The sequence below is a fragment of the Amphiura filiformis genome, chromosome 1 (genome assembly GCF_039555335.1).
Source record: "Amphiura filiformis chromosome 1, Afil_fr2py, whole genome shotgun sequence".
Lineage (NCBI taxonomy): Eukaryota > Metazoa > Echinodermata > Ophiuroidea > Amphilepidida > Amphiuridae > Amphiura > Amphiura filiformis.
The window spans coordinates 37,330,215-37,399,544 of NC_092628.1; the positions used below are offsets into that span (position 1 = coordinate 37,330,215).

At 37.6% G+C, this 69,330-nt stretch overlaps 3 protein-coding genes across 3 annotated transcripts in view; 2 read left to right on the forward strand and 1 right to left on the reverse strand.

Annotated features, from left to right (window-relative positions):
* Positions 1-9,292, forward strand: part of LOC140146502 (general transcription factor IIH subunit 4-like) — a 29,257-nt gene extending 19,965 nt beyond the window's left edge. Inside the window, exons 6-14 of the mRNA XM_072168374.1 lie at positions 658-766; positions 1,083-1,151; positions 2,695-2,778; positions 3,114-3,165; positions 4,065-4,197; positions 5,235-5,361; positions 6,349-6,427; positions 7,876-7,937; positions 8,720-9,292. Coding sequence (XP_072024475.1) covers positions 658-766; positions 1,083-1,151; positions 2,695-2,778; positions 3,114-3,165; positions 4,065-4,197; positions 5,235-5,361; positions 6,349-6,427; positions 7,876-7,937; positions 8,720-8,845 — 841 coding nt within the window. The 3' untranslated portion in view covers positions 8,846-9,292. The remainder of the gene's footprint in view (positions 1-657; positions 767-1,082; positions 1,152-2,694; positions 2,779-3,113; positions 3,166-4,064; positions 4,198-5,234; positions 5,362-6,348; positions 6,428-7,875; positions 7,938-8,719) is intronic.
* Positions 9,293-15,554: 6,262 nt separating this feature from the next.
* LOC140146510 (uncharacterized) lies at positions 15,555-34,050 on the reverse strand. The gene is made up of 6 exons (XM_072168386.1): positions 33,723-34,050; positions 28,073-28,139; positions 26,257-26,343; positions 25,293-25,411; positions 19,873-19,981; positions 15,555-19,106 (listed from the first exon to the last, which is right to left on the reverse strand). The coding sequence occupies exons 1-6, from the start codon at positions 33,813-33,815 to the stop codon at positions 16,276-16,278; spliced, it is 3,306 nt and encodes a 1,101-aa protein (XP_072024487.1). The 5' UTR covers positions 33,816-34,050; the 3' UTR covers positions 15,555-16,275.
* A 7,126-nt stretch (positions 34,051-41,176) lies between these two features.
* Positions 41,177-60,420, forward strand: LOC140146519 (electron transfer flavoprotein-ubiquinone oxidoreductase, mitochondrial-like). The gene is made up of 13 exons (XM_072168398.1): positions 41,177-41,305; positions 44,695-44,802; positions 46,012-46,164; positions 47,199-47,357; positions 49,047-49,165; positions 52,907-52,984; positions 53,771-53,917; positions 54,471-54,536; positions 55,349-55,567; positions 56,360-56,528; positions 57,275-57,454; positions 59,360-59,581; positions 60,144-60,420. The coding sequence occupies exons 1-13, from the start codon at positions 41,269-41,271 to the stop codon at positions 60,305-60,307; spliced, it is 1,821 nt and encodes a 606-aa protein (XP_072024499.1). The 5' UTR covers positions 41,177-41,268; the 3' UTR covers positions 60,308-60,420.
* Positions 60,421-69,330: the final 8,910 nt, after the last annotated feature.

Here is a 69,330-nt window from a genome sequence, read left to right on the forward strand (position 1 = left end):
GGTAATCCCATTGAAATTCACACTTGCTGTGAAAAGTATTTCAATTGTATAATTATATCGGGTATTATTGGGAAAAAAACCTGCCAGAATTGTCCAAGGCTATTGTTAATTTTGGTGTGGGTGGGGGTATCCAACTATAATTCTGAAAGCTGACCAAAACTACCGCCACAGCACAGGAAAGCTATTGAACAGTGTAGTGGTTGTATGCAGTTCGCTCAAGCATATTGATATACCAGTGCCTTGCCTTTCTTGATAAACATTGAGGTCAACTCATCTATAGGCTAAGATATTGTTATCAATCTTACTATTTCTGTTAATTTTTAATGATGGGTTGTAAAATAGAAAAGAAAATCAGTGGCAGCACCAGGAATTCCTGTTGTGTTTGAAAAAATACAGTTGAGTCAAGGACAAATATATTTTTCTTGTGAAAAAGTTATAAACAAGTGTGGGTCGGTGGGTTTGTTAGAGCTTGGTTACGCCAGAATTATGGATATGCCACCAAAGCAAAACAAATAATATGGGTCATTAGTGTACCCCCTTATCGCATTATGTACCCATTACACCTTTGTACTGATAACTCCTGATGGGCATCAGGTAGGAGTATTCAAATTTGTAAACAACTACACAATCAATTTTTTCAAACATTGTCTATTACAGTGCAGAAGAGGGTGGTATGGTCATCACACCAGCGGGTTTTCAGTTCTTACTCCTAGATACAGCATCTCAAGTTTGGTATTTTATGTTGCAGTATTTAGAGACAGCTGAGGTGAGATCAACTGGATAATAATTCTATTATTACTTATTGAATTCCACTTTCATCTTAACCTTTAACCCTACCCCTAACATTTATCCCAACTCTATCATAACTAACAAGTTTAATTCACCTGAGCCTCAACCCTGGTATTCAAATCCTACTTTTTATTTTATCCTAACTTGAACCCAACCACAACTTTGACTCAGCCTGTCAAAGTTGTTGTAGCCTCAACCCAACTAAAACCAAAATCCTACATCATAGGGCTCTATAAATGCAGCAACTTTATTCTGCTATTTTTGACAAATATTGGTATATAACTTCCTTTCAGGAACGTGAATTAGACTTGGTGCAAGCTCTCTCTTTCCTGTTTCAACTCAGTTTTTCAACTTTGGGAAAGGTAAGATTATCAATAATCATAATGCAAAAAAGGGCTACTCTATGGGCGAACAGACTTGCCAAGTAGGCATTTTTTTTTGGATGAGGGAGGCATAATGACCCTAAAAATCACTAAAAGCTTGAATAATCTGAAAAGATCTGGAAACTGTTTTGTAAACACATTTTGAAAATTAAAGTTTTTTCAAAACATTTCCGTCAAAATCAATCCACTTTAGCAAAAAAAAAAACAGCTGTTTTTAATTTCATACAGCTACAGCTAAAAAATTATCTGAAATGCAAAATCGAGGTCGGTCGGGCGGGCCTGTACCAAGGTGATTATTTGTCGCCTATTGCATGGCAAATACATTTTGAGTATTGTGCAAATTTGAAAAAATATATCAGCATTATAAAAAATCAGTTCCTTTGATATTTTGACATTATTTATTCATTTGTAACTCAATCAAGCAAGAACTATGCCTCTAAATATGATGTTATTGAGTTAGAGGCAGAGGGAGGCTATCTTATGTGGGTCAGTAAAATAATTGATGACCATCCAGAATATAACATGAAACTATATGGTTCTCTGTGATCTAACAACTGAGCTGTTAAAGCCATGTGTGATTTCTGTCAAATTGAAATTCATTCATGATTCATTTATCTTTATTTCATTCAATTTGAAATACAGCAGAAATTCGTTATTCTTTACCAGCAATGGTGAAGTAATAAGTTAGTTATAACTGTATAGGGAGGGTTTCTGTTCATTTCAAGCCGAAATAACAAGGTTAAGTGGAAAAGAAACCAATGACTATGACTAGGTTTAACATTGAGTTCTGTGGGTTTGTATTACAATTCGATGTTGAAATGCTCAGTTGACTTACAAACACAATTAATTTGGCTCCCATTTAGGTGTAAATTGGGACATGTGTAAACATTACAAATAGAGCAAAAATCAGGTTTGAAAACATTAACCAATTTCATATTAGGCAAAAAAAAACAAGTTTGTTTCCTGTAGCGCACACGCTTTACGTTTTTGACGGCTTATTTTGCGCATTAGAATTTTTACAAAGAAAAAAAAACCCAAAACTCGGAAATATCACAAAAAAATAATATAATACTCTACTGGAGTAAACATTTACACATTACGCAACAAATGAGTGTAGTGAAAAACTACTGGAGAAAACATCACATAGTTTTTTAAATACCTTTTTTAATCTGCAGGTTGAAAGGGGATCATAATATTCTTGAATATGAAGAAATATGATTTGTGTGGGGGTGGGGGTGTGTGTGTCGGAGACCCACTGTAAATTCCCATTCCAATTTGCAGCAAAAAAGGGGTTTTTTTTCACTTGAAGACATGGATTTTAAAAAAATATAAATAAAAAACTGCATTTTGCTTTTGACTTTTTGGACCTGCTACAGAAAACAAACATGGTTTTTTTTGGCCTTATCAGATCGTACATTATTGCTTTAATCAGTAATAACATTCTCTGTTTTGGTATCTATTGGTCTTCAAGTAGACAGTTACAATACCATTTTTGTTTTTTTGTGTGTGTTTTGTTTTACAGGCATATTCTACTGATGATATGAATGAATCCCAGCTGCAATTTTTACAACATCTTAGGGAGTTAGGTTTAGTATTTCAAAGAAAGGTAAGCATTGGTGGGTTCAAACCATAAGCATTACCAGAGGATAGCATAGGGGTCATCCCTCAATAACATGTTCTTGTGTAAAATTAGGATGAAAAAAAAACCCAAACCGATATTAACAATGAGCCCTATTTGGATTATGCTTCCTCTCACACTGAGACAAAGTTCTTAATGACATGACTTTTGCCCCAAAAGAATTTCCAGGTTGCATGGCCAATATTTTTTTTTATAAACAATTACATACCAAAGCAGTTATTAAAATAATAAGATACGAATACTGTTATTTGATGTGGTCAATTTAATTCAGCCTTTCTTTTTTACCTCTTGAATCTTTGCAGAGGAAAGATAAAAGATATTATCCAACTAGATTAGCTATAAATCTGGCATCAGGTAAAGTACCACAATTAGTTTCTTAATAATTTATTGAAGTTTTGGGTTTAGCTGTAGTTTTTATGTACTGTGTGATAACTATTAAGATTACCCATGTAACCAAAACTATTAAGATTACCCATGTAACCCATGTAACCAAAATTTCCTTTCATTAATGCCAATATTATATTAGCAATCCCAGTGACTGACAGAAAAATACCAGTAATCAAACGCCATTAGCTATGGTACTGCGTTGCTATTGTTCAATCGTAGAAAGTTGCCTCAAAATCAGCTGGTATAATTTCATGCTAGAGGATGATAGCAACTTTTGATTGATATATCTGCAACCGCTTTTCCGATCAAGCAACAGATGAAAAATGTCATAAAAAAGTACTATGCTCATTGGGACTGCAGAGTATGATATGGTTATAATGCAGGTCTAGTAATGCTGTATGGTTTGAATGTGTGCTAGCTTCCAGTCAAATCTGTAAAATTAGCCATATTTCTGTGCAGTCAAATTTAGCCTGTGAGCATCCTGGTTCGCCCACAGTGAACACATACTTTGTTACACCTCCAGCTTAGCTGTAGCGACATTAGTGCTTTTACACTAATGCAGTTTTCGCTGCAAGCATGCCAACGAACTGCCCTTGTATGCATGTGTACATGCTCAGCTCAAACTCAGTTTCTCGTACACAATTTGATAATGCGACCAGTGAAATACGCACCTACGTCATTACCAAACTGAAACTGGCGGTGAAACATATTACTTACTGCTAGCTTACTTGTGAACATAGCCTTCTAACAAACACTACCTGCTTGGAAATATATTGTCATGAATAATACAAATTGAGGCAGACGCCAGATACTGAATTAAAATTTTGTGTATGTTTTGTTTTGTGAATTCATTTAATACGATGCAGGAATTTCTAATGTGAGTTCAGACAGTCATCGAGATGGTTATATAGTGATAGAAACCAACTACAGAATATATGCCTACACCCAGTCAGAGCTTCAGATTGAAATATTGGGGCTCTTTTGTCAAATGCTATACAGGTAAAGTATAATATACAACCAAATATTCAAAATTGCAATTTGTTATGGAAACAAAAAAAAACACCAATGATTTCAGCAAGTATGGTATGAAGCTATACAAAACTACATTGTTTTTCACACTGGAGTGATACCTATGTCATTGTGTGTTGGATGCCATGGACCTGCAATTAGTTATCATATTTATAAAGTTAACTTTCCCACTAAAATGAGCTTGAAAATGATAATGTATAAATTGGCAAATATGACACTTTCATTCAAAAATTACAATTTGCAGTCCAAAAAGCATAATTATGATTTTATCTTAGCCATAGTCAGTTTGATTCCTTGAGCATAATTTGGAAAAGAAATAAACGTCAATAAAACCTTATTTAGTAACCAAGGTTGTATATTGTGAACTTGAGACATGTCTCACATCGGATCAGATCTTCACACCCATCTAACAAAGCTGTAATAAATGCTATGTTATGAAGGATAGGTTGGTGTTGCGGTTGTAACACTTGTCTCTCACCTGGGTTTGATTCCCAGCGGTTCCCAATCCATGACCATCCTTTGCAGGTAATCCAGTTCTCCTGCATTCTTAAATCAGACCTCTTCCCATATTCCTGTTCTGTCTTATCATTGTGGTATATATACTTGTCCATTTGGCTTCCTCAAGACACGCTTCCGTGTGTGATATACATGTGATCAAAGGCAGTGTATCTTTAGTGCCCAGTCACTTTGTGCTGCATCGTGTGCTACAGGTGCACCACTTTTGATCATGCTACTGTCTCAAGGAAGTCAAATGGACTATAGCTGTGTTAAATTGTGCTTCACAATAGCACCTTTAGATCCACTTGGTAGATATATTAAGTCACACATTTACTTATGTTGAAAAGTTAATCTATAAGAAAATATAATTTAAAAATAGACAAAATTCATTGAATTGTAGTTCATCAAAGATCCAACAGATAGATGACATGGGGTTTTCACCTTCTTCTTTCTTTTTCATTTTATTTCTTGTTTTTTCTTTTCATTTTGTGTAATATTCTCTTTTTCAGATTTCCCAACATGTCTGTGGCCACACTAACAAGAGAAAGTGTACAGTCAGCAATATCTAATGGAATAACAGCTGAGCAAATACTGCATTTTCTAAGAACACATTCACATCCAGAAATGAGAAATAAGGTGGGTGGATGGGTGTTACATAATTCGCCGTACTATCACGGCAATTTTTGACACGAAGATATATGATGACGCTGTGTGTCAGACAGCTGAGGATCTGTGAGATACTGTGATTTAGGTACAATACAATACAAAGAGCATTTGCCCCATTCCTAAAAGGCTCGGATCGCTTACAAAATAAAAACCTTAATACCCACAAATACCTTAGGTACCCACAAATGTTTCTAAAAAATTGCATTTTTACAAATTGGGAAGTAACATGGAAATTGTGGATTTAATTGTGAATAAGTACCCACGGAATGCTGCTCATGGGTAATGCTGCAGTCAGCTGCACATGGAGTGATCAGTGTGGAGAAACTTGAGTCATATTGCTGATTGTGACTGAATTTATTTTCCCATGTATCATGCAAAATAGCATAATAGGATCTTTCTGCCAAGCCCTTAATGTCAGGGTTGCCAGGTTGCTGGGTTTTTTTTTGCTTTTTTTTTAAAGAAAATAATGAAATAAAACTTACACAAATTGTCACTCAAATGCCAAATTGTTGATATAAAATCTTGAGTCAATCATGTGAAAATGGGAGATAAATCAAGGGGATTTCCATTGAAAAAAAACTGTAACTGGTAAAAGACCTGCAAGGGTCCTTAAAGTCATTTAAAATAATGAAGAACATCAAATGGAGTAATGTAGATGATTAGTTCACCAAAACAACATAGAACTGTCCATAACTAGTCAAACTTAAAAAATGGGGATTTAAATCAGTGATTTTTTTCATCAACATGATTTAAATCAAGCAACCCTGCTATACGTCAAGCCTCTATACAATACATCTCTTTGAAGATGCTAAATATTGCCTTTGAAAAAGCTGGAGATACACAGGTTTGGTGCAACCGGTAGGTGTGACAACCCCTTTTGAGATTCCCACTGTGCTATGCATGTGTTTTATTCTCTATATACCAGCATTTGTAATATCCATAATTGTTTTGTTACAGGTGCCTGTCATACCACCTGTAATAAGTGACCAAGTCAGGTTATGGGAATTGGAACGAGATAGACTCAGGTTTACACCAGGTAAGAGTAGTCAAAGTATTCAGTGATGGTGAGAGATGTGATGTGTACACACAAAACCACCAGCAATATACAGTAAGTTAAAGAATTAAGGTACCATTTGTGTTCACCCCTGTATATCAGAAATAAAGACAAATATGTCAAAATTAAAACAAGCACCCAATACCTGTACTCTTTAGCTCTGATTTAAGACCTTATTTGTTTTGTTAAAATTGGTTGAGAATAAAGAAACAGTGATCTAAAAGTTAATGAAGAAACAAAATCAAAAGTTGCACTTTTTGTTCTAATCAATGAAAGCATGACGCTAGTTTTAATGTGCCTATCAATGGAAGCACGGTGCTAGTTCACTCTTGTTCGCGAATGCTTTTTGTACAAATCAATAGGGCATGCAATGGAGCAAACTGCAACTTTTAAATTGGCATCTTCCTTGACTTTTGGATCTTTGAACGTTTGGATTTCTTGAACAATTTCAACGAATGAGGTCTTAAATTCAAGCTTCAAGATGCAGCTATTGGCTGCTGGTTCCAATTATGATATATCTGTCTTTGTTTAGGATGTGCAAGGGGTGAACATAACTGGTACCTTAATTATTTGGCTTACTGTATTGCCAACTCTGCAAGCAGGTGCAGTATCAAGGAAATTTGACTTCAAGAACAAGAAAATTAATGTTCAAAGCTGTGGTTAATGGCCAGTGATTTGGTGTAAAACAAAGGAATCGCATAAATGGATGACATTGTTTTCATGTGGTGCTTCTCCGGGAGATAATTAGCACAATTCTGTCACCTTGGATCATGGGGAAGGTACAAGTTTTTTAAATTCTCAGTCAGTCACAATTCTTCTGATAATCTACAACTTTCTTGTCAACATACACAGTTTGAAAGTTCTTGTGTGGATTTTAAATGATTAATTTTCAAGTTATCCGAGAGTAGCAGGCTTGTGTTGACATACATCAGGTTGCTACTCACAATACATACACAGTTCTGTTTTACTTGATAATGTATTCATATCAATTAAGGGTAGACGATGTATTGTTGGTCGAAGCAACCTAAAAATCGATTTTTATTATCTAGATCAATATATTATTGAAAATTAACACCTTGATGTTTTGCAAAAGTTCATTCTACAAATCGTATACTTTGTAAACTTGCTTAATTTATTGTTGTTAATGAGTTATGTACGTTTTACAAAAGTGTTGTTGTTTCAGCCCTCTTTACAACGTAACTCAAGACGCGCAGCACTTATAAAAGTATATCTGTGATATTTTAATTCTTCTACACGCTCGCTATGAATTGAGCAATGCAGTTTTTGCCAAAGCTCACTACCATTCAGTAAGATGCTGTGAACTACCAAATTACAACAGTTTAAAATAATTAATAACCTTAAGGCAATCAATTTCAAATGCATAAACTTGCATTGATATATTAATACTGTATTATTTGATTAATTCCCAGCTGTGATATATAATGAGTTCCTGTCCAACCAAGAGTTTGTTGTACTGAGAGATTATGCAAGGGTAAGTACCTTACTGCAGCTATAATGAATTATAATAGAGGCATGGTCTGATTGTTTGCTCATCCTCACCCCCCCCCCCAATCAAAGAATGTGTATTTCATTATCCACATGGAACATGAGGATATAGGTTTTTTTATAGGCCAAAATATTAAAACAGTGTCAAAATAGGTAAACCAGTGTATATGATTCACATAGCTTTGTGCAGCACCTTTAGATGCAAAGTTTTTTTAATCGCACGAAAAGGGAATGAAAATCCTGCATGAAGCTCAGCAGGTGCATGGAACTATGGGTCAGGGTTATTTGGTTATAGAAAGAGTATATCATAAAATTGGACCTTCTTCCTTTGAAAAAAAGCAAATTATTGCCTGCCTCCCCAAATGTCCATTCCATTGGAGCAATAGTTTCATGCAGTACAGCAGCTGGGATGATTGATTTTGAAACCACTGCTGCAATTTGTAAAATATTATATGAAATACATCAAGGTTATTATCAGCCTTGTAGTCCCACTAAATAAGTCACAATGGGACTTATTTTTGCCATGACGATATCTCAACGTTTCATGCTTAAACCCTGAAGTCTGATCCAGCAATATGTATCAAAAACCATCTCTCTTTCTTCTCAAGTATGGGAAAGGGAAGGAATTTGGGTTTCTTTGACATCTCTTGGCACCCCTTGCATAAGTATAGACCCAATCAACTTGTGAAGCTGCGTAATCATCGTCACTAATATCTCATTTTACACCAAGTAGTTTGATCTTTCAATTGTGCTTTTCTTCCTTTCCAGGATTTGGGTGTATTAATTCATGAAAACGTAGCCAAACGCACAATGCTGGTAACACCTGCTGGTCATGATGATGTCAAAAGGTTCTGGAGAAGGTACAGACAAGGTCAACAGGCAGGAAATAGATGACAATGTGATGCCAAGATTACAAAGACTTGCAGAAGGATGCAACTATGAGGAAGTCGCAGAATTGTGTCAAATTCAAGGGACTTAAAAGCAAGATCAAACTTGACTTCATTTTAACCAAAGGACTTCATTTTAGCCTCATGGACATCACTATGTAGAAAATCCACCTAAACTGTCATGGAAACAAAATGCCATCTCAAGGCATTGGACAAATCAGATGTAAGGTGGTGTCTGTCAGCGCATGCTTCATAATTTGTAGTCTAAAAATGCATTGCTTAGTACATTGTCAGGTTTTCAAGATTAATTATTTAATATGATTTACCAGTTGACAATTAACATGTTTGCCCAGGAGTAAAAACAGGGAGAGTGGATAGGTTGCACTGGTTGAAATTCAACTTGACCCTTTGGGATCCTGTTCCTCTCACACAGACGAGGGGAGCATGATGAGTGTGTATGACAGGGTTCGAGGTTTGAGTACGGTTTTACTGCCAAAATGGGGGAAAAATGAAGTTCATGTTATCATAACATTATACATGTTTTCTGGACTAGAATTTTGTGCTGAGTCCATTTCTGAAGTTTTTAATACACAGGGTATCACCATTTTAAAGATATGTAACAAAATCTAAGCGCATGTTGTTTTTACGAAGAATGATATGAAAATGTTAACCAATCCTGGGAGTCTACTTGGAACACAACTGTATTTTTAAAAAGTTACAGAGCATTATTACTTCAGTTAAAGTTGTTTTGAATCTATAAATATGTTAAACAAACTATAAAGACTGCTTAAACACTGTTCTCATGTATGAACATGAAATGATGTTGGTGTCACTGAGGCCCCTGTATTCCTATATATTTAGTAAACATATAGCGGTCAGGTTTGGTGTCAAGACAATAAATCTATTGATGTCTAAACTCATAAAGAAATTATGTTCTTAAAGTGTTAATGTATAACTGATTACCTTTACACAATCTTAAAATGTTTATACTGAAGCATATAGCACTTTATTCACCCCTGACATCAGAAATGGCTTGTTGATAGCGCAACTGAATATTGTGTGATCTAGCGGCACGGGCTGCATCAAATTTATTTTCTGATAAGTGGTTGATGTGATGAGCTGGTACAGAACTAAAGTTCTCTTCACCATACCACTTGACTAATACTTGTTTCAGTTTTCTCAGGATAGAACTTCTCAGATGTTCAGGTACATCAGTTGGGGAAATGACTTTAGCTGGATACCAGAAGCAACCATGCTTTGCCCATACTACATCTCCCGGTGTGAAAGATTCTTCATCATCGGTGGTCATATTATCATCAGATCATCCCTTTATAATTACATATTTGAGGGCACAACATGAAAGGCATTGACTGTTCTTCCTGGAATAACTTTTATGGGTGTGACCTTTGGGTTTAAGGGGTTGATACATCAGAAAAATGGCGTGAACCTCAAAATGGGGCAAAATCTGAGTCGTAAAAAAAATTATTTTGAAAAAAGTATACATGGCATCCTTCCACAAATCTAATCGATTGTGGAGATTGGTAGAGTGCACAATCGATCAACTTTTCAGAGCTGTACCTCCATAAGTTTTTCCGAAATAATTTTTTTTACAATTTGCCATATTTTTTTCACGCTTAGGGGTAGGGGTAACATTTTTGCAATTTTCTTCAAATTTTCTTTTTTTGAAGGAAGTTAAAATTATTATCAGTGTGTGGCAAATTGAAATATCATTAAAATGAGGGGTTAATGAGGTCTCTAGCCCTTTAGATCAAATTTTATGGCTAAACTAAGATACAAATCTCTCAAAATGACCTTTTTTTGGGCTTCGCTTTGTCACTTTCAAGTTCAACTTTATCCGGTATGGTATACAAAGTAAGCAATGAAATCAATTAAAAACAGTTTTATTTGAACAAATAAACCATCAGGTAATACAAAATAACAGAGAAAGACAACATTTATCTATATAGTAGAAAATATGAGGGATTAAAATTAATGGTGAATTTTTTTTCACCTAAAACTGGTCATTTTCAGTAAAAATGGCCATAAATCCATGTTTAACCCAAAAACGACTTAAGATACAGTATTCTAAGTTAGAAAAATTGAAAATTCAGACATTTTTACCTTAGAAATAATATATATGCTCATTTTTAGAAGTATTCTTCACACCTAAATATTTTTTTCACACATTTGGCAGTGAAACCGTACTCAAACCTCAAACCCTGTCGTATAATTTACCATAATGTGGTAAAATATTTGCAGTCATTATGTTTCAGAATCATGCTTCTTTACCTTGTACACAATTTAATCCCATTTCTTTCACACTTTCTCATAACCAATCATAAGATTCAGAATTTTCTCATTTTCTGATAGGGATGTTGCAAAAAAAAATTTTCTGCAAAAAATGTCTTTTGGAATTTGTTTTGTTTTTTTGACAAATGTTGTTGTTGTTATATACCGATATGTATGTTAAAAGATTCTGAAAACATAAAAATGATCAAATTGGATGCATTTATTCGCACAATGCACAATAATATTGGTCTTGCCATGGAATATTTTATAAAACTTCATTGTCTAACCAATATATTTGTGCATTGTACCCAATCCATACAATTTTATATCAAACTTGGTCAATTAAAGCTGCACTGGTTGTGTGTTCTATTCACTACCCATAGACATTTTGGCCTCCCTATTTCCTACATTTCCATTCTTTTACCCCTCAAAACATTACTTTTTGGCAAATCCCATAATTCTTTGCAGTTAAGACCTGAGATGTCGTCATTTGACATCATGCCATCTTGCAATGCACAGTAACGATGTTCACTAAATGATGTGTGCATCCCACATGCAATGCGCAATAACGATGTTCGCTAAACGATGTGCGCATCGGTGTGCATCGTTTACTTTAACACACAAAACTTGAGTTCATGCACTTTCCGCACCCCTTCAGATGCAAAGCGAAAAGTTTTATACCCCTTCAGATGAAAACTTCACAATGCTTAGGAAAACCCTCTTGGCGTGATGTCAAATGACGACATCTCATCAGGTCTAACTGCAATGAATTATCAGATTTACCGAAAAGGTCAAGTAGGCTAGTTATTTTAAATTTACTTGATACACCACCACCAGTTCCACTTGAGAGACGGATGTTAGGTTCACTCATAGTGGATCAAGTCAATAGATACTAGCTGCCTGTTGGGCTTGCCCACCTTCAGCACTGAGAAATGATTTGTCTGCTTGTCAACTTGGCACTTGGGTAATCAGACTTTTCAAACTTTGCCAAATTTGTTGTGTTTGTCAGGTCCACAGAACAATTTTGACATGTGATAATTAACACATTAAAGGCCCATTCAGTGATTTGCTCATCCGGACGATCGTAAAAATCAAAATTCAGATTTTGGTACCTTTGTCATTGCCATAGATGTACTAACATTGCCTGCAGTGGTTCAGCCGAAAGCCGTCGTATTTAAGACAAAATAAGACATTTTACATTAATCTGTAATTTAGATACTGCTGACAGTATCTAAATTAGCTACATGTATTTGAATGGGTCTTCAACTTTGGCAGTACTGCTTTTTTCTTTGTTTTTTGCCAAACTTGTCATTTCAAAAAATACCAAATGACAATTTGAATGACTTATCCTTCACTTTTAAGCAATTTATAAACAATTTTAATTTTTTTTACATTCAGTACTGGGATCACTGAATGGGTCTTTAAGTGCTCAATGTTAAACGACCAAAATAGCCAGTGGGTTTCTTTGACTTTACCTAGTTATTTCAGACAGAAACCCATCCTGACAGTTATTACAAATGTTATTTCAGTACTTTGAGTAAAGAGTAACAAAATTCAAACTTGATGGAAATCGTACATTGTGAATTTAAGGCATGGTACTAACGTGGTATGCTATTAAAAACTTTCATAATTCAATACCTGGTGATTTGGAACTTTGACCCCATACAATTTAGTGCCAAGTTACAAATGACTTGACAAATTACTTGTTAGTCTGAAGATAAAAGGATTCAACAAATCAACAATAGTTTGTACCAATATATATTTTATATCCTTTCTTAATAAATTTACTAATGAAAGTAAAAAGTCAGTAGTAATTTGTTACACAAGTGTTTTATTTCATTCAAGCAAATATTTACAGTTTTATAAAAGTTTATAATGGAAATAGAAAATTTGAATAATAAAAAGTTCATGCAAAATTATACAGTGCATTTTAAAATGGGAACTCTGAAATAGTATAAAACATTTAGCAAAAAAGGTGAATTGAAGCTATCCTTTTGACCAGCATATTGATATTCCTGTAAGCTTCTGTGATAAATTTAATTTGTGATAAAACCATGGATACCTGTATTGTCACAGACGTCACTTTATTGCGCATTGAGGCGATCATGGCCTCTTAAGCGCCTCCTGGACAAGATGTTTTTGTACATCATATATACATGAAAGGGTCCACAACTAAGTTCCCCCAATACTTTTTAAAATAAGTCCAAAAATATTTTACGAAATGTAAAAAGGTATGTATTGTTTTGCACATATGGACCAATTTTTAGTGTCACACATCATAAATTCATTGTGTTCAGTCACAATGGTTGATTGTGTAAGTAAAGAGGCCGTTGCAGCCGAGTCCATAGCAGTCAGGTTTTCTAACGCATGAATAGACAGTACTGGTATTTTTAAGAGTTGCCTCCTATGCACTCAGATGCAACTTTTAACACAGTTTAAAATGGTCTCTTTTTTACATAATGAACCATTGTGACTGAACGCAATAACGTGTGATCCTATAATTTGGTCCATATGTGTAAAACAAATAAGGCTACCCCATACTTTTTTACACGTTTGCATTTCGTCAAATATTTTCTGATTTATTTTAAAAAGTATTTAGGGGGGAACTGATAAGTTGTGGACCCTATATTTGTAACGCATATGTGGTAAAATCAGTTTTCCGAATTTTTTTTCAGTGCATTTTGCTTTATTCTGTGTTAAATTATGAAAAATGGAGAAAAATCATACAAATATCATGTATGCAAAAAAACTTGTCTCCTGGGCATAACTCATATTACAGCAGCTATTCATTATTATAATGTAACTATTACACTTCCAATTTGTAAAATCCTATCTACTGTAAAAGTGGACATTTTTTCTGAACATTAATTTTCATTCATTTTGTGTAGCAAAAAATGCACAAATGTTCTTTTACGTATAAGTCCATGTAAGAAAATCAGGACTTTGAAAACAAGCAAAGTATGTAGTCCAAAATCGGTACAGTGGACAAAATTACACTCATGAAAATTGCCCCTATAAATTAGAAAATTTTGCCGAGATTCGAACCACCGATCTATGGATTATGAGACCAATTCCTGTACCACTCCACCACACAGTGCAAGTCACCAAAAGTATGCATACACAATACAGTTACTGAATAAGGTCCAATATTAATAATGAATAGTGTTGCTATAAGGCGATTCAAATTCTGATATGGTCTAGGAACGGGTCAAGGGTCCACAATCTCCCAGTCACTAAATTTGGACCCAAAAGTTGCCCCTTTTTATTTTTTGACAAATTGGGCATGCAGTTAGTGTGTATACAAAGTTTCAGATCTCTGTCTCTTTTTATAAAGAAGGCACAGACTCCCATGATGAAATTTATTTAAAGGGCAACTTTTGGGTGCAAATTTAGACACTCCTACTCCAACTTTAAATGGCTGCCACAGAAAATCCGTAAGAGCTTCAGACCTCAAATTTGCAGGTTTTTAATATTTTTACGTGTACAACATATGACTAAAATATAAAGCAAATCTGAGGGGGTCCTTGATTTCATATGGAGTGACCCCCATATGGAAATTAGTTAACACAAATCAAATTTTACAAATCCCAATTTTTTTTGTTGACATCAGGACACCACTTTTGTTTAAGGGTGGTGGTGTATGGGATTAGATCAAATTGCATGGAATGCAGTGAATGAATGCGTGTACATAGTCCCTCTCCCCAAAACACGCACAAAGTTACATAACATTACCTTAGAACTGTATAGTTATCTTTTTCTTTCTCAATTTCCAAGAATGAACCATGATCTCAGAAAATCCTTTGGTTTAGTTTCATTAAAGGGGCGTTTCATGATCCATAGCCTCATATCCCACTTTTGTACACAAAAAAGTTGTGATTTTTACACCACTGGAAACCTCTGGCTACATAATGTTTGTGTGCAAATCAAAATATTTCTTGCAGATTCATTCGCAAAGCAAAAATATCATCAAATTTGTTTGTCCTTTTTAACAGAACAAAATGACAGGACTAGTGGCCTATGGAGCAATGAAATATACATATGTGATCAAGCAAAATCAGTATGAAGTCAGTCATACTCAATTTTCAAAAGAATTGAGCGATTTTAGAGTTTCAAAAACAAAGGGAAATACGTCATTTGTTTGGCTATATCTCAACATCGATATTTCCGACTTTCGAATGATTTTGCTTGATCACATCACATATATGTACATCCATCAAAGCGATGCACTTGTCGGCTGCTACATGTGTCTCATTTCACATAATAGCTAGAAATAAATAACCAGACTTATCTGAAGTGAAGATCACTTCAAATCATCCCCAAGTCACATGGTTAAAGAATGTTCTCTGAATTCCTAAACCATGTGACTTGGGATGATTTAAGTGACCTCCACTTGAGATGAGTCTGGTTATTATTCCTAGATATTAAAGGAGTATTTCGTGATCCTAGCATCCTCTTTTTATGACATTTTTCAGTACATATCCACGAAAAAAAGAATATTCCCAAAATTTCAGTTGATTCCGATTTTGCGTTTGCGAGTTATGCATGATTATGTGTATTACACTGCTCCATAGACAATACGTTGTAATTTCGTTCTGGTGCACCAGAACGAAATTCAAATTTCACGATATCTTTGCTAAACGAATTAATCTGCAAGAAATATTTTGTACATACACATTATGTAGCCAGAGGTTTCCAGTGACATAAAAATCTCAACTTTTTTTGAGAAAAGTGGGGGGATGAGGCTGTGGATCACGAAGTGCCCCTTTAAGTGAAATGAGACACATATAGCAGCCGACAAGTGCATCGTTTTGATATGGATGTACACATATGTAAAATCAGAATCAACTAACATTTTGGGAATAAACTATATTCGTGGATATCTACTCAACAAACATACCATAAAAATATCACAAAATATTCCTTTAATATCATTATGGCAGAATAATTATTTCAATACAACACTTTCACTAGTGGATCCAGAATTTGAAAAACTGTCAATTACTAGTCCTGACTGAGAGGCTAACATTGGCTGCTTGTATCAGAATTGGACCAATTCTGCATGATTTTGAAGATAAGGGATATCATACCCGATGCATGCAAACCCCTTCAGATCTGCAATTTTGTTACAAAAACTCAGTAGAAGTACTATCAAGTACATGAGAAGCAGAACATCTTGGTGCATTTCCCAGGGCCTTCACAAAGCACAAATGAACTAGACATGCTGGAATTCAAAGCTGATTTCTCACTATAAGTATCGGAAGATTTCCCACTGTTGGTATCAGATGCAGAGGACTGACCAGCAACTTTGGGGCTTGCAGATCCAACTTTGGCAGAGAAAGGTCGAATGCACTTCTTGAGATTCACATCACTCAGTTTGTTTGATTTCCTGTTCAGGTCCTGATTCATTCTTTGCCACCCTGAGTTCCTTGACTTTGGTGTAATTGGACTGTTTATATGCCGCTTCTTTACCATACATTTCTGTGATGACTGACCAGGCATGTCATCAATAACCTGTACATCTGGTTCAGTTTTGTCTAAATCTCTATTAGTTCCTTTCTTGATTGGGGTTGATGTTATCAGAGCCCTTTGTGTTTTCAACTGCATTGGAGTTCTCTTATGTGCATTTGGTGACATATTTTGCATTATTTGATGTTCAATCGTTTCTTGATGATTTGTGATCTTTGAGGTACCAGAACCTAGTTTATTGGACAACTTGCTGACACTCTTTTTAATACATCTATCACTTTTCATATCTTGTAATTTTTGCTTGTCATAATTACTTGTTTTTGCTGTAACTGGGCCACTGACATGTGACTCATCATTTCTTGGGGACCTGTTACACACAACAATTGTGGATCTCTCATGTGCATTTCGAAGTGCATCAGATGCAGTTTCTTTTACATGTTCATGATACCCTTTCTTGATTGGTGTTGATGTCACAAGAACCAGACTTTCCTTTTTCAATCGTTTGCAACTTCTAACATTTGGTGTCTCTTTTGGCATTTCTCTCTGTCCACTTTCTTGTATCGCATTCTTCAGGGTTTGGGAGATTGGAGTATTTTGAGGGTATTCACAATCTGCTTCAGACAATTTTCTTTTATTATCTTTCCATGTTGAATTACAGGCAGTATTAGATTTGTGTGCAACATTTGACTTATCAATATACAACCTAGCTGGTTGACTGAGTTGTTGACTGTCTTCATTGAGGTTACTTACTGGCAATGAATTCAAGGAATGTTGTTTCTTTTCTGTCCTGTTCACATCAAAGTTCAACACTTTCTCTATATCTATAACCCTACCCTTGGTTGATTCATTAACACTGCTATGAAATTCATAGGTATCATGATGTCCACTAACATGAGAAGACTCTGATATTGATGAGGACATAGATTGACTGTGCACATTGCTTGTATCTACTGAATTGGGTACTTGATAACGAGTTGGTGTCTTTTCTAATCTCTCATGTGCTACATCTATTGTATGATCTGCTTTGGATACAATGTATGTTTCATTTGCAATAACTGACATACTGCATCTAGATGATGTTACTTCTGTTTTCTCTTGCTCCACTTCTGCCTGTTTCTGCATCTTCTTCAATGCCTTTGCAAGAGGAGAGGATCTCATTTTATTTTGATGGATCTGGGTTGACGATGAATGCTCTCCACCTTTGAATTTTGTAACCAAATTGCCGTCAAATCTTGATTGTAATACCGTTGGAGACAATGTATTTTGATATCGTCTACCAGGACTTTTTGTTGGCGTTATTTCTAATGGAAGTGGAGACTGGAAGATTGCCAACATATCTTCAGATTTTAATCTAAGCAAACTTCTTGGAGTTTGAGATGTCCTTGGTGTACATGGGGAGGTTGATGTTTGATGAGTTCTTGATGTGAGGGGTGTTTTTGGAGTTCTTGGTTTGAATTCAGGTAGACAGTTCAGATTCTGAGCATGAACCGGACTTCGGGTCAGAAGTGACCTTTGGTTCTCTAGTGTCCTTATGGTGTGAGGCGTTCTTGGCGTCCTTGGTATGATTTTCTTTGCACAGCTCAGAAATGGACTTGGTGTATCAGATGTTCTTGAAGTCTGCGACGTTTTTGGGGAGCTTGGTTTGGTTTTTAATGAAGGACTGTTGTACTTGTATGGGCTATGATTAAACAGCTGGCAATGATGATGATCTTCTTTTGTTACATCCGACAAAGGGTCTGATGGAACATTCCCAATAACAACATGCTTTGCACCTTGCATAGGTAGCTTTAGTCCTCCTCCAACAGTTCTATTCAAATCTATTGAGCTATTGTGGCTATTAACAGGCTGTAACTCATCATCAGCATCACAGTCTGTATCACTGGATGGTGTGTCATACTCATCATCATTATTACTAACTAAGATAGTACTGTAGTCATTGAACTCTAAATTACTCTGTGTTACATCTGCTTGATTGTGTGCACATTTATTTAATGTGCGACTCCCTTGTTCATTACATTTTAAACTTTCAGGTACTGAAGTGAACACAGAAGGCAGCTTAAACACATTTCCTTCTTTTTCCATGGTTTGAGCATACCCAGATTTTGAGTATGAAGTTGCAGCAGTGTCATTTTCAGACACCTCCGTCTCTTCTTCTGGCATCATGAAGTATCTATGTAACCTTCTGACAAAGTTTTCTTTGGCTTCTAAGACTGATGTTATGCCATCAGTTCTGCTCCGCATAATGCCCTCACAATGGTCTTCCTCATTCAATGCCTCATCTTCAGCATTGCTGCTATCCCATTTATTGCATCTCTTTTTATTTGCACTTACAGTATGATCCTTTAAACCTTTCATTGGTTCTTCATCCTCAACAATATCATTGTAATCAAAATCTAAAGGTGTACAGTCGTCATTGTCAGAAGATAAACTCTCCTCATTTTCACCAACTGCTTCACTTCCACAAGAACTATTATCTTCATCATCACTTCCAGGGATGGCAGAGTCCAATATTTCTGGAGAAAAAAAGTGCAAAATACTGTTACATGAGAGAGAGAGAGAGAGAGAGTGAGGAAAGAGACTGGTTTAAATTAAGTCTATGCTTTGCATTTTTACTTATTTGACTAATTTTTATTTTTATTTTGTTCTTTCTAGCTTGGGAAATTTAATCAACTTAATGACCAATATCAAGTAGGCAGGCACCAGACAAGTTAGTCTTTTATACACAACAGTTGTTGAACAAACTCATCAGCTTTGTTCATTAATTAGACAATTGGGTATTTGCTTGACAAAACCACATGAATACATTTCTTCTGTCATGTAAGAGGACTTTTATAGATCAGTTATATTTATGATCATGTGATCAACTTTCCTGAGAAACAGGTTTCCAGTGTTTTCTTTGGACCATTGTCCATAATTGATTATGATTGCATAATAATGATAAAGCTAAAAGTCTGTCTTGTTGGAGAGACTGCAAGGCAATGCTATCATACGCAACATGTCAGTTAAATTAATTAAAAACGAGCCACAGTAGAGCAATATTGAATTGATCTAACTGGTGTATGCATAGTCTCTAAATCCAGTTGATCAGTTAGTTGATCAGCTAATTCACTGGAGCCGGCATTGAATCCTGTGGTAGATAAAACCCTGTAGAATGTATACACTTGAGCATACAGAGGTGGTTTGTCCGCACAATTATGGCGTACCCACATAAAAGCAATGATGGGGACACTGACATCATTACTAACTAAACTCAAGGTGAAAGTATATAATGCAATTTACCTTTTGGGCCACTTATTACAGGTTGGACATCTTTCTTCTCATCATATTGATATCGTATACAGCCATATCCTGTCTCATCTGCATCTCCATGGGTAAAATCCAATGAATCCTGAGTGAACAAATACAGAAATTTATACATTTATAAATAAATCCAAGTAAGGTAAATCATCCACAGTAAAGTGCTCAACCAAGTGATCAACCAAGAAGGGAGCGACAAACCTTGGAAGAAAATTCTTCAACTTGCTGGACAGATGTTATCCCATAAATTGCACAAACTCTTATATACAGGGTGTATCAAAATGATCGGTACCCATCAATTTTTGGCTCTTAGCGTAGCTAGGTGAGCCTGAGTCATTGCAGTCAGTGAGGACTGTATTTTTTGCTACATATTTTGGCCACTTGTTCTTGCTTTTTATGCTAAGGTTTCTTTTGTTTATGATATTTGGCTTTGAAATTACGTTCCAAGGTTTGCTTAGTTATTTAGCAATCGATTGCACTCCTTTAGAAGTGAATTTGGGGTGGGGAAAGTACTTATTTTGAAGTGAGAAAAGTCAAAAGTCGTCATGAGAAACAAGTCATTTCTATCGTTTTGCTTGGTTCCTGTATGCGCTAGAGATTATTTTGGTCTGAGTAATTTAAGTTGTGAGATCATGGCGGGGAATTGACGGATTGCACTATTTTTCTTTGGGAAAGTGACCTTTTATCATGAATTTTTGCGGTGATCTCACATGGATAGAAACGTGATTGGATGATTCCTTTGTCCAGATTGTTTATTGAGTTCTCGGGAGTTTTGTTACCATGGGACAACCCCGGGGGACAACACTTCAAAATATTTAGAGACCAGCGGCGTAGTAATTTAGCTAAATTAACGCTAAATAACCAGGGTTGCCAAAAAAATTCAGCCCGAATCGCAGGTCAAATAATCGAAAAAGTCGCCCAATTTTTTTTTCTTTACCCTTTGCATTCTATGGGGCAGGAAATTGTCCCGGTGAAAATCTTCAAAAGTCGCCTAATTGGGTTACCAAATCGCGGGTTTGACAACCCTGAAAACAACGTCTCGACAGCGAAGGTCACATCTGGCTATTCATTATCATTGTTTGTCTGGCACGCTTTCTACAGCGTGGGTTGGGAATTCTGAAAATCTGTAAAATTACAATTTTGCGGAATAAAGGGTGGGTTTCTAAAAAGCGTGGGAGCAATATATAATTATAAAGCGTGTGGGTAACGCTAAAAAAAAAAAAAAAATATAATAAAGTAATTTGATGATCTGTTGAAAAACATTCATATTTTCTTCATAAATCTGGAAAGAAAATGTCAAAAATTAATTTGCTGATGTTTTCAATTCATACGACGTCACCGGGAGTACGCATCGACGCACCGTGAGTTTTATGAATGAATATAATTTTCAGTCTCTACATCAGCCGCTTTGGCCCGCTCGCTCACACTAGAAGTGGAGCGATCCGAACCACAGCGGCCGTGTAGAGAGTATAGACTGACGTTTTCATGTATTCAGGATCTCACAGGTATCTCAGCCCTTTACAATTTGCCCATGTGTTTATGATAAACAATCTAAAGTCGTATCTTTTCGATGCAGTTGCAGTGATGCAGTTTTGCCAACATTTAATATGTCGCAAATGTTTCAGATGAATAAGAAAATCACGAGTGTTTGATAGATGAGGATAAATTCTGCATCAATTCGGATTCTGAAATGGATTGATGGCGCAGATAATGATAAAAATGGACCCGGAAGTGACTGTATGAAACGGCGCGCCGATGTTCAGTCTTCCGAATTTGATCAAGTAATGCTGTAAACAATCTAAAGTCGTATCTTTTCGAAAGATGTTTCAGATGAATAAGAAAATCATGAGTGTTTGATATAATAGATGAGGATAAATTCTGCATCAATTCGGATTCTGAAATGGATTGATGGCGCAGATAGTGCTAAAATGGACCCGGAAGTGACTGTATGAAACAGCGATAGCGCCGATGTTCAGTCTTCCGAATGTGATAAGTAATGCTGCAAGCTTTGGTCCGGAAGTGACTGTATGAAACAGCGATAGCGCCGATGTTCGGTCTTCCGAATTTGATAAGTAATGCTGTAAGCTTTGGTCACAAACACTGCATAAGGGTGGGGGTTCAATTTTGATAAAAAAGGTGTCTGTCTAAAAAGTGTGGGGAAATATAAATGGTGGGGATTTGACCCCTGACAAGCGTTCGAAATTTGTAGTTGCTACAACTCAACTGATCATCACTATTTAATTCACTATCTGTTTCTTTGTCTGTGTCTGCCTCTTTACTCAGAGACTATTGTAGTAGCTAGCTCGTTCACGTAGTGATTCCGTTGTCCCACTGGCCTACAAAACTTAGATTCATAGATTGCATGGCGATCGGAGTGTTATCGTCAGAGCACCTCAGACTAGCATAGTAGTAGGGGAAGCATGTTCCTCAAACTTGGTGGGTGGATGCATCTTTAGTACACCATGTCACATACAATATTTTCTCAATTCAATTTTATCCTTTCTGGGTATGACTTCGATTTTGTTACCGTAAAATTTGTGTCAATTCCCGATATCACATGTTAGTACCGTACACTATAAATGCACCAGATTTTGTAGGCTCCAATTGCTGATTACATAAATGAGAACAGCTGGTAACCAGCGGCACTGTGCAGTACCGGTCTGTTATTCAATTGCGTTGTGTGTGGGTTACGTGTATTTTATGTGTAAAATGCGGTGATCCACCCAAAAAACAAAATCATCGTATAGATCCCTGGTACTAGGTGCATCTTGCCCCCAGCATAAGTTTGTATTGGTTAGCGGGTCAAGGTCACCTGAGGTCATCCAGGGGTCATCTGAGGTCAAATTTGCAAAAACTTTTGTAGGGTAATGAAACTGGTTACAGTCAACATTTGGAGTCAAATTTTGGGAAGGTCATCCGGGGTCACCCAGGGGTCATCTGGGGGCAAATTAAAAAAAACTCGTATGGGCATGAAACTTGGTGGGTACAGTTAACATTTAAAGTCACATTTTGGGAAGATACTAAAAATTGTCGTATGGGCATGAAACTAGGTGGGTACAGTCAACCGTTGGAGTCAAATTTTGGGAAGGTCATCCGGGGTCACCTAGGGGTGATCTGAGGTCAAATTACTAAAAACTGTCGCATGGGCATGAAACTTGGTTGGTACTGTCAACATTTGGAGTCAAATTTTGGGAAGGTCATTTTGGGGTCATCTGAGGTCAAATTACTAAAAACTGTCGTATGGTCATGAAACTTGGTGGGTACAGTCAACATTTGGAATCAAAATTTTGGGAAGGTCATTTTGGGGTCACCCAGGGGTCATCTGAGGTCATATTACTAAAAAACTGTTGTATGAACATGAAACTGGATACAGTCAACATTTGGAGCCAAATTTTGTGGGGTCGCATGTTCCTCGAACTTGGTGGGTGCATCTTGACCCCAGGCAGAACAAGTTTGTATTGGTTAGTGGGTCAAGGACACCTGAGGTCATCCAGGGTCATCTGAGGTCAAATTAGCAAAAACTGCCATATGGTATTTTGGGGTCATCCAGGGGTCATCTGAGGTCAAATTACTAAAAACTGTCGTATGTGCATGAAACTTGGTGCGTACAGTCAACATTTAGAGTCAAATTTTGGAAGCTCATTTCGGATCCGGGGGTCAGCCAGGGGTCACCTGAGGTCAAATTACTAAAAACTGTCGTATGGGCATGAAACTTGGTGGGTACAGTCAACATTTGAAGTCAAATTTTGGAAGGTCATTTTGGGGTCATCTGAGGTCACCATTTAGAGCCAAATTTTTGGGAGGTCATTTTGGGGTCGTCTGAGGTCAATTTAGATGAATTCTAATAGTTGCCAAGTTACTAAAAATACTAAAAAAGGGATTTTAAAATTTTGCAGAACAAATTATTCTTGCTGGTTCAGTAGTAATTTGCACAATAATGAATTATTTTCAGATTTTGCAACTAATAGTAATGCGACTAAAAATAATAATGCGGCGGAGGAAGATTGACCCCAGATCGAGTTTCAAGGACCGTATTGAATATTTGTGGGGAATTTTTTAAACCTTCAGGCCGACCTACCCAACCTTTCCATACAGCTACCAACCTGTTGCGCATTCGACTCCAAGAACAATTGCTTTCCCACAAAAAAAGCGTAGAGCCACAGCGCCATTGGTGCTCTTGTTATGTTTACTGAAAAGCCTGCCATTTAAAAATGCAACATTGGATACTCTTGAAATGTCTAGAATGTAGAGTTTATGACTTGTTATACAATTACGTTAAAAAGTATCTGCATGTTATGTTGAATGATGATGTGTGAGACTCATCCATCATCAATGCAAACTGATGGGTACCAATCATTTTGATACAGCTTGTATAATTTTATTATTGTTGCATGACCAATGTGAAACAAATTATAACTTCACACAACAAATCAATTTTGCGCAAAGCAGAACCCAAGGAACCATATGGAAAAACTTGCAACTGTAAAGTGAAACTTGACTGTCCCCTACAAGGCAACTGTTTAGCTGCCAGTATAGTTTACCAAGCGACTGTTACTCGCCTTGACAATTCCCATAGGGAAACATATATCGGACTAACTGCTAGTTTTAATAACCACAGGAGCGATTTCAAAAATAGCGACAAAAGGCATTCAACAACATTGAGTGAGTACATTTGAAAATGAAAGGATAAGAAAATACCTTATTCAACTGAATGGAAATTAATTAGTCGGGCTCAGGCCTATTCAACCACCAACAAACTATATACAGACTTTGTCTAGAGGAAAAATACTTCATTATATTTAAGCCTCATCTCTCTTCACTGAACAAAAGGAATGAACTAATAAACACTTGTAGACACAGGAAGAAGCATCTCTTGATCAACTACAACTGAGCAATATGCCAACAAGTATTGACTGCCATCATGTACTTGAATTGCCTGCTTATATAATGTTATGTAACCATTTTGACTGTAAATTTATGCCAATTGAACTGTCTAAATATCTAGCACTAGTTCCACACGCTTTGCGCTTGGTCACGCGCTTCGCGCTCGCTGTGGCCGCCACTATGCGGAAATCGGGGCATCATAATCAGTTCCAGTGAAAAGCATATTCTGATGAGTGCAGGCAGGCTTTGGCTGGTCTGCATGAAACAATGATGTAAACAATGCTTTAATAAACCACCAAGTCTGTTTTAAATGTAAATACATTTATACACGGTTCATCAATTCAAGTTCATCAATGCATTTTTGTTGAGGAGTGACATACAAATGACAGCTAACACTCTTGTCTAATATGCTCATGTTTTTATTTGGTGCATATCACTGTACACGTATGCTTGTTGTTACTGTTTAACTCATTATGTTAATCTTATTATATGTAGACTTAATTGGACTTGTTATTTACCAGAGCTGGGTAATGATGAGACTGTTGACACATATCCTTGGAAACAATACTCTCCTCTGGTTCCATGCTATCAATTGCTGAATCACTGCTTTCATGCTTAGGCTTACTAGGGGCTGCATCTGTGTGAGAATGAAACCAATATAGGTGGAAATAAATCCGTTAAGAATTCTATTAGCTCATCAATTGAAGAGCTTTGTTTCAAAACCCCTTACATCCACTTGAGCAATTTTGAGAAAACATCAAAAAATCATCAAAAAAATTACTGATATAAGGGGGTTTGCAACAAAAGCAGTTTTTGGTGGGATGCTTGGGTAGGATGAGCATCCTACCAAAAACTTCTTTTGTTGCAAACCCCCTTATATCAGTGAGTTTTTTGATGATTTTTTGATGTTTTCTCAATATTGCTCAAGTGGATGTAAGGGGTTTTGAAACAAAGCTCTTCAATTGTCCATCAAGTTATTCAAAGTTGTACACTATGATTGTCCAAATGCATCACACGGCTACATCATGCGTGTATTTTGGGGAGGGCTTTGGTGGCGCCCAGCCCCCGGAGTAAATGCAGGGGGCAGCCAAAGCGAAGGCGGCGGAAGAAGGGCGGCAAAAAGAGGGACGGCGGAAGAAGAAGGGGCGGCAAAAAGAATTAGTAAAGAAGAAAGGGCGGAAATAATTAATAACTTTCAGAATCATTAATGGAAAACATGTAGATTCATTTCCATTGCCCTAAAGTGTGAATTTGGCCAGTCTATCATGGGATATCACCTTGCATTGGCTGAAATGAACAAAATCTTGATGATATATCGTGTGGTGCAATGTATTATGTTAAATTTCATATTTGGGCATTAATTTTTTGTGATTTTGTGTCACATGTTGTGACATATTTCTAGGCTTTGTACCAAAGTTACATAGTTAATGTTGTTTGACTCCCATAAAGACATTATACATGTATCTAAATCAACCAGCTTACCCTTAGTCAATCTATTATTCCTTTTCCTCAAATTGGATGCAAAGACGGTACGTCCAATGTGTTTACTTGGTAACTTCTGAATGAATCCTGCAAAAAAGTAAGTGACTTTGTTAAATCTCAAATTAATATTTAAATGTCTTTTTTTCAGTGAACAAAATTGAAGAGGGCTTTTTCAAAACTTGTTCTGTTCAATGGCAAATATACAAAGCTGGGAGCAGCACCTGAGTGAACTGCAATTTGTATATCGCTTTTGGGAATTAACACAGCCTTTTGACATGTACAGTAACTGAAACTGAAACCTTTCACAAACTGAACATACATGTAGTATATATTGTCTTTGGTGTTTTAAATTTGATCCTCACTTTGCTGATAGTTGCTTGGTATCATACATATTGTATATTCACCATATTGGCACATACAAAGCTGGGAGCAGCACCTGAGTGAACTGCAATTGCTTTTGGGAATTAACACGGCCTTATTTTAGTTAGCCTTTTGACGTGTACAGTAACTGAAACTGAAACCTTTCACAAGCTGAACATAGTATATTGTCTTTGGTGGTTTAAATTTGATCCTCACTTTGCTGATAGTTGCTTGGTATCATACATATATATTTGTATATTCACCATATTGGCACATACAAAGCTGGGAGCAGTACCTAAGTTAGGCACCGGAGTTTCGTGCGATCACGCAAAAAAAATCACGATTTTGGGGGTCCATCGCGATTTTGGTGGTCCATCGTGAATTTTGAGAATTTTGCCAAACACACTACTTTTCAATGTAAATTCACCAATAAGCAAACACAAACTGATAATAAATAGTTTTCATGCAAACATTGACGAAAAAATAATGACTCACCAAGCTTCCAGAAGTTGTAAAATATAATCCGAATAGTTTATAAACATGGTAAGTAATACTTGAACATGTTGACTAGAACTCTGGGGATTCGGTGAATTAATGATGTAATTAATAAACTATCGGCCTACTTCCTGCATCCACTTCCTGAGATGTGATATTTCCGTCAGTTTTACTCTTTCTTGGCTCAGGGATAAGAGTGGGAAACCCGTCACGTCATATGAGGATGGGTTTCCCACTCTTCTTGCGGTGAAGGGCATGCTAGAGATTTCCCGTCTTGCTGGTATTAAAAAGTTTTCAGAATAAAATTATATACACGGAGGGGGGGTTATAATTTCCAGTGTAGCAAAGGCTCAAATATTTGATTCGGACCACGAAGAGGGAAATAACAAGTGATAATTATCTGCTTTGTGATGTTTTTCAGCAGAGAAAAAAGGTAAGAAATAGAAGTCTAATTTGGAAGCTTATACTAGCATTGTTTTTGCAATGGTTTTCCGTGTTCCTGGTTGAGTGGTTGACTAGCAGCAGGGTAAATACTGGAAAACGCATTTTCGCGCTTTTTGACTTGAATTTTCGCGCATTTTCGCGCTTTATAAAAAACCGGCCGTGCATTTTGTCATTTTAAATCGCGCGAAACTCCGGTGCCTAACCTAAGTGAACTGCAATTTGTATATTGCTTTTGGGAATTAACACAGCTTTATTTTCATGCCTTTTGACGTGTACAGTAACTGAAACTGAAACCTTTCACAAGCTGAGCATAGTATTGTTCTTGATGGTTTAAATTTGATCTTCACTTGGTTGATAGTTGCTTGGTATCATTCATTTCACAAAAGTAATGGGCTCTAGAAATACATGTAGTAAAATATTGACCTGGCACTTTTATTGGTGGACATTTAATTTGCTAGGGCTCACTGCACTCAACCAAGAGAGTATAACATATGATTAGACCATTCTTTATTCTCACCTTTGTTATGGATGATCTTCATATTCACCATATCAATCACAGCATCATCTTCATGTGGATGGTTATACTATGGACAAGAAAATATAGCAAAATCTCTGTCAAAAAAGGACTACGGATCTTAAAAACTTTTTATATACTGTACGTCAAGGTTCTGTCGGACAGTCAGAGTGTCCTCTCTTCTGATGTCTTTTGCGACAGATTTACTAGCTGGGATTCGCTGATCAATTCATCATCAACTGCATCGATTATTCAATTTGCCCTGCATATACAATGGATAATTCAGCTGAACTACTGTTCACAATTACAATGTATGGTTTCTGCAAACAAGAATAATGATGACCTTGTGTCTTCCTTCCAAAGTGCTTGACAAAACAGAAGATAAATTTATAATCAGCGAGCACAACTATTGGCTCTAGTGGCTACTCACCAAGCCATGCCACAGCACATATTATGTAAACATGTACGGGACCATGTTTGTAAGAGTGACTCCCCCAAAGATAAAAGCTGAATATGGTCATGTTGTGAATTGGTATATCAAATAAGGTGGAATAGTTACAAATATTTATATTTTTCGTATTCAGACATGAATTTAAGTTGAAAGTCTTAACCTACAATGACATTGTCAATGTATTGCATGAAGTAAAGGTAGCAAGTAATCCTGCCTTTTCTATGTCAAATATATAGGCATTAAAGGCTTACGGGCGTACTACACCCATATATTGGTTTGATTGGTCTAAATAAATATTTTTCATTTATAGCTAGGCGATATATGCACGGATCATGTGAAATAAAAAAAATATGAAAAAAAGAAGAAAAAAGTGCTTTTAAACAATTGTAGTAAGTCATTTTAGCCCTATATATATTTTGTTTACTGTATCCTAGTTACTCAGATGCGTGTTTCATAACAAACCATGATTTATTCTATTCAGCATGTTCAAGTAGGGTACATGAATAGAATACATTAAATCCTTTGTTATACTCTCTATAGAAAATCTAGTGGTGCATGCAAAATATATAAACACTTACACAATGGATGTATAGTCATTAGTCAATAATATTATAATGTGTTGTTAGGAGAAGAAAAGGCTATTAGGTCACCGTATGTCAGGTTATAGGTCAATTGGTTCAGGTCAAATTTAAGCATCAATTTTGAATACACATGTGAGAGTTTGTGATATCATAATGAGGAATAATTTTGATATTCTGTCTTTAACTGGATATATATCGAGAAGTGCAAGGTGGATATACTAATATACCTTGGGATGTAAATGGTGAGTACAATTTAGAATGCCTAGTTGCGATGGATTTCACAAATAAATATAAAATAGCTACCAAAATCACAAACGTTAAGCTTACGGAAAACTACCCAATATGGTGGTATAGGTGACAAGAAATACAATTTTTTTCAACATTGCTGTAGTATGGTTGTGGTAACCTGTTACCTGTGGCTTAATTAAGTTTCAGTGAAATAATGTCGCAAGTTAAAAATACAAAATATAGCTCAACATTGAAAATAGAAGCATTTTAACCAGTTCCTTTTTTGATAGTTGTGGAGCACCAAGTTCATGAAGTCATAAAAGAAATCAGGAACCACTTATTCCCATTTTACATATCAACTTTATTTCCCTAACGTGTTAGCAACACATATCCAAAATTTTAACGAAATCCGTTGATAGTAAGCTTTCCAAAATGAAGTGAATTTAAATCATCAGTGATGTACCACCTTTTGGCTTCTACTTTTAAAAGCATGTAAGCTACGTTGATACCGATGCCACCAATAAAAGCGAGAAGATTTGCCCTTCATTTTGCATACCACTTTGTCCATTTTTTTTTGTAATTTCTTCACAAAATGCAAAAAAATGAAAAAAAAAATCAATGGGTGTAGTACCCCCTTAATGTACGATTTCCTTCAAATTTTAAATTTGTCATAATATACTCAAAATGCTGAAATAATACTAATAATAATTATCAGGAATGGTTTCTGTTAATTTTGAGCTGAAATAACGAGGTAAAGTGAAAGAAACACGGCTTGTTATTTTGGCCGTTTAACACGCACTTCTATGGGAGGACATAAAGTCATAATTCTTTGAAAATGACTTTATGTCGAACTTTGCTCTGTTTACCTACAAACACAAGAAATTTGGCTGATTCCATTTCGGTGCAAGTTGTGACATGTGTAAACATTATGCCAAAAAATCAGGTTTAAAAAAAATTAACCAAATTCATATTATAAGATCGTACATTATGACTTTAACAGCTGAAATCTTGGAGATAACGCTGATGAAACTTTGGCCAGGCGCAAGTGACCTGGTGAAGGGGGTCGCCGTAGATAGCTGGTCGGTGTAGTGTAGCCGACAATCGGGCGTTACCCTGATCGGAACCGACTGTAACGAGGTCTTTTATCATGGACCATCCCAATCGATTGCAATATTTAAAAAATCCCATAGGAAAATGGTCACAAAACGGCTTGTGCCCCAATCAGACCCGTGCCCCCCATAATGCTCGGTTCCCCCAATGTATGCCACTGTTCACGCATACTAACGCATTGGCTTGCTAATTGTGCTAATATTAAATTCACAATTTATAATGTTCTTGTTTTCTTACATACATGTAGATGCATTTACTACACCCCTGGCCAATTTTGTGCCTATTTTTGCATTTTTCTCAAAAATTATAGCACATTGGTGTCGCAGGTAAGATATGTATAATAGGGGCAAGGACTACAACTACATGTACTGCACTGACAATTCAGCAACTCAAAAGCAAGTTAGCTATTGATTTATTGATCAAATATTGGTTTTCCCTCATTTTTGACTGTAACTCCACAACTGTCATGACTGTTGTCTGTGCTGAAATAAAATTTTGCACTATCTTCAGCAGATTTGTGCTTCACAATTTTGTGTATGGTGGTGTATCTGTATGTATAATGTGTGGGTGTGTGCGTGCGGAGTGTAGGGCGCCGCGTGGGATGTATAATGGGGTAGGGGCGGAGGGGGTTTGTAGGACTATAAAAATAAGATCACATTTAAATCGGAGAGTAGGGGGCCTATTTCATTTGGACATATATACAGTGTATGGAACCCCGGAGGGGGGGGCACATGAAAAAAATTTTGGAGGGTATGCTCCCGAATTTTGAGGTGGTGGGTCTTTGGGAGCTGACGGCGTACTGGTAAAGGGGTCTTTCGGAGCTGCGAACCGGCTGTGAACAAGTAAAATGGGGTCTTTTGAGCTGCGAAAAGTCAAAATCAAGGGTCTTTCTTGGCTTTTTGGTTAAAAAATCGCCTGAAAAAACAAGAAATATGAGGAATGAGCAATTTTGGGTCTTTTAGAGCTGAAATTATCAAAATCAAGGGTCTTTTCGGAGCTTTATTTTGGTCAAATATAGGGGCCTTTCGGAGCTGCGCACCCAAAACGGGGGGTCTTTCTGGGGGAGCATACCCGTATGGTCATTTGTGTTGAGTGCCCCCCAGGTATGGAACCCACAGAATTAGAGAAGGAGAACCAGGACTCCCTATAGGCCTACCGCCACATACAATAGCGCCGTCAACTATGGGGAGAAAATTGGGGTTATTCGGGTCCTTGCCGACGGTCCGCAGAGACGAACAAAAACAATTAGCTGCATCTAAGGCCGGGGTGAAAATAAGAAATGATGAACCAGGGGCTCCTTTTTACACAAAATGGCCCCTGGTACCGTACACTTCATTCAACATGGAACCAGAGGCCACTTCTAATCAACAAGGGGCCAATATTTGTTCAGGATAAGTTCATCATGCATTAATGTAGGTATCCCAGGCAAACCTTAGTTAACACATTTGCTAGTCAGCGAAATTCGCCGAGACCGGGGCCCAAACACAATGCATATTTACATAGAAATTTGAATTTTTTTCGAGAACAGGTCGGTGAAGGAAACCTACATGTTTTCTATACTTCACTTGACCCCAATATGATTTTTTATGGTGATAATCAAGTCGCACATGGAATTTTAGAATTAAAAAAAGCTGCTATCGCCATGAGACTAAGATCTAGAAACACCCCTAAATGCCGTTTTGGGGAATTTTGCTAGCAGAATCTTTTTGATGAAAGTCCATCTTTGACAAGATGTAACTTTGTTACGGAAAGTGCTATGACAAAAATGTTTTCAGTTTTGGCTTTCTTTACTCAAGGGCTTTAATTTAATATGTAAAATGATGCAGTTTGATGGCAAATTTGAATTCACCTAGCATACCTAATTAATGGCTATAGAATTGAATTTTTCGGTGTAGCGACCAGGGGCCAGTTTCTGAATATACCCTGTGTGGGCAAGTCTTGCCCTGAACGTACTCCATATGTTCGGATACATTGCATGAGAGCCTGCCAATTTAAGCTTCCTATAATATCAATTGCACATAACATACGAAGTCACAAACTTACAAACTTCAATATGCACTTCAAATACAGCAGACCAGCTGTTAATTATTACCGATCCTGTAGAATAACTTACATAATCGTCCATTTCATGGAATCCCGTTGCTCAGAATTGCCCATTTCATTTTTATCTGTCAAATGCGCTGGGATGTGCTCCATTTTAAATCACAGGTGGGAAACTGACTTTATACCACTCGCAGAAAATGACGTCATCGTTGACGTATGCAAAATTTCCGACGGGCGTCATATAACCCGTATTGTGATTGGTTGCAAAAGCCATTCTTTGAAATCGTAAGCCAATCAATGAACGCGACGGCCTTTTACGGTATTAATTAATGTGACTCGCCAGTAAAGTATGTCTAACCTTATTGGTTTACAAAACTACTTTGATAATTGCTAAGCCAGTCAGCGTGCTTGATGCAACAACCTCGTAGAGGTTTTCGAGAGGCGAATTCACGTGGTGATCCAGCGATCGAGTATAAATTCAGCTTGACAACTGCTCTCGCGCGAGATCGCAGGCGCAATAACAATACATGGACACAATCACTGTCATTTACACAATGGAATAATGAATTATTTATGACATGCATTGGCTGGTTTTTACGATCGAGGTAAGGTTTTTGGCCTGTCCCTGCGTGAATATCCTTAGTTTTCAGCATCAAAGATACGATCGATACTTGCGATGACCAGTTATTTGCGGACACTTTGACAACAGGTAACTTTTATAGGTCATAGGGTAGAAACTTTAGTTGTACAATTTGTACGAAATATACATTTTGTTACAGGCCTAAAATGTTTACAAAAATATATTGGTCCATACGTTGTGCTTGTATTCAGTTGTTCGACATATAGTTTCTGAAGATAAGTGTCCCTAACCAAGACGCTTCAGATGAGATGCAGACAAGGGTGAAAATAAGTGGGAGACGTGAGCCTTTTAGCCCCCAGTACTCGCGTGCAGGTCGCAACAAAGGCGTCTAAGCTCAAATGGGCCCATCAATCATCCATGACGTCGCGCGTGCATGACAACAAGGACGGTGAACAACAAATGCCTCGAGCGCATTCCGAGGGAAACCAAATACCCCAGTTTTTGCTCCATACCTGTATCAAGAAAGAACGAAAGAAAGAAAGAAAGATGACGGTCAAGTCCTGGTTCTCTGGGTTTAATTCTGCAATTCTGTGATGGAACCAGACATACTTGCTGGCAACCAACATGACCAATACTATAATAATTTTTATATAAGCTTACCTTCCTCAATATTGCGTCCCAGTTGGAACGCCATTTTTTCGTATACTGCTTCTTTCTTTTCACGTAATCGTCACTCAACGACATGGGATCCATTTTTCTTTGATGAAAGGAAGTGAGCAAATCTCAACTTCTTATAATGGGATTATGCGAAGGCAATAAATCTGACACAATGCATGTGAATGTGTCACGCGAACATGTCGACGATCTGTTTATTTTGAAGCTTCAAAGCACGCGCGAGCGTTACCACACCAACTCGACCTAGTGCAATATCAACCCTCGTCCCTTTTCCCAAAACCCGCATTGGCGGCTCAGGTGGGGGGGAGTCATGGGGGCTCCCCATAGTAGCTCATAGTACAGGGATTTATACGTTGATTTTTCTTTCTTTGGTGTCAAATTGAGAAAAAAATTCTAGACATTGGTGTACTATGAGGCTTCCCTACTTCCCGAGTCAAAATAAGTAATTTAAAAAACTTCAACTTTGAACACACTTAGCCTGCCCACGGCCTAGGCCTATTATGCCAAATTTTCAGACACAGCCCTAGTAGCCTAGTACTAGGCCTAGTACTAGTATAAGTACTATGTCAATTTTGAGTCCTATAAAATAATAAAAGGGGGATAAAAAAAATCCAGTGCATTGGAGCTGTGCAGTAATGGTGTGCCAAACATATCAAAACGTTAGGGTACCCTAAGCATCATTACTCATTTTCTTATTTCATTCCATTAACAACCGTCCACTGACATCAACAAAAATCAGACTTTTTCTCAAAACATTTGTATTACTAAAATCACAACTTTGAAATTATTAGTCATATGTCACAGTCGTTACACCAAAATAAACATGAGAATGTCCTGCAATTTATGATCGCATCGGAAATAATGTAGATGATATTGTTTACTCGGCAATAATTTTTATTCACCTCCACCTATGTATTAAAAATGCTTCGTTCTCTGCCTGAGATCCGCGTTTTTCGGCTTTTCTACGTATTTTGACCAGTCATCTCAAAGCGTTACAACAACATGGGACCATTGTATACCTGGTCGAGGTATCCAATTGAAGCTTGGGATGTTTCCAAGCTTATCATCTAAGAAAGAATTTGATTTGTCAAGTATCTCACTCGCCGGATCGCATACAGCGAAAAATCTGAAAAAAATTGGTGCAAGCAAAAACCCCAAATCACCTCTGTTTGAACTAGGTATATTGGTCTGTACACAGTCCGTGCATAGTCCGTGCAGTGAGCCAATTGCTATGTTGAGGTTTCACCAAAGGTTAAAGATGGTAATCTGAGACTGCATTGAACTACACACAGAGATCGCGTTTGACCTTGTGATCCCTATAAGCAGTGTTGGAAAGAAGTAATAAGTCGCAGTTTGAAATGGGTCTCTCATAGCTAAAACGCCCGGGGGTGCCACTCACATAATTGGTCTGTACGCATGCGTGACCAAAAAACAAGGAAAACAGGGTGTTTTTTTTTTTAGGCAAGGCGAGTTACGCGAGTGACGCATTTAGGGTCTAAAAACACTGATTTTCAAGAATAAGGGTAGTTTTCTGAAACTGAACAACTTGTTTAGGGTACCTTTTCAAATTTTTGGTAAATTACGAGTCCGAAAAGGGTACATTTTTTTTCATTTTTACTGGCCAAAAAACTCATTAGGGGTAAATTCTATATTAAATTACCTTATTAAGGGGCTAAATTTGCTGGTAGGGTAAAACTCGTTTAGGGGGTGTTTGAAAAAAAATTGGTCACGCATGCGTACAATGTCATATTTGAGTGATCCCCAGGCTAAAACGTTTTGATATGATATCGGAGTCGGCCTACACCGGCGCCCCCCCTTTAGCTCCCTTTCTCGGCTGCAGCGTCATCATCAGCTATCATCCCTATATCCAGGTATTAAAAGCGACTGGTATCTGTGCGGTACTGCACACTTCCGCGTCCCAAAAAATAGTTCCTACCGGTAGGCCCTATATCTTTGTGTCAGAAATTGCCATGCATGATAGGCCTAGTAGTGCAAATCCACTGAGTCTTTAACGGCCACGCACGGCGAGTTAGTTCTGCGCACCTGAGACGAATATACCTAGGTATATTCGTCTCAGCTGCGCAAGTATCGTCTTAACCCAAGAAAATTCAATTTTCCGTCAAGCAAGCAATTTTTGGCAAGCCGGGGGGGGATTTTTGGCACACATTCTTGGGCGCCTTTAAAAAGGCTTAAGAAACGGAAACGCTAAAATTCATGCAAATTTTTGCGGCCGTTTGGAAATTTTACCCCCCCCCCACCGGGGGGCTGATAATTATTGCACAGCCCCTAAAGGTGAGTTTTGGGCCTGGCCCAGGGCCCCCCAAAAGGTAAATCCGGCCCGCGGTCGGATTGCGCACCCGGGGGGCTCACTTCAATGGATTTGGGCTGACATTTCACATGCATAATAGGGCAATTCGGTGGTGAGAGCAATATAATGGCAGGGGTCATTGGGGTGAGAGCATGATTCGGTCTCTGTCGGTGAGGAGCAAAATGTACACAAGTATGGGGTCATTGGGTGAGATATGGACCGTTTGGACCTAAGGGGCTGCGCAATAATTACCCTGATAACACAATGCCGTCGGCCCGACGTTGGCGACTGGTCGGCGAAGTCGGCAAGGGGTCGGGGTCCTGCTGAAGTAGTCGGGCGGACATCGGCCTTACGTCACTAAGTGAACGTCGGCCTGCTGACTTTGGGGCGACGTCGGGTTGAGGTCGGCCCCCTACGTCACTAAGTGAATGTCGGCTCGCTGACTTTGGGGCGACGTCGGGTTGAGGTCGGTGAAATTCGGTGAATGAGTGCCGACCTATAACGTTGTATGGACGTCGCACGGCGTCCATGACAAGCGAGGTCCTGCTGAAGTAGTCGGGCGGACATCGGCCCCACGTCACTAAGTGAGCGTCGGCCTGCCACCAGGCTGCTTTGAGGCGACGTCGGGTTGAGGTCGACCCCTCGTCACTAAGTGAATGTCGGCCCGCTGACTTTGGGGCGACGTCGGGTTAAGGTCGGTGAAATTCATCATTTATTTTTACATGTATATTACTTTATAAAGAAAACAAATCAACAAATTTAGTAAATGTTCACTGAAAACGAAACTTGGGGTGACTAACTAAGGAAAAGTTAGTTAAAACAATGTCAAGAACGACTAACCTGTAACTAATACGGCTGGACTGGACTAAACTATATGTTAGTAGGTCAGGATACACTAGGGACTTAACTATCAAAATACTAGTTCAACCTTGACCTACTAATATAATAAATTAGTTCAACTAGACCTACTAGAGCTTACTAGGGACTCTACTAATATATTGGGGTGTTCTACTAATGGGCTCTACTATCAAAAACGATGTCAAGTACGACTTTTTTTTTTTAATAGGGCATTCTGTACTAATGTTCGACTAGTTCAGCTGACTGAACTAGTCTGTGGAATTAGCCAATTCTAGCCCGGTAGAAGTGGTCGAAGATATGGAAACTTATGTTTTATTGACCTTTTTCCCAACCTTGTATTTTTAATAACTTACAAACCGTTTTAGCATGGTTAGAATTTGAAAAACAGATTTGGCCCCGTTTTTTGAGCCCTGTTTCCTACTACACACGGCATGATGAAGGTTTCCACGAATTCGGCAGCCATGGCCAGGCAGCCTCAACCCACGGTCCATGATCATGACATTTGTGTTCCGATTTACAATCTCATTTCAAATTCTAACGGTTTGTAAGTTATTCAAAAACAAGCTTGGGAAAAATGTCAATAAAACATACCTTTCCATTTCTTCGACCATTTCTAACGGGCTAGAATCAGGGCTAAAATGTCCATCTCAAGACGCTAGATGTGCTATGTCTATACAGCTGCATGTGTGAAATGTCGTCTATAAGCTAGTAGAGACTAGCTCTACTAGCTTAATTTGTCATAAGAGTCATGTCATGTGATCAAAAGGGCGGTAAATTCAACTTTAGTACAACCCTTGGTACGGTCCACAACCATGATTCGTTCTACCAATTCGTAAAGCCAGAAAAGTTAGTTGGACCAACTTTTGCGGTGCAACTAATTTTCACTTATTAGTAAAGTACCATAATTTGGCATAGTTCGGCATGTCCGTACTAACAATTTCCCTCAATGCATGCTGTACTAGCCAAGCATACTAGATGGACGTTTAGTCCGACATTAAAAACTAGTTTACCAGGGGAAACTAGTGGTTCTACTAAACAAAAGCTTAGTTCAGCTTACATAATACGAGTTTTTGTTTTATCAATATTTACAGTAAATTTGATCAAAATATTGCTTATATTAACTTAAAACACTTCATCAAAATATAGAAACCTCGGTAGCTCAATCGGTAGAGCACCAGATTTATAAACCGAAGGTCCCTGGTTCGAATCCCGGTAGGTCCATTAAGGTAAGTGACTTGTGTAAATTAAGCTAGGAAATTTGTGTTCGGTTTAAAATAGATAGTAGGCCCCGGAATCCCGGGGGGGGCACACTCCCTATCTGAAATGGCAGGGATGTGCCTCGGCCAAGTTAAAAGTAGGGGGCATTCAGGTCAAATGTACAATTACAAAAATGGGGTCATTCGGTATGAAACTTTGAAAAAAGGATGGTCATTGGGGTAACAAAAAGTAAAATGGGAGTTATTGAGTACAGGATTAAATAAGTGCCAAACTGCGTAAAAACAACTTGGCCACCTTGGAAATGTGAAAAATCTCATTATTTCTGGAGGAGAACACAAATGGGTCAGTCCATATGATATCAAGGAGGTCCCCCACCTGACCCCCTCAGATTTGCTTTATATTTTAGTCATATGTTGTACCTGTAAAAATATTAGAAACCTGCAAATTTGAGGTCTGTAGCTCTTACGGATTTTCTGTGGTAGCCATTTAAAGTTTAAATTTGACTTTTAAGAGGCTTTTAAGCCTTCCAAATTCGGCACATTTGCAGTACATGCAATCATAAGAAAATGGTCAACTTTGGGGTTATCGTTTTATATGAAGTCAACCTAGACAATTACTGGGACTTTGCAAAGTTGTAATTTAAGACTAGTAGTCATATAAAAAAAATGTTTTATAAATTTTGAAGGTGGACCACATCGACTTTGGACCCCCTGAAAATGTTGAATTTGCAATAAATTTCATCTTTGTGAGGGCGCTGTTCGAAATGTAAATGAGTTGTGACCTCCATTTTTTGGATATGTATTGTATTTAACCTATATTAAGCATCAGTGACAACATAAAATAATTAATATGACAAAAATGTGAATTTAGGGGCTAAACTTGCCAGTTTACAAAACATTACATTTTTTCTTGCATATTTAATGACCCCGTGACACAACGCGCAATTACAGATTTTTTTTTTTTAAACTTTTTGACAAATTGGGCATGCAGTTAGTGTGTATACAAGGTTTTAGACCTCTCTCTCTCTTTGTAAAGAAGTCACAGACTCCCAAAGATGACATTTATTTAAAGAGCAACTTTTGAGTCCAAATTTAGACCCCCATACGCCAACTTTAAATGGCTACCACAGAAAATCCGTAAGAGCTACAGACCTCAAATTTGCAGGTTTTAATATTTTTACAGGTACAACATATGACTAAAATATAAAGCAAATCTGAGGGGGTCAGGTGGGGACCTCCTGGCCTTGATATCATATGGACTAACCCAAATACCACCTAAATTTGGGAAATCATGAAAAGGGTGGTCATTGGGTATAGCAGGAAATAGAAAAAGGGGGTCATTGAGTACATGAATTTTTTTTAAAGGGGGTCATTGGGTAATAGGTTGGACCATAACACAAAAAAGGGGGTCATTGGGTACAAGCCGGTTTGAAAAAGGGGGTCTATCCCGAGGCACATGATGCATATCTGTCATGGAAGTGCCCCCCGGAATAGTAGGTAAGTGTAAGACTCGGTGTAAGCAGAGTATACGCTACTAAATAATATTTTTGATTTTTTTTTTTCATGATTTTTCGTCTCATTGGGCCGGCCAACTTGCCAATCGTCAGTGTTGAAGTCGGGTTAGGGTCGGCACCGGCTTTTAAGCAGTCGGCATTACGTCGGCCGGCGGTCGAACCGAAGTCGGGCCGACGAGTCATCGGCAGGACATATATAGGCCTACCTAATGAGCAGCCGACATCTGAGCCGACGTTCAGCCACCGTCCATATGGCGACCAATACCCGACGTCAGGCCAACCTCTTTGTGTTATCAGGGTATAAGCCCCCGGGGGTAAAATTTCCAAACGGTTCACAGTCGCTTGTGGCCACACACGGCCCGCTACATATGATGTTGTGAGCGCAGCGAGCAGGAAAATTAATTTGCTTAAACGTTTCCATACAGTTTTCCTAAACCTTTTTCCGCATGTTTTTAAAAGGCGCCCCATGAAAGTGTGCCAAAAATCGCACCGGCTTGCCAAAAATGTGCTTGGCCCCCTCTTTCGGCTCGCCAAATACCCCCCATTTTACCCTCCCCATGGCTCATAAGGCAAAAAAAAAATTCGGTAGGTTAAACCCATTTTTTATGGGCTCTTCCTTCCTTAGTGCATAATTGGACTGAATTTAAGGTGGCTTTATCAGCTACGGTGTCGTGCATAGAACTTCTTGAAAATGACATATAGGATGTGTGTATTGATGATAAAACTTTACTTGCCAAGTTTTAATTTTCTCCCAAAAAATTAATTTTTGAAAACAAAGATTTTATTAAAACTGATTTTTCTCTCTTTTATAGCAGTTATATATATAAAAGTTTTAAGTTCATTTTGCTGCCACTATATAAATAAATCACAGAATAATAAAATGGAAATAGGCCTATTTCTTGTTTTTAATCAAATACCGTATGCATTTAATAAATTAAATGAGTGAATAACAAATATAAAAGCTTATAAATTGTCCTTGATTCTGACCAAATTTAAGGTTTCTGCTAAAAAAGTGATTGAAAAAAAACCGACCCAAAATTTCTAATTTTTTGGGGTACGTCTCTCTGAGGGCAACCAAACATATTTTTTTATTACAATTAAAGTCAATTTCAGGAATTACTGAGACAAAAGTGAGTCAATCGATTGCACAATTTAGAAAATCCCATAGGAAAATGGTCAAAAAGCGGGTTGTGCACCCCCCCCACAATCCAATCAGACCCGGTGTGCCGGCCCCATCGTCTGAGCCCGGGGGTCGGTGCCCCTCCCATGATCCACGCTACTGTGAAAGAGCATGTGTTCAATAATTATGGGGTCTTTGGATGACAGCGATACTGAAAAAGGGGTCTTAAACAGCCCTACATACGCGTCACCTCCAAAGTTGGAGTGCCTGGGAGTGCCCCCCGGCTCCGAGTTGCGTAAATGAATTGCCAGAAGCAGGTATTATCAGAGCCGGCCGAGTTAGTTTAGGTCGAGTTAACAAAAAGCCTAATTAATCTCGCTTATACTTTTTATTTGTGATCATACGGACGGTCAGTAATGTAGGGAATTTGCACTGAATCGTACGTCTTTAAACTTTGAAGCATTCGCAAACTTCATATCAGATTACGAACAAGTAGTTGCAAAACATCAGAAATATGGCGACAATGTTGGTGAGAAACGTAGCCCGAGCAGGTAGGTTTTAAATGCTGTTTATTGATAAATTATCAATTAAACGCGAAGTTCTCTGAAATTATACAAATAAGAATGTATATACGGATCCAAGCAGTGATATGAGAATGTGAATGAAGTTAGAGAACAGGTCTAAAACATGCTTTCATGATTGTCACGTAACCCATTAATACCGGGTACCGGCATTTCGGTAAGCTTAAAACATTCATGTTATGTCAGAAGCTTCAAGTTCATTACATCACCATGATCATTGATCAACGGCATGTGACCGGCACGACATGATCATCATGATGGCGATCCTGACTTATAGACCACCCTCACGGCCTCGCTATATATTTAACGACTAAATTAAAGTTTTTGCATCAATCAAGCCCGGCCCAAGGTCAGGACAGGTTTAGTTTTGCATAATATTGGTCATGTTACAGTCTGTCCACTTAAAAGTACAAACCAAATCTGTGGCATCGGGGGTCGATGCTTTGCATCACAAGTGAGTGCGACGCGACGCGTAAAGAGCGTGGTGTACAAATCGCGCAGCAGTTGGCGCGCCAAAGAAGGGTTGCACTGAAATAATTATTCTCATAATCATACCTCCAGTTTCCAAGGACGGTCTATTTACTTTGTACTTCTATGTGGACAGACTATAGTGCCGTTTTTTTTGTTACGCTACCTTTCGCCGAGGAGGACAATTTCGACCTCGTTTGTTTACAAACAGAGAGGTAGACAAGGGCCTGTCAAAACTGTTCCGCTTGATACTCAAAGGATGGTCCACAATAGGGTGATTCACGCAATCACACGTAACATGATTGGGGATTAAAAAACTGTGAAGTAGGACCATCCATGTGCTTCTTTTGTCCAATTTGGCATCAAGATTTGGCTAATTCGTGATAGTAAAAGCTCACCTCTCTAAAAATAGTCATAGCCAGCCAGCAACCTGAATGGGACTCTCCCAACGGAACATACAATGCAATGATGATCATGTTGATGTATAATACAGCATACAGCTACACCAGCACACATACATGTTGAAGATGCCGGAACTATATTTTGACTGAAGTACGTACGTACTTGTGGGTGTGCAAGGACTGTGGGTGTACATTACAATCTCAATGACTTAATACACAAAATGGTGTTTTAATTGGATGGAGTACACATAGCGGCATGATGTATGGTCATTTTCACGGTAAAGGGTGTAACTTTGGATTTTTAACATTTTGATCCGTAGTGTTCTAATGAAGCCACAGAATTCCATGATTTTTGGCCACATAAGTCATCTAGTTAGCAGCTACCTTGGGTAGCATAATCATCTTTGGGAGTTACTGCGTTCAGTTTTAGCAGGCTGAAATGTACTTAATATTGCCATTTTGAAAAACTATAAAAAACAGTAACATTTTTGTAAAACCCTGTGATTTCTTCAGTTAGTTCATGGATAATTTTTCTTATCCTGAAAGTATGGTCATATGTTCAGTAAACACTGCCACATTAGATTTAATTGTGAACAGCCCTGTATTTTTGAGAACCGGACTTCGATATTTGTCGTTTCGGAGGCTTCAAACTTTGTGGGTATAGCTTTGGTTCATAATTCTTGGTTATTTCTTCACTTCTTCTTGATTCATAACAGTTGATATCTTAACTTGAAATGGGTAACAAAAATTAGTCGATTTGCAAGCTTTTAAAATTATTATAAAATCTTGACTTCAAAGAGCCGATTTTCCGTTAACTTTTTTGAAGCCTCCGAAACAAACTGTTCAGCTAGCTTGGGCAAATATAAATATAAGAGCTCATCCAATCTATTAATCAAAATGTAGCAAAGTAGATCCTCAAGTCACTTGTTTTTAAATCGTGGAGATATATATCACAGTTTGCAAATGGGACCCAATACAAACTTTCCGTTAACACGTGAAGCCTCCGAAACAAATGAAGCCTCCGAAACAACAATCCTCTTTGCACATCTAAATTGATAAATTAAAGAAAAAATGATATTATGGTTAATGTTTGAAAAATATACTGATACCCAAGAAAGCCTGTTTCGGAGGCTTCACATGCAAGTTAACACCATGCTTAACGAATGGGTGAAAAATTAATGTGTGATTAATCTACAATATCTGCTGCATAGAATCATTGATTCAATACACACAAGAAAATAACAGCTTAGATGATCACAACAGTGTTGTTTTCAAAAAAATACTTCTGCAATGTTTAACCATTGTTAACATGAAGCCTCCGAAACAAAAAAAATGACTTGCTGTGATAATTTAATTTTTGTCACAACTGAAATTCAATACTTAGATGCAAAGCATGAAAATTGGTAATTGTGATATTTTTTACCTATTTTTTCATGTCAACTTGTAGTAGTTAGCCAAATATTTTACTTTTATGATCACCTGTGTTGTTAACTGAAGCCTCCGAAACACAAATCGCTTGAACTGCCAATTCTAAAAAATAACTCCAATTTCTGTGAAACTTGGCTGGTAGGTTCCTTTCATCAAGTAGTATTTGAACATGAAGTTAGACATTCAAATTATTTTAGGAACCCAATTAAAACTTAAAAAATATGTTTAAGGTTGGGAAATTTCCATTGTAAATGACACTTGATGTTAAAATTGTCAAAACTGCAATTACAAACATAGCAAAACATGGTATAAAATTTAACTTATATCTGTTGACTTACTTTGGAATGGGATTTTACATGTATTCCAGCTTTCATGTCATAATTTTCTGAGCATATGTAAAATACATTTTTCTTAGATTTTAACCAAAATGTTATGGAAATGTCAAATTTTTTATTAGAAATCAAAAGATTTAAGCCTTGAAACATTATGTTACTGAAATTTAAGTTGCTTCTGTGCATGATTTCAGTAAACAGAAACATATTTAAGTGGTTTGAAATTTTGACCCTAAAAATCAAAAGTTACACCCTTTACTGTGAAAATGACCATATAGCATCATGACGGTGGCGTATGTTGTTTTATGGAATGAGAAAGATTTTTGAGAAAGTTATTATTTCTGGTAATGAAGGATCGCAAGGTGAGTGAATTTGTTAAGAGGTTTCCTTGTTTGAGCGATAGTAGGATAGGAGACGTAGGCAAAAACAGTACTTTGACCTGCTCTGAACTTTCAATTGACATGGACTCCTATTTCCCAGTTTTGATCAGGGTAACACCTTGCTGTGTGTATAGTATCTGTACACCCTGCCATGGTCACTGGATATCAAGGGAAAACAGTGTTTAAACACTGAATAATCTACCCCGGTTCATGGGTTAAATAAGACATATAATATGAAAAACAAAAGGGAAAACAGATGTTTTGAATACATTGTCAGATCATCTTTTAAGGAGTACAAATCTATTGACTACATGGTTTATTATGAATCCCTAATTCTTACCATATTTCAGTTCAGCGTGGGGCCAAAGCATCATCCTATCTGTATTCCACCAGTGCTGCACCAAAGATAACAACACATTACACAATAATCCCCAGAGAGAAGGATGAAAGATGGAAAGGTAGGTACTGTATTCCCAAATGCACAAACAGTATTTAGCTTTCAAATGAAAGCTGTTATAAATTTAACATGTCATGTGAACAATTTGTTGTATTTGTCTATAAATCAGCTTCTATACTAAAATGCAGTAAACCTTTGACGAGCGCGTATTGTAAGGATACATCACGTATTTACTGCGTTGCACGCACTTGTCTCTGATTGGCTGCTAAGGCGATATGTTGTTGCTGAGTGGAAATTTATGAATGAACTGTGCACCGTACGCGTTGTTAGCGCCGAATTTGCAACATCACGGTAGTCGCGCTTGCCAAAGGTTTGCTGCATTTGACTTTACCTACTTGATAAATTGGAAATGTATTCCGTATCCTGTGCATAAAAGTCATTGAGGGCGCTTAATAAAATGCTGAAATGCAAGTTATACCTGGTTTCACTTCAACTTTGGTAGTGATCATGTCAGTACCTTTAGCATTGCTTTAGCAACGGTTGAATTGCAAATGTGCTGACTAAATGACAAAAACACTTGTGCTCACAAAAACTTGTGTACACATTATTATGTGAATGCTCTGTTGAATTAGGATAATGTGTGTGATTAGATACCGTACTACAAGTAAGGAAAGATGCAGCTAAACTTAAAGTTATCATGGTTATTGAGCCAGTGATAACCTTGTGCAGTGTTCGAAATAAGCACTAAATCCTCTTGTCCAAAAACCACTGGGGATAACCATATTGAGCTATGTACTTGTCCTCTGGACAACCACTATTAAATTTAATGTTACCTCCAAAATCATAATTTATAAACAAATAATTACTTGACATTAAGTTTTGATATTTTTAGATCTAAGGACCACTGCTAGCACATAGTATAATAGTACATGCTGTGAATGTGATGTCCACTTGTTCAGCATGTCCAGTTCTGAATATTTCTGATTAATCATTTCACTGAGTTACCTGTGCCAATGCTTGAGATCTGCATGATCAGAATGGCAAATTTTGAAGCTTGCAAAGGTTTTCCAATTTGTGGCTATGGACTTTCAAGCGCAAAAAACATCAAACAAATTTAGATTTTTTGCACTCAAAAATATGACAAATTTTGGGGACAGCCAAAATATTTTGAGGACAAGCAGAATTTATGCTTTAGTTGTCCTCAGGTCAACCTCTATATTTTCCTTATTTTGGCCATTGACCTTGTGTATATTTTGTGTTTCACTTTCAGAGGTAGAAATGGAACGTTACAGCGATGAGGCTGATGTGGTGATTGTAGGAGGTGGGCCAGCTGGAATGGCTGCAGCCATACGCATCAAACAATTATGTAATGATACAGGAAAAGATCTCAGGGTTTGTGTTGTGGAAAAAGCTGCTGAAGTAGGTAAATATTTGAAGGGGGAATACCTGATACACTGCCTTGCAGCTAAATCAGCCTCAGGAAATAAATACAGTAAGCCAAATAATTAAGGTACCCGTTACGTTCACCCCCTGTATATCCTAAAGAAAGGCAGATATGTCATAATTGGAACCAACAGCCAATGGCTGCATCTTTAGCTTTACGACCTCATTCGTTGAAATTGTTCAAGAAATAAACACAACGATCCGAAAACCCAAGGAAGATGCAAGTGTAAAAGTTGCAGTTTGCCTTTTTGCACGTCCTATTGATTTGTACACAAAGCGTTCGTGAACAAGAGAACGAGCGTCATGCTTTCATTGATTAGCACGAAAAACTAGCATCGTGCTTTCATTGATTAGAACACAAAAGTGCTACTTTTTATTTCATATCTTCATTAGGTTTTGGATCACTATTTCTTAAATTCTCAACCAATTTCAACAAATTATGTCTTATATCAGAGCTAAAGAGTACAGGCGTCAACTGCTTGTTTTAATTTTGACATATTTGTGTTTATTTAGGATATATAGGGTTGAACACAACTGGTACCTTAATTCTTTTGCTTACTGTAGATTGAGTCAATATAACTGAATCCAGATTAATCAATCAAAAGACTTAAACTTCTATTTTTCGCTCACCTGGAGCATTTTCACTAAATTCGACAAGCGTCTTCAGCAGATGGTGATGCTGTGATGATAGCTTGTGTACAATCGGGATGGATTATTTGGATTGCCGGGTTTTACCAAGCAAACATTGTAGACGCAAAGAAATATTTATTAAAGCTTTTGGCTATCTGCATTTGAATACTTTTTAAATCAAATGTATTTTAATGGTATTGTTTTAAATGAGTAGCATATCACAGGATGAATTTGAAAGATATTTGAAGCAATGAGGAAATAGAACACATCATTGTTGTTGTACATACATGTATTCTTCTTTATAAGAATTTGATTTTACATATTGATTACAATCATGAAACACTTACATTGTGATTTGTGTGTGTGTGTGTGTTTGATTTGCAGGGGGCCACACTTTGTCAGGTGCTTGTCTAGAAATGCACGCCATAAGTGAACTGTTCCCAGACTGGAAGGAAAGAGGTGCACCATTCCATACACCTGTCAAGTCAGATAAGTTTGCAATACTGACAGAGAAAGGCAGGCTTCCTGTGCCAGTATTCAAAGGTAAGTCTAGAATTATTTATAAATTCTCTGTACTGTGTGTCAATCTTTGTGAATTGGTTGCTGAAATGTCTACCCAGCAAACACAAAAATGTTTTACAGAAAACGTTTGAATGTCAGGTTATATAAAGAGTATTTTATGTTTTCAGAACATTTTAGAGAACATTTTAAGTGTTGACAAAATATTTTCTTTTTTAATTTTTGCCAAATATATTTTACAATAACATTTTTACAAAGATGTTGTTGTATTGTTTTTTCTTATGAAACATATTTAAAAAAATTTATTTGCCCAACATTTCAATGTTATTAAAAATTTTGACCAATACCAAAGCATGTTTGTAACACATTTCTAATGTTTTAAAAACATTTTTGTGTTTCCTGGGTAATTACTGTATTTAACTTCATTATCACCCTATGCTTTTCAAAGTAAAGCATTGTAAGGGGTGCTTATTTACTTTGTTATTAGTATTAAAACTGGACATTTTCCATGCAAAATAAAGGTGATTCCAAATGACTCAATCCTAACAGTACAGTGGAAACTCATCAATATGAGATCGCTTAATGCGAGAAACCGCTTACTACGATCAGAAACATGTGGTCCCGAATTTCCCCTATTACCGGTATTTACTGCACAAAATAAACTGTTTAATACAAGGTAAATAAAACGAAATCTGCATAATACAAGCACTTAACGTCAATCAAAGCTTTTGTTTTCTATTGTTTTTATGACTGATAAAACAAGCTAATTTATCATGGTGAATTTATGATGCAAATCATGTCAGAAGTTGACAAAATATTCACTCGAAAACTCAAAGCATATAGGCCTATGACTTCGGATGCAATCACACTCTTGTATGTTTAAATCAGGCCAGTGCAAATGGACCTTCAACTTCAGTACACTCGCGCCGAAGACTTTCCGAGATGGAACTATGTTAAGATTTTTAAAAAATAATGAAAGACTTCAAAAGAAGCAAATTAGCTGCATATTAACTTGAATATCATTAATCAGTTTTAATCAGCATTACAGCAAATAATTAATCAATTATAATGAAGAAATACTTGCAGTCAAAGTCCCCAAAACAACACACGCAAATCCCTGAAATCCCATACAGCACTAATTAGTGGCGCTATTCTTAATGAGCACACGTCAAAACCTTAGCAACCATCATGACGAAATTTGCCATATAAGGTCATTTATTGCTGACGACATATCAAACTAGCCAATCGCAAACTCAAAGTCCGCCCCTGGATCGAATGTGGGAAACCTTTCAAGGCATGTGCTAAAAGTGGGAAATCCTGATACCACAGTAAAAATTGTTTTATTTGTTTACGATAATCAGCTTGAGAAATCATTTAAATTTCATCAGAAAATGCTGTGAGAAACATACCTCTGACCGAAAATCAAAAAGAAATATTAGTCTTATCATAACGATTAAGGGAATTTAAAACTGCGACGGCTGCAAATCTAGTATAAAATAATGCAGACGACTATCTGGATTCAATCCAAGGTCAAATACCATGAAATACCATGAAATTAAGAATTCCAAAATTTTTAGATTCTTTTAAATGGGAATGTCATCTTTAAAGGCATATAACTCAAAAACATGCCTGGCGACTTGTTCCGGGTTTTGTTGGAGCTGGTCACATATATTACAGACTTATAAAAAATGTATCTTTGCTCATTATTTGCAGGTCTTCCCATGTACAACCATGGTAATTACATTGTGAGGCTAGGTAATGTAGTGAGATGGCTAGGTGAACAGGCTGAAGAATTAGGTGTAGAGATCTATAATGGATACCCTGCTAGTGAGGTAAGACAACCATGGTAATTACATTGTGAGGCTAGGTAATGTAGTGAGATGGCTAGGGGAACAGGCAGAAGCATTAGGTGTAGAGATATATAATGGATACCCTGCTAGTGAGGTAAGACAACCATGGTAATTACATTGTGAGGCTAGGTAATGTAGTGAGATGGCTAGGGGAACAGGCCGAAGCATTAGGTGTAGAGATCTATAATGGATACCCTGCTAGTGAGGTAAGACAACCATGGTAATTACATTGTGAGGCTAGGTAATGTAGTGAGATGGCTAGGGGAACAGGCAGAAGCATTAGGTGTAGAGATTTATAATGGATAACCTGCTAGTGAGGTAAGACAACCAGGGTAATTACATTGTGAGGCTAGGTAATGTAGTGAGATGGCTAGGGGAACAGGCAGAAGCATTAGGGGTAGAGATCTATAATGGATACCCTGCTAGTGAGGTAAGACAACCATGCTAATTACATTGTGAGGCTAGGTAATGTTGTGAGATGGCTAGGGGAACAGGCCGAAGCATTAGGTGTAGAGATTTATAATGGATACCCTGCTAGTGAGGTAAGACAACCAGGGTAATTACATTGTGAGGCTAGGTAATGTAGTGAGATGGCTAGGGGAACAGGCAGAAGCATTAGGTGTAGAGATATATAATGGATACCCTGCTAGTGAGGTAAGACAACCATGGTAATTACATTGTGAGGCTAGGTAATGTAGTGAGATGGCTAGGGAACAGGCGAAGCATTAGGTGTAGAGATCTATAATGGATACCCTGCTAGTGAGGTAAGACAACCATGGTAATTACATTGTGAGGCTAGGTAATGTAGTGAGATGGCTAGGGGAACAGGCGAAGCATTAGGTGTAGAGATTTATAATGGATAACCTGCTAGTGAGGTAAGACAACCAGGGTAATTACATTGTGAGGCTAGGTAATGTAGTGAGATGGCTAGGGAACAGGCCAAGCATTAGGGGTAGAGATCTATAATGGATACCCTGCTAGTGAGGTAAGACAACCATGCTAATTACATTGTGAGGCTAGGTAATGTTGTGAGATGGCTAGGAGAACAGGCCAAGAGATATAGGTGCAGAGATTTATAATGGATACCCTGCTAGTGAGGTAAGACAACCAGGGTAATTACATTGTGAGGCTAGGTAATGTAGTGAGATGGCTAGGGGAACAGGCAGAAGCATTAGGTGTAGAGATATATAATGGATACCCTGCTAGTGAGGTAAGACAACCATGGTAATTACATTGTGAGGCTAGGTAATGTAGTGAGATGGCTAGGGGAACAGGCAGAAGCATTAGGTGTAGAGATATATAATGGATACCCTGCTAGTGAGGTAAGACAACCATGGTAATTACATTGTGAGGCTAGGTAATGTAGTGAGATGGCTAGGGGAACAGGCAGAAGCATTAGGTGTAGAGATCTATAATGGATACCCTGCTAGTGAGGTAAGACAACCATGGTAATTACATTGTGAGGCTAGGTAATGTAGTGAGATGGCTAGGGGAACAGGCCGAAGCATTAGGTGTAGAGATTTATAATGGATAACCTGCTAGTGAGGTAAGACAACCAGGGTAATTACATTGTGAGGCTAGGTAATGTAGTGAGATGGCTAGGGGAACAGGCCGAAGCATTAGGGGTAGAGATCTATAATGGATACCCTGCTAGTGAGGTAAGACAACCATGCTAATTACATTGTGAGGCTAGGTAATGTTGTGAGATGGCTAGGGAACAGGCCGAAGCATTAGGTGTAGAGATTTATAATGGATACCCTGCTAGTGAGGTAAGACAACCAGGGTAATTACATTGTGAGGCTAGGTAATGTAGTGAGATGGCTAGGGGAACAGGCCGAAGCATTAGGTGTAGAGATCTATAATGGATACCCTGCTAGTGAGGTAAGACAACCAGGGTAATTACATTGTGAGGCTAGGTAATGTAGTGAGATGGCTAGGGGAACAGGCTGAAGCATTAGGTGTAGAGATCTATAATGGCTACCCTGCTAGTGAGGTAAGACAACCAGGGTAATTACATTGTGAGGCTAGGTAATGTAGTGAGATGGCTAGGGGAACAGGCCGAAGCATTAGGTGTAGAGATCTATAATGGATACCCTGCTAGTGAGGTAAGACAACCAGGGTAATTACATTGTGAGGCTAGGTAATGTAGTGAGATGGCTAGGGGAACAGGCTGAAGAATTAGGTGTAGAGATATATAATGGATACCCTGCTAGTGAGGTAAGACAACCAGGGTAATTACATTGTGAGGCTAGGTAATGTAGTGAGATGGCTAGGGGAACAGGCAGAAGCATTAGGTGTAGAGATCTATAATGGATACCCTGCTAGTGAGGTAAGACAACCAGGGTAATTACATTGTGAGGCTAGGTAATGTAGTGAGATGGCTAGGGAACAGGCAGAAGCATTAGGTGTAGAGATCTATAATGGATACCCTGCTAGTGAGGTAAGACAACCATGGTAATTACATTGTGAGGCTAGGTAATGTAGTGAGATGGCTAGGGAACAGGCAGAAGCATTAGGTGTAGAGATCTATAATGGATACCCTGCTAGTGAGGTAAGACAACCAGGGTAATTACATTGTGAAGCTAGGTAATGTAGTGAGATGGCTAGGGGAACAGGCCGAAGCATTAGGTGTAGAGATATATAATGGATACCCTGCTAGTGAGGTAAGACAACCAGGGTAATTACATTGTGAGGCTAGGTAATGTAGTGAGATGGCTAGGGGAACAGGCAGAAGCATTAGGTGTAGAGATCTATAATGGATACCCTGCTAGTGAGGTAAGACAACCAGGGTAATTACATTGTGAGGCTAGGTAATGTAGTGAGATGGCTAGGGAACAGGCCAAGCATTAGGTGTAGAGATATATAATGGATACCCTGCTAGTGAGGTAAGACAACCAGGGTAATTACATTGTGAGGCTAGGTAATGTAGTGAGATGGCTAGGAGAACAGGCAGAAGCATTAGGTGTAGAGATCTATAATGGATACCCTGCTAGTGAGGTAAGACAACCAGGGTAATTACATTGTGAGGCTAGGTAATGTAGTGAGATGGCTAGGGGAACAGGCCGAAGCATTAGGTGTAGAGATATATAATGGATACCCTGCTAGTGAGGTAAGACAACCAGGGTAATTAAATTGTGAGGCTAGGTAATGTAGTGAGATGGCTAGGGGAACAGGCAGAAGCATTAGGTGTAGAGATTTATAATGGATACCCTGCTAGTGAGGTAAGACACAACAAGTGCCCCACAAGTGTACGATGAAATGTCTTCCATATAGTTTGATCAGCTCGTATTAAATCGGCGGGCCTTATTACACAGCGGATTAATATCAATATATTTTATTTTGAGAATTGTCTTGTAACACCTTGCCAGAAACATCACAAATTATTAATTGAAGTGCTATACTTGTGTCTACTTTATTTAGCACACAAAATTAAACCATACAAGTCATATCACTCTTAACGGCCTACTTTTCGGCATAGTGGTTAAAGCGTAGCAATTCCCGCCAATTACGAACTGATCAAACTATAGGGGTGTATGGATTTCAACTGGAATAGCCCAATGAGTGCGCTGAGGCCTTTGGGTTTGGCATAGCAGACTTAAATTACATCTTTATTTATATTTTTTTGAACTACAAAAACATTGTTTTCATGAAAAAGATAAACTTTTACTTTCAAAATATGTAAATTATTGTGAATAATTGGAAGATGTGATGTTGTTGTTGCAGGTTCTATTTCATGAGGATGGCAGTGTGAAAGGTGTAGCTACAAGTGATGTCGGCATAGCTAAAGATGGATCTCCAAAGGTGAGTATGGATGGCAATCAACTGCAAGAAATCTCCATGTAGTAAAGCTGACCATTGAAGATATGACCTTTGAGTTAAACAACATGTTACATGTGTATGAGTAAGTCATTAAATGACAGGGTCTTTTTTAGGTCAAAGTATGAAGGGCTATGTAAAAGAAGATGTAAAACATAAAATGGTCTTTGATAATGTCTGATTTCATAATCATAATTTGCTGTGTATTGCTGACTGAGGTGTGTGGGTGTGAGCACTGTATTTAAATAGATCATACAAATGAGCTGAGTGATTGTGTGGATGTGTGTGGAGATGCCTGTATCTGAGCTCTGTATATTTCCACTAAGCAGCATGTTTGCAGATATCACAAAAACAAATACCGTAACCACACGGGTATAAGCCCACCTTCGGCTATGAGCCCACATCCTATTTTTCAAAACATTCTGGGATCAAGGGTGCACCCGGGTATAAGCCCAGTTGTAATTTTGGCTAAGTTCATAAATTAATGGTTTTCTATCACATTTAAGAACAAATATAAAAGAATATCATTTGATAATTAACATTCCAAAATTGAAAAACATTGACATGATAGATGATAGAAATTAGTGGTACACATGCATACAAATGGGGATGATTGTTCTTATCTTTAAATTCAAGTACTAGCTCCTCCCCGGTTATTAGCCAACCCCCATTTTTGAAGTGAAATCTGCCATCTAGGAGGGTGGGCTTATACCCGAGTGGTTATGGTAACTGTAGTAAATGTATTAACCACTTGCATTGTTACTTGTGTAGGCAACATTTGAGCGTGGCATGGAACTCCATGCTAAGGTGACCATCTTTTCGGAGGGATGCCATGGACATCTTGCCAAACAGATTTATGATAAATTTGATCTCAGGAAAGATTGTCAACCACAGACATATGGTATAGGCTTGAAAGAGGTAGGTGAATTACCCAGATTACTGGTGCAATATAGGATCTATAGTTAATAAATTATGAGTATTTCAATGTAAGATGATGTACAATCTTTGAAATCTACTGAAAAAACTTATTGCACATGATGTTCTATTGACTTAACATGTGGTGCTGTATCCCAATTGTACCGCCATGAGCCTTTGTTTACTTAAACATATTTATGTGCAACGTTTTTATTTTAAATCCGAGAACATTAATTTTGGTATCAAATCAAAGGGTACTTTCTAGGCTTTAGAATGAATGCAAACTTGATAGCATAAACAGATTAATTTTGTTAACTTATTACAAATTAGTCTTCATTTATTTTTTTTAAACATGAAATAACACCACCTAACGAGTGCCCCAATTCATGACACATGGCTATATGTTTATTCAGTTTTTGTCTTCTTTATTTAAAAAAAAATCATCTTCCATGCATGTTTACAAATCAACACCCACACTTTGAGGAGCTCGAAATGTCACTGTGAAATCTCGTCAACAAGTTTTTATAATGCATATTTTCATTTCATTAATCAACAGCTGTGGGAAGTAGATCCAAGCCAGCATGAACCAGGCAAAGTAGAACACACAGTTGGATGGCCTCTGGTAAGTGCTATCACAAATATTCACTTGATTCAATTAAATCAATCTCACATTGTTACAAAGGATGTTATGTTATATGTGAATATCCTATTTTAGTTTAATAATCTTCTTGTTAGAGCTGTGGTATTAACTGCACCATCAAGCTTTCTTTAGAAGTATATGCTGAATAGCCTTACGTGCAGAAGATACCTGGATCTAATTCATATTTGCACTGTTGAGAAAATTGTCTAATATGTGAAGGTATTGAAGAAGCAAATAGAGTGCCCCTAGCCTACTTGTGCCTACTGAAAGTGCAATGTATAGATACATGTATTGGCAGTTTAAGATAATTAGGAAGATGAAATCATTAGTATAGTAATACCATTTTGTCCGGTTACTGCTGAGGCTAATGATCCTGTTAAAACTTTAGAGTGTGTGTACAAGCCATTGTATAGGATTCCTGATAGGGTGGGAACCACAGGCAGTTTTATCAAATGCTGGAGGAATGGGGATAACTCTGAAAGTGATCGTTTCCCAGATCACTTGTTGCTAGCTATGCATGCTTCCCCCCTCTCCAAGTTGACTTGTGTTCAACTGCTATTGATTCAGTTGCTGGTATGTCAGTGACTGCTTACTGATTACATGAGTAGATTGATACCATTATTGTTGGACCAGAGCATGATTGTTTGATCCTTATACATAGGCTAATCAACCAATAATGCTGATTTGATGAGGATAAAATATATTACAGTATACTAAATTAAACTTTGCATATTTTAAATAGGAACTTGGTGTTTTACTCTCTTAATGACATGTGTTTTGTGTGATTGTTACAGGACCGATTCACATATGGTGGTTCTTTCATGTACCATTTAGACGAGGGCGCTCCGCTTGTTTCTGTAGGCTATGTAATTGGTCTAGACTATAAAAACCCTTATATGAGTCCATACAAAGAATTCCAAAGATGGAAGCATCACCCATCTATAGCACCAATATTTGAAGGTGGTAAGAGAATAGCATATGGAGCCAGGGCACTCAATGAAGGAGGAATGCAGGTAAGAGGATCAGATTAGGAACAAATTGTAGTATGGAATCGGAGCCTTAATAGGCTGGTTTGTGCTTAGATTCAGGAGCTGATTTGATCTTTGGGGCCAATTTAGTTCACAAATCTCAGACAAGCAGAGATTTTAGAACTCGGACATGGCTACAATGCTGGGCTACCATGTTGTCGTGCAATTCCCTTGGGACCCTTGATTATACCAATAGTGATATTATGGGTGTGTGTGTACAGATGTGTACTCTAAATTAAGTGCAAAGCACTCTAGACATTGCTGGAAGTGCAGTGTTTTATTGCAAGATGCATCTATTCAGAGCAATGTGGTATAACAGTTGCTTTAGATAGTAACACTCTTGTTTAAAAAAAAAACCTTTGGCTACTGCAAATTGGGCTATCCCATTTGAAATCCATATGCCCCCTCTGAAAGACACTACCTTAATCTTTCACACAGGGAGTGTGAATTTGAAATGGGATTACCTAAAATGGGTGATTTCTTTTGAAATCTGCACCCCTGTATGGGATATTAAGGTCATGTATTCCATAGGGGTGTATGTATTTCAACTGGAACAGCCCGTTAATAACATGCAAAGTGTAGACTTACGCTCTATGACATATTGAATGAATTGTACCATTTCAAAATAAGCAGTTGATTTGGAGGTATGCAAGTGTATGAAGAAGTTCTTGTACTTTGTTGCCACAACTTGATCAATATGAATTAAAAGATACCACAGTTGTAACTAAGTAAGATATTTGAAAGTAATACCAAGTTTGATATGTTTCTCATTGGTAGTCTCTACCTCACCTTGCATTCCCTGGTGGTCTGGTGATAGGCTGTAGTGCAGGGTTTATGAATGTGCCAAAGGTTAAAGGAAGTCATACAGCTATGAAGAGTGGTATGGTAGCTGCTGATGCAATAGTTGATAAACTTACTAAGGAAGATGCTGCCTCAGAAACAACAGGTAACTTATTATATCTCACAAACACTCACACACATCCCCACACTTGGGTACACCACTATATGGTATTGTCTCAGATTGGGGACACTGTTTAGGGCTATGCAAATAGGACATAATTTTCTGACTTTAACCTTGGTAATCGCGGATGTACACAAATTATTTCTTATAACATTTAATTAACCTCTCAACCATGGACTGATCATTTTTTTTATCACTGATAGGGGATGCACTTTGGTTGGAATGTAAGTATCATTCAAAGGTGATTACAAATGCACCCCTACAAACACACTCCACCAAACGCCACCCCTCCCCCCATGTTCACAACACAATACACACTTTGTGGCATACTCAAATAATCACACTCTTGCATATTTGTAATTATTTTATTGTCCCTGCCAAACAAAGTTTCAACAAGGGACTATAACATGAGCTCCAATGTATGTACATGATGTCTGTGCACAAAAATGTTAATCCTTGGCCAAAAAATGTTAATTTTTGGCCTTGAGGCCATTCTACAAACATTTTTTTCCAATCACAAAAGCCTCAATAAAGGGGTATTCAGAGTTTTTATTTCTTTTATTTTTTACTTTTTTTTTCAAAACCACAAAATGAGGACATAATTTTGTGACTTTGAGCCCCAGGGTCCAGCATTGTGGTTCAAAATCTGCTCTTCTTGTTTTGTTACAACTTGTGCATGTAAAAATAATTTCACCAAATTTTGATTGTTAAAAAAATTATCTCTTTTTCAGGTGTTTTTGTTGACGATTATGAAAGTCGTTTGAAAGACAGTTGGGTCTGGAAGGAGTTACACTCTGTGCGTAATTTCCGGCCAGCAGCAGGAACTCCCCTAGGTGTATATGGTACAATATTATATGGTATGATGCATTTCATTACAAGAGGAAAAGAACCTTTTACTTTGAAACACAAAGGTATGTATATATGATGATGATTGCATAAAAATCCCTTCACAGGTGTATATTACATTTGAAGACATTCATTTTCTCTAAAAAATATGAAAAAATTGCATTGATAGGTAAAGACCACCAAGAACTGAAACCCTTACCTTGTCAAAATGGGCTTCAACTTGCTTTTGACAGATATTCTTATTGAAAGAATGATGTAGAAGTATAAATTAGTTATACTTCAGTGATAGGGAGAATCTTGTAACAGGTGCTATGCATCATGGGGGATATCAAAAATTGACATATTGTAAGTGTCCAGAGCGTATTATTGTGAGTGATGGCATTCGATTGATGCCATATTATACCTAAAAGGAATCTTGCTTTATAGTTTAGTAACCAACCAATGGAATGGTGAAATGAATACTTTAAACAGTTCTCTCCTCTCAACAAAATAATAACTTACTTTATTTCATCACCACATCCGTGGGCAGGGTTGTAGAGAGGATAGTTTTAGTGGTGGGCATCATTTTATGAAAATCTTGCATATTTGGCCATTTTTTGCCAAAATGCACCAAATTCTTGACTAATCCAATAAAACTGCAATTTTGGCCTCTGAGTGGTGGGCTCCAGTGCTAAAATTGCAGCTGAGTGGTGGGCTCCAAAACTGAGCCGCCCACCATTGTAGCTACATTTTGTGGTTTGGCACTTATTCTTGGAAACTAGGATGATTTTATCATTCAATGAAAATATATTGTAAGCTGGCACTCCCACCCTTTTTATTTCACTCCCACCCTTTTTATTTTACTCCCACCCTTTATATCAATCCACCCTTTTTACCAACAAAGTTTAAACCCCCACCCTTTTAAGGATTTTCCAAATTTCCAAGTGGCACCCTTTAAAAAGGGTGCCCTGCCAACAGTGTCCCTGTCCGTGGTACTTCATCAGAATTGTGACAGGAGCAGTAAAGCTAATCATGTGACTCACAGAATGACTAATGGAATGTTGTTGTTCATGAACAGACTTGACCTCGTTTCTGCTTTTACAACACCAATATTGTAGAGACTTCCTCTCAAATCTGGCAGTGATTTACAGATTGAGCATCCATCCATGTTCTGCATACAAAAATGTGTCCTCTCATTAGGGCTGTTTTCGAGTAGAATGTACATTGACGACATTAGTCAACTCAAATCTCAAGATCCATTATGTTTTAGAGATACAGAACATTAGTAAAGCCAAAATATACCACATACGCATCATCAGAATATTGGGATTGTAATGGAAAGATAATCTTCACCATGCACTTACGAATGAAATAGAAGATTGATGCAGTTATTTCATGGTAAATAATGGCGATGCTAAGCATATCTTCAGCTGAACTTGTTGACAACAGCCTTGTCGACAACAGCCCTACCTGTCATATTATATTCCAGTACAAAATGTACTTGATTTGAATAATTGATTGGTTAAAATGATTGAATGAGAATGAACTTTCATAGAAAAACCTTGAATAGTGCATGATTTGGGGGCAAAAATGCCGGAAAACTAGAAAATGTGTAAAAAACCTGACAATTGAATTCTCATGCCTGATTAGTTGAACTGAAGTGTTGACTCATACTTGATTGTGAGAGTTGATGTTTGGTAAATGTACTCACTTGCATAGTTTAGATGCAAAAGCATATAAACACCATTTTCAAACTTTTTGAATTAAGACCACCAACATCTGCCCTATAATGCTACCTTTAAATTGGCATATTAAAAACTTCAAGATAACTTTGTGAAACTATGATCAAAAGTAGCACATATTTTATTATTGTTTTCTTTTTATTTGACCAGTTATATTTACCTACAAATGACTATATCTGTTTTTGCTTGTGATTTCTTCACTTGTTATTCACCTTAGATACTGATATCTATTCATATTGTACTTAACAGGTTTCGATTCAGATTCATTGACACCAGCTTCAGAATGCACTCCAATAGACTATCCTAAACCAGATGGCAAAATAAGCTTTGATTTGCTTAGTTCAGTAGCGCTAAGTGGCACCAATCATGAAGGTGATCAACCCGCTCATCTAACACTCAGGGATGACTCAATACCAGTCGATAGGAATCTTGCTATGTATGATGGACCTGAACAAAGATTTTGTCCCGCTGGTGAGTTGGGCTTGTAGCAAATATTAAACTAACATCACAGAGTACTTGGCACCAGTCAGTAGGAATTTAGCTGTGTATCATTGACCTGAGTGAGGATAGATTATATACTCTCACATATGAGAGGTTTCTATACTAAAATGCAGTAAACCTTTGACGAGCGCGTATTGTAAGGATACATCGCGTATTTACTGCGTTGCACGCACTTGTCTCTGATTGGCTGCTGAGGCGATCTTTTGTTGCCGAGTGGAAATTTATGAATGAACTGTGCGCCGTACGCGTTGTTAGCGCCGAATTTGCAACATCACGGTAGTCGCGCTCGTCAAAGGTTTGCTGCATTTTAGTATAGGGAACCAGTCATTTAAATCTGGCTATGTATCAATGACTTGAGCGGTAAATATAGTTTGCCAACATCATTCTCAGGGTGATTTCATCCCGGGACTTCATCCTGAGATGATTTAGCATATGGCACAAGTTAATTATATGATACATTAGTATATTCTTCCAATACACCTCTATTTCATAAACTGACTTTGTTTAAATATTATTTTGTCATTTATTGCAGGTGTGTATGAATATGTTCCCACCGAGGATGGCGCAGGCCAAAGACTACAAATCAATGCTCAGAACTGTGTACATTGTAAAACATGTGATATTAAAGACCCTAGTCAGAATATCAACTGGGTGGTCCCAGAAGCCGGCGGTGGCCCTGCCTACAATGGCTTGTGATTCTACAAATGAACTTGATTCATATTCAGGGATAACTTGATGTGAAAATGTTAATTTGTGATGTGTTTTGTTCAAGTTTGACAGAATCTTTCAGGTATTAAGGTTGGAATCAATTAGAACTAGACTTAGCTGTGGTCTAAGACCACGAACACAGCCGTGCTGTGACCCCTTATTGACCTTTGACCCCAAAATATATGAAAGTCCCATAGACATTGGCTAGTGTCAATGTACATTTGCATGTGGCATCACTATGCCATGTTACTTGTGGCAGTAGGGGCATTTTGAAGGTTTTTCGTCTCAGACCGGAAGTGACCCCTTGATGACCTTTGACCCAAAATAAAAAAAATACCACATATACACTGGGTAACCACAATTCATATATGAACATACCGTTACTGACCTTTGTTTTTCTTAGCTAATAAAATTGTTTGAAGGTATTTCGTTTTATACCGGAAGTGACCCCTTAATGACCTTTGACCCCAAATCTGTGTACACCCCATATACACTGGGTAACACCAATGCATGTGTGCAAGTGGTATCACTGTCCTACGTAATTTGTGGAAGAAGATGCATTTTATAAGTATTTCGTTTTATACCGGAAGTGACCCCTTAATGACCTTTGACCCCAAATTAAAAAATACCACATATACACTGGGTAACCACAATGTATGTGTGCATATACCGTTACTGTCCTACGTTTTTCTTAGCTAATAAAAATTTTTGAAGATATTTCGCTTTTATACCGAAGTGACCCCTTAATGACCTTTGACCCCAAATCTGTGTACACCCCATATACACTGGGTAACACCAATGCATGTGTGCAAGTGGTGTCACTGTCCTACATAATTTGTGGAAGAAGATGCATTTTATAAGTATTTCGTTTATACCGGAAGTGACCCCTTAATGACCTTTGACCCCAAATTAAAAAATACCACATATACACTGGGCAACCACAATTTATGTGTGCATATACCGTTACTGTCCTACGTTTTTCTTAGCTAATAAAAATTTTTGAAGATATTTCGTTTTATACCGGAAGTGACCCCTTAATGACATTTGACCCCAAATCTGTGTACACCCTATAGACACTAGGTAATTACAATACATGTGTGCGAGTGGCGTCACTGTCCTACGTAATTTGTGGGAGAAGATGCATTTTAAAGGTTATTTCGTTTTATACCGGAAGTGACCCCTTAATGACTTTTGACCCATTTCAAAAAAATATCACATATACACTAGGTAACTGCAACTCAGATGTGAACATACCGTTACTGCCCTATAGTTTGTTTAGCTAATAAAAATTTTGAAGGAATTTCGCTTTATACCGGAAGTGACCCCTTAATGACCTTTGACCCCAAATCTGTGTACACCACATAGACACTGGGTAATATCAATGCATGTGTGCTAGTGGCGTCGCTGTCCTCGTAAGTTGTGGGAGAAGATGCATTTTTAGTTGAAATCACGTTTTGACCCCTATGACCTCTGCGTGACCTTTGACCCCATGAGTTTCATGTAACTTGTAGGTGCACGGTGAATGATCATTGTGACTAAGTTAGGTCAAAATCGATGTAAGCATGTGAGTGCTAGAGCAATGTAAAAATTGACAGAAGAAGAAGAAGAAGAAGAAGAAAGAACCTGTAAGAAAAAAGACACAGCCGTGACTAACGTCACAGCTGTGTAATAATGTAGAACAAAAAAAGGAACACAAAAGATTCAGATTACAGTCAGACATTGGCACTACATGTCACAATTGTAACATCAAGAAGCTGATATGGATGGATGGATGTGCAGAGCATTAAAAATTATTTAGGCTTACTAGCTCCAATAATTTTACATTGAAAGAAGGAACAAAGTCGAAGATAATAATGTTGTTCTTCAAGCAACAGTGCTTTACTTCCAACTATGTGGAGCAAGTGGCATGATAATGTTAAGATTATTTATATCTATGTATAGAATGGGTCACTCGAATGTTAAGAATGTTTCTGAAATATTATGAATGATATTGGTGGAGGTTCCCAAGAATTCAAATGGGCAAGAATCAAGGAATTGATTTTCAAAATGATTGATTGATTGTGGCAAGGGTTTTTTGAGATGCGATTCTCTTTACACAATGAACCTTCTTCAAGTAACATAATTGGTGAGAATCTGTTGATTGTTTTGCAAAGGTTAATGATATTGAACCAGTTGGTTTTTATACTAAGTAAATTGGTATAAACTTTGCAAAGGCAAGAGTTAAGCATGATACTGTAAATGTGTACACCATATTGGTGTTAAAACAATACCTACCTATCTATCCTCTTTGGGCCCTGTGGCCCATAAGGCTGTAAGCAGGCCTGGAAAAATAGCTTCTTGCCAGGAAATTTGATAATTTGGAGGAAATTTTGCTTTTCTGGATAAAGAAATACAAAAGAAATGTTGGGAAATCCTGCTAAGTTGGAGGAAATTGATCTCTCTTGGTGGTAATTGAACATATTTTCCAGGCCTGGCTGTAAGTCTCCTCCAGCTATCCCTGTCTCTAGCTATTGGCTTGGCTTCGTTCCATGACCTCCACTCTCGTTTTTTCCTTTCTTTTTCCACTATTAAAACAGTCGCATCATCTCATCTGGGCTGGTCATATTGATAGGCTGATATATTGATTGGGAGACTCTGCATGAAATAAATCTCATCAGACATAAATGGATCCTTATTCATAAATTGCAAATATGCCATCATCAATATTAATTGTGGTATCTTTGCATATCATCAGGTTTTTTATTTGTTTACTTTTCTATTGTTAGTCTCACGTTGCGCATCGAGGCAGTGTTTTCACGCATGTGTATCTATACAGCATCTATAAATGTGTGTCCCAGCGTTTTGAGTAAGCCCTCACAATGAACTGTGAACTGACGTCATCGACTCGCCAAAGTGATAAAGGTGCATGATGTTATTTTGTATAATGTTGAAGAACAAAAACGGGTGCATTTTCAAGGCAATAACTTGTATCTATCTAGATGTATACCCTTCACACTATGTAAGGTTTTGTTTTATACTACCCTGGTATCCTCTATTATGTCATCAGTATTATGTATTACTTTGTATGTATTATTGAGCAGAAAGCATAGTACTTCAGCTACTTTGCACCTGTATCTGTAATCTGATAGTTAGAGGAGTATTTTATGATTCTAGTATGCTCTTTTGATGGTTTGTTCCACAAAAAAGCTTATTCCCAAAATATCAATTGATTCTGATTTTGCGTTTGCGAGTTATGCATGATTATTGTGTATTACATTGTCTCGTGGGAGGGTAAGAGACAGAAGGTCCTAAGTGCATTTTTGGCAAAAATGAAATTTTGGTACCAAATAATCCTTACACCACTGGGCACTTCATGATTGTATAGCCATATTCAAAATGGCTTTTTTTGCACATTGGGCTGCCTGGTACCAAAATAATCCCTGGGCACCTTATAAATGTATGACATAAACAAATTATAGTCACAGAAACTGTTATCAGTGAAAATGTAAAGCACCCAGTAAAACACTAATGCATGAAATGTACGAGATCCAGAGGGCCCCAAATACAAAAACACCTGTATCATTACATGGCGTTTTTGTACTTGGGGCCTTCTGGCTCTAATTCCTGACTTTTGGCCACTGTGTTGTTATTTCATTTTGTGAATAGAACATAAATACAAATTTGACGACATATTTGTCAAATGACTGAATCTGCAAGAATTGGACAGTAAGCAATCTTCCAAACCATTGATGCACTCATAGTCTTTGTCATGATGCTTCCCATAAACAGTCTGTGTTGTTACCTCCAATTAATAAAACCAACTTTTCTGAAATTAATTGATTTCATTGATTTGAAAACAAATGGATTGGCAGGACTGAGAGGCTAATAAGAATGACCAGTGCATGAATTGACAGTACCAGTTCATATCAATACTTTTGTACATAGGACAGTCATGGTATTGATAGCCATTTCAATGCAAATATGTATTTTGATATATGTTATATTTTAACCAGTTAAGTTTTTGTGGAAAGATACATAGAATCAGGGCTGTCAACTTTTTGGAATTGCTTGGCGTGAGACAGAGGCGTACCGGGATTTGCCGACTCCAATGTTCATTTTGTACCATGATTATTTGAGCCACGGCGCCGAGACTGTGACTGGGGGGGTAGGAGTAACAAATTATTCATGACGATGCGTGAGATTTTACTCATTTTGTGTGAGATTTATTACCTAGGCGTGAGATTATACTACCTTGGCGTGAGACCGTGAGAAAGTGACCCAATGCGTGAGACTCACGGCCAATGCGTGAGAGTTGACAGCCCTGCATAGAATGGCATGTAATTGAAATAAAAGTAAAGATGTATTTTGCCCAAGCCCAAAAACAATATAAGCGATACAAATCCTGCGAGCTGTGAATATTCATTTGAAGATGCTTTGTGACGTTTCAAATTGGATGCATGAAAAGGGTTAAGAACACTGAATATAATTGGAATAAATTTTATGTGTATAAAGATAGGTGTTCATATATTATTATGAATAACATGGGACATAAAGGGTTTAACTGCATGAATTGTGCAATTAGCTGGTTAACCCTTTGACATATCCTGTTAATAAAAGCATATTAATGCACATTTTGATGAATGTGATATCTCTATGTATCTGGTTGTTATTGGCTAAAACATTTTCTTTTCATGCACTTGTTATACACACAACACCGAAATCCTTGCACCGAGGAGTCGCTTTACCGCAGCAAGCAGTTGTGCTTGTTAGGGACTGTTCACAAACACTTGTAAGGGGGCCTGATGCAAAAAAATTTCATTGCAAACATTTTTTCAGGGCCCCCCTTTACAGACCTCAAAAATTTCAGGGCCCCCTTTTTGACATGAAAATTATGGGTCAACCCCATAGAAAAGCATATAAACTTAATTTTTCCAGGAAAATTTGTGGTCAATTTTTTCAGGCCCCCCCCTTAGGAGGGTCAACATTTTTCAGGGCCCCCCTTACAAGTGTTTGTGAATGGTCCCTTAAGGTGGCTGTGTACTCTCAGACATGCATGTAGTAAAAGTGCAATAACTTTGTAATTATTCACAAGAAAACATATAAAAGTATACATTTTTATGAAGGCAAGACATCAATAAATCTTAATATAAATACAGATTTGGGGTAAAAACAACAATTGTGAAGAAAATCACAAAAAAGTGAGTTTTTGGCAGTATTTGTTAGGTACATCATAACAAAAAACACTCTTTCCAAAATATTTTATTTTGTTTTTAGCTCAATCTTGAGGCTCCATTCCAAAAACGTTTTTTTATTTTTTGATATTGGCCTTATTTTTTGAGATATTGACCATATAAGGCATCAAAATTAACTTTTTAAAATTCAAAAACGCCTATTTGCACAAAATGATGCCCAAAATCGGAAATAGACCAAATTATAAAAAAATGAGAAAACCGTTTCTTGAGTCGATCATGCTTTTTACAATGATCATATTTGCTTACCTATAGATGCTGTATTTATTGAGTTATCGTAGTACCTAAATCGTCATTTTACCGAGAAAATGAACATTGAAATAATGGCCGTTGAAGTTTAAAGTGGTCAGATTTTGCAGTTTCATGGAATCTCACAGGAGAATGAGACAGTTTTCGTTTTTGAAACTTATATTACGTGAACATCGGGTAAATCCACAGCCCTTGAGAAGTTTGAGCGAAATCCATTCATAACTTGATATTTAAATCGGGGAAAGAACTTGAAAAAACCCACATTTTATCAGCTAAAACGGAGCCATTTGACCACTAGGTTTTTGTGAAATCAGTGCTTCCGTGGTGTTTCCATAAGATGCGCCACGCATGCAGATAAGCGTCGCGATTTGTGCGTTAACAAATTGCGCGATACGCAATGCGATGAGTTGTTGCGCCGTGTACCTTGCTGGTACAACAAAGATTTTCTTTCCTTTTCAATTTCAAACACGAGTGGAATAGTGAAATAAAATCCTTAAAATATTGCAGTTGGAGTTTACAAATCTGGATTTTCATTCCTTGTATTTATAAAAAACATAACAAGGTACAAACATATCATAAAAACTCAATTTTGAGAAAGAAACAATGGCTAGAGTACACAGCCGCGTTAACCAGATTTGAGCAACTTTGAAATTTGACCACTGTGTTGACCTTTAACCTTGAATATGGCCAGAGTGCCGGGAAATTTTTTTTGTTAACATCTTGAATGTGTTAAAGGACCATAAAAGAAAGCTAAAAAAGTTCGTACGGTACAGTCCTGTGGGCGTCATCATTAACTTCCCGTATATACTGGACTAATACTATGGGAAATACTTTTCTGTTTTAAAATACTTGGGGGAAATACTTTTCTTTGTTATGGTAAAGATTTAAATGAATAGACCCGATTGATTTGACACAGGAGCCATTTTCGTGCAAGGGTGTTGTATCCCAGGCCTTGCCGTCTAGATATCAAAGGCGAGTGGTAAATCGCTCGCTACCTTGATGCTAGGCGAGTAATCGAATCACTCGCTAGTGGTCGAATCACTCTCTAGGTCTGAAAGAGCAATCAGTATGACACACTTACGCACTGCTGACACCCTCTCTTTCAGAAATCAAGACTAATTTATTACGATAAATTGAATACATTGGAAGTGCTAAAACTTGAATGTAATTTAGATTCAATTTGGGTGATTCGCAGCGAGCGAGATTGATTGTCTATGGTGAGTGGAAAATCGCTCGCTAGAAATTGAGTTGTGGCGAGCGTGAGCGATCGCTCGCCTCAAACGGCAAGGCCTGTATCCGAGGCCTAAGTCTCCATCTGCATGTAGCTTGTAAGTAGTCCAGCTAGATCAATCTGTATGGCGCTTGACGGGTGTGTGATGGTACGAGTGTGAGGCCCCGCAGTCACTTTCTGCTCTTGTGGAAAATTGAGCTCGCTTGAAATTCCCTGGTGCTGCTATTGTCCCAGTCTATCCATACAAAACTTGGTGAGCTGAGCCTGGTTGCAATGGTTATTCTAGTATGTAGACTGATTAGGATTCTGTGTCTATGCCATATATATAGTTCAAGAGATTTCAGTTCATAGGCACTACAATCGTGTGCAGGGTTTTCTTTAACGCACAAAACATGTGTATTTACGCGTTCAGGCACTTTTCTGACTCCTTCAAATCCCTAGTTCCAAAGTCCAATGCGTACAAAATCTTGAAAACGTTCGCGTTCAGATATTGCAAGAATTGAATAGAGAAACACCTGATATTGTGTATTTATTCTCGGCTTTTGGCATTTAGGACCTATACTCCCGATATGTAAGGCTTTATGGACCGGCATTTCACAATTTTCAGCTTTTCAACTGTTCAAATTTAAATTTTATACAGTGATAGTGCCAAAATGGTCCACCAAATCGCTTCAATTAGGTCTTCATTTTGCAAAATTTTCCAAGTTCTAAGGGGGGAACATCCCCCTGCGTAGTTGATAAACAAATGGCCACGTTCCCTTCTGCTTTCAACATTTGCCAATTTATGTTTTACACAATATATAGGCCTACCATAATAGGGAAAAGACTCCGTGGACTGCTCATTTGACAAATGTTCGGCTTTTTTAAACTAAAATTTTACACATTAATATTGCCAAAATGATTCACCAAATTGCTTCAATTAGGTCTTCATTTTGCAAAAGTTTCTTGCTTCTCAGGGGGCATCTTTAAATATTATTATTTTCTTCTAAAATTGCCCCCACCCCCTTCTGACTGATCTAGATAAGCCACTGCTCCAAACAGTGGCGTAGATTTCTTTTTGACTCGGGGGGGGGGGGGGGGGAGGGGTGTGTCTTGAAGTATAGTGAAACCAACACCTTTTGGAGAAAGAATACCGCCGCTGCTGCGGCTCGGTGCCCACACAAAGTCAGGCGCCGCTCTGCAAAAATACAGTCAGGCGCCGATCTGCAAAAAATAGAGGGGGCGCGCCCCCCTCTAAATCCGCCACTGAGTTTATGGTACAACAAATTTTGCCATTTTGAAGCTTAACCGTTGAAATATGGTGCAAAAGTGGAATACATTCGCGAGAAGCGCGCAAAAATGTGCACTTTTGGGGCTAAAATGGCCAAATATGAGGTTAATTTGGTCAGAAACCCACATACAGGCGTCAACATTGATGGATGATTGTATGGACCATCCCCCTGGCAAAATATTGGGGTAGACCCCCCCACCGGATCTACGCCTATGGCTCCAAAAACACACATATTGTTAAAAATGTCTTCAAAAATAATATTATAAAAATACTCCTTGGGCAATGTTTTTGACTCCTTCAGAGGAAAAATTCACAATTGACGTTCTACAGCTTTTTATCAAAATATTGCGGGAAAAGACCAAAATTGAAAAATGGGGTGTCAAATTGAATTTTGGAATCATGTTGGGTCTAAAGCTGTGCTAACACTTTTCTTTGACCACAATTTATTATTTTTTCAAATATCTTAATAATACAAGAATCTATGCTAATTGAACAGACAGTACATGTAGGAGCTATACATGTAGCTTGGCCTCTACTCCCCGAACCTGGGTTGAAAAGTTGCTTTGGAGTGAATAGGAATTTTGTTTCGGGTTTGACACAATGGATTAACATTTTAGAATGCAAAATACATTACAAGTTGAATATTTTATGAAAGGATTAGGCTGCTGTCCAACTTTTCCATTCAGCACAACAGCAATATTTCAATAGGTTGAGTAGCTACTAGCTAATGTAATGATTACATTCCTACCAATAGAATATGCGACACAATCTGGTCCAAGGATGCCAAAGGAGGCATTTTGAAAATTGAATAACTATAATTACCTTATACAAACATTGGGGCAGGCTATCTCATCAGAGGATGTATAAAGACATTCCCATAACCCAATGGGGTTTCTGACCAGTTTACCATTGGAACTGTGTGTAAATATCTGGTGTTTCCATCCTTTTATTTAACATTCAAAACATTGAGACTTCTGAATAACATTAATGCAGTGGGACATTAAGAATGTTTTCTATAGGAAAATCCAATATA

What these genes read in the sequence shown, in the direction of transcription:
- LOC140146510 (XM_072168386.1), bottom strand. Translation starts at nt 33,815, where the DNA reads ATGGATCCCATGTCGTTGAGTGACGATTACGTGAAAAGAAAGAAGCAG. An exon ending in GGGACGCAATATTGAGGAAG is followed by an intron (nt 28,140 to 33,722) that starts GTAAGCTTATAT and finishes TCTTGTCCATAG; the next exon opens with TATAACCATCCACATGAAGA. An exon ending in CTCATCATTACCCAGCTCTG is followed by an intron (nt 19,982 to 25,292) that starts GTAAATAACAAG and finishes TTGTTCACTCAG; the next exon opens with GATTCATTGGATTTTACCCA.
- LOC140146519 (XM_072168398.1), top strand. Translation starts at nt 41,269, where the DNA reads ATGGCGACAATGTTGGTGAGAAACGTAGCCCGAGCAG. An exon ending in GAAGGATGAAAGATGGAAAG is followed by an intron (nt 44,803 to 46,011) that starts GTAGGTACTGTA and finishes TTTCACTTTCAG; the next exon opens with AGGTAGAAATGGAACGTTAC. An exon ending in ACAAAGATTTTGTCCCGCTG is followed by an intron (nt 59,582 to 60,143) that starts GTGAGTTGGGCT and finishes CATTTATTGCAG; the next exon opens with GTGTGTATGAATATGTTCCC.